Source organism: Acomys russatus, chromosome 30 (genome assembly GCF_903995435.1).
Source record: "Acomys russatus chromosome 30, mAcoRus1.1, whole genome shotgun sequence".
NCBI lineage: Eukaryota > Metazoa > Chordata > Mammalia > Rodentia > Muridae > Acomys > Acomys russatus.
The window spans coordinates 34200865-34272953 of record NC_067166.1 but is presented as its reverse complement, the minus strand read 5'-3'; the positions used below and the strand labels follow the sequence as shown (position 1 = coordinate 34272953).

The following is a 72089-nucleotide window of genomic DNA, read 5'->3' as shown; positions in this document are numbered from 1 at the left end:
TGGCTCACAACCATCTACAATGAGATCTGGTACTTTCTTCTGGTATGCAGGTATACATACAGGCAGAACACTTTATACAGAATAAATAAATAATTTTTTTTTTTAAGTCTACATACAGCAGACCCAAAGAACAAAGAGAAGGAAAGGTCAATTGTCTTACCCATAAGGATACATTTCCAGTGGCCTGAGGAATCCCTGCAGTCCCTCTTGAAGTTTCTCCTACCTCCTGAACATGCCACTCTGGGGACCAAGCCACAGCACCTCAGTCCACACTCTTGACACAGAGCCCGTTGCCCTACAGGCTTCTGTGCCTGTTTCCTCCTGCCCCATCACCTCTTTCCTCAGAGCCTTTGCTCAGGGCTCTCTCTCTCTGCTTGGCACGCTGTCCCTGGAGGTCTTTGTGCAGATGGCTCCCACTGTCTAAAATTGTTTCTAAGCATTTACCATTATTTTTACAACTTACAGAGTCTTTGTTCAAGTCATGCGTGGATAAGGAGGGAGGGAGGGAAGGAAGGAAAGAAGGAAGGAAAAGAAAGAGGACCAGGACTGATTTGGAGTGAGCCACTGAGGGAGAAAGAAGAAGGTTGGAAGAAAAGTTGAAGTTTCTGAAGACAAAACCCGAAGCCTTCATTCTGCTGAAGCAAGGCGCTGCGGGAAATCATGCCTTTTCCCCCTTGCTGATTTTTATCAAATTCATTTATTTATTTATCTAGGGTTTTTTTTTTTTTTCAAGACAGGGTTTCTCTGTGTAGCCTTATCTATCCTAGACTCGCTTTGTAGACGAGGCTGGCCTCGAACTCAAACTCACAGCAATTCACCTGCCTCTGCCTCCCGAGTGCTGGCATTAAAGGTGTGTGCCATCACGCCAGGCTGTACTAACACTGACCTTCTTTTTTTTTTTTTTTTATTTTAAGATTTATTTATTTATTATTATGTATACAATGCTCTGCCTGCATGTGCACCTGCAGGCCAGAAAAGGGCATCAGATCACATCATAGATGGTTGTGAGCCACCATGTGGTTGCTGGGAATTGAACTCAGGACCTCTGGAAAAGCAGTCAGTGCTCTTAACCACTGAGCCATCTCTCTATCCCCCTAACACTGATCTTTAAAGCAATTAATTTTCTCAAATCCATTAAAAAAAAATATTAGTGATACAACTTTCTTTCCTACGGCAACTTAGTTAATCTTTGCACAATAATTCTTCTTAGTCAATCTTTGTAGCACCCCCACCTCCAAAACAGGATAATGCTCATGGAGGGGGGATGGGGGGGGCAGTTCACAAGTATAAACCCTCTCGAAGAACTTTTGGCACAGCAAGAGAGACAAACTTAGGCAGGTTTTTTTTTTTTCTTTTTCTTTTTAAACCTTCTTTTATCCCACCCCCACCCCGACCCCACCCCACCCCTGCCAAAGCAGGATTCAGCTATTGGTTCAAGCATGTCCAACAGTGCTAAGAGCTTCTCAGGCACGAAAAGGACTATCACAAGCCACTGTGGCTGAGAGTCTTTTGTCCTTCCTAGGAGGCTTAGAACCTTCCTCCCATCTGCAACCTTAAAAGCCAGTCACGCCACTTACCATCTTGCCTGTGGTGCAGTGAAGGTCTCAGTAAGTTTTACTGTTGACTGTGTTGGAGCTCTGATATAAAAAGGCAACAGAGCTTAGATCAAATCTCCCCTACCAGCCAGGACACAGAAATATATATATACATATATATGTATATGTGTATATATATATATATATATCAAATAATTGTTATGTCTAAAGAAGAGAAACCTGTTCTTTAGGATCCCAAGTGTGGGATCGAACCATCTAGTAAGAGAACAGGTGATGTTAATTCAATAGACGAGCAATCACCTCGTGCAGGAGCTTAATTGCTACCAGATGAAAAAGATCCCGTGAACAGACTCTGGGAGGAGCTATATAAATGAGCCCAGACCTGGCGGCTGTGAGGATTGGAGACTTGGGATAGATTTCGCTATTCATTGCTGCTCTTCAAGACCCTCCTAGAGAAAACTGCTCGAGGGAAGGCTTCAGAGCTCCAGCTCCTGCTGAGGCTCTGGAGTCTGGTTAGCCCCGGTTCCAGTGGAAGAAATCCTGCGGCTCCTGACCAGAGAATCATTCCTCGGGACTGATATCCTTAAGGTTTTGTTGTTGTGTCAATCTTCATTTCCTATTGTTTTGGTTAATTGGGTTATAATTGACATAGGCTCAGTCAATAAGTTGTCAATAAAATATTTTGGTTAAGAAAATTGTGACTACATGTGTCAGGTATATGACTGAGGAAAAGTTGATCAAAAGGCCATAATTTCAGACAAAGAATCAGAATCTGTGAGACAAATGAAACCACAGACTACTACAGAGGGTCATAAAACCCAGGTGACATACATCTGAGAAGAGTTGAAGTCCAAGAATCTGCTGCAGGGACAAACAAAAAAACAAAAAACAAACAAACAAAAAATAAGATATATTCTTGAGCCTTCGGGCAATAAAATGCCTCAGAAAGTGTTGTTATACACATAGCCATGATATGGCACCCCAAGTCAGATACTGCTTCAAGAAGGTTTTCAGTTCGTCATCGCCATGCTGTGAGGGCTGACAAGTGGAGCGACTCTGAGGGGCAGGACCTGCCTGTCTCCTTCCTGTGCTGCAACAACCCGACAACAGTCCTGTTCACTGTGGTGCACTTTTTAGTGAATATTCCTTTATTCAGAAGCATTGCTGAATGCTAGCATGGGCAAATTACAGTCTCTGACTTCATATAGTCCACGCTGCATAGAAGAAGCACATACGCAAATGACAGGAAGGCCTGAGCTGTCAGAGGAATACAAGCTAAGATGGCTCCGAGTTACAGAGGAGATTTCATGGTAAGCTTGGCTCAAATGGCACTTTTGCACCTGCCCTGTTTTGATGCCCTGGACACTAGTATCCTTTAGCCCAGTGGTTCTCAGCCTTCCTAAGGCTGTAGCCCTTTAGTACAGTCCCTCATGTTGTGGTAACCCTGAAACATGAAAGTGTTTCATTGTTAGTTCGTAACTGGTTTGAGTCACACTGTGTCTGTGTTTTCCGATGGTCTTAGATGCCCCTTCTGAAAGGGTCATGGGACCACCCCAAAATGGGTCATGTCCCACACACTGAGAACCACTTGCTTTAGACACACCAACAGGCAGCCCTTTTTGTAACCACCCCCTTTTGTAATTGAACCATAGAAAACAAGTCAAAACAGCATTGGATAAGCTCTTCTGTAAGGCCCATGTGATGACTGTGACAACTATTCAGACCCATTGTAATAGGAACATGCCTAAAGATAGATAACAGCCGATGGCTATGACTGATGCCACCAGAGAAGGCTGAGTGATGGATGGTGTGGTGATCACCACGCTGTGCCGAGCAAAAGTGAACTTTGGTTATCAACATCCTTTTTGACACTGAGGCCCTAAAGTAATCAACAGACATTTAGATGTGCCAGTGAGGTCTGATGCTTTGGTGATGTAAACAGGCATAAAACTATGTCTCCAGCTCTGAAGACGCTTTCTTTTTTTCTTTTTCTTTTTCTTTTTTTTTTTTTTTGGTTTTTCGAGACAGGGTTTCTCTGTGTAGCCTTGGCCATCCTGGACTCACTTTGTAGACCAGGCTGGCCTCGAACTCACAGCGATCCGCCTGCCTCTGCCTCCCGAGTGCTGGGATTAAAGACGTGCGCCACCATGCCCCGGCTCTGAAGATGCTTTCTTATCCCACAAGGTCCTCGGGTGTCTTGTGTTTCTGAAATCTAGCCCTGATCTTAATGCCTAAAACCTACACTTTGCTTTTTTTTTTTTTTTTTTTTTTTTTTTTTAAGCTTGTGTTTTACTTTGGTTGGTTGGTTGGTTGGTTGAATTTGGTTTGCTTGTTTGTTTTTTCTTAATTTTTCACTTTACATCCCAATTGTGGCCCTCTTCCCACCCACCCCCACCCCCAGTCCTCAGAAAGGGAGGGCTCTCCTCCCTTATCATCTGACCTCAGCCTATCAAGTCTCATCTGGACTTCCTGCTTCCTCTTCCTCTGTGTTCTGGCAAAAGGTTGACCAGCCAGGGGGAAGTGATCCACAAGTGGGCACCTGAGTCCATGTCAGAAGTAGCCCTGACTCCTCATATTATGGGACCCACAAGGAGACTGTGCTGCCTATCGACTACATCTGAGCAGAGGGTCTAGGTCCTCACCATGCATGGTCCTTGGTTGGTATCTCTGCAGCACACTCCCACCCCTGCCAGGATTTGTTGGCTCCCTTGGTCTCCTTGTGGAGCTCCTGTCCCCTCCAGGTCCTTCAATCACCCAACTGTTCCATAAGACTCTCTGCACTTCACCCTGAAGTTTGCCTATGAGTCTCAGCATCTGCTTCCATTCCCTGCTGGGTGGAGTCTTTCAGAGGACCCCATCATAGGCTCCCGTCCTATGGACACATTGCTTTTGAAGAAGTCAAGATGTGAGTCACAAAGAGATAGCTAGATTGTACTCCTAGAAATAACCACAATAGGCTCTCAGGATCCAGACGTACTCACATTCGGAAAGGAACAAATAGAATGGTTATGCTAAAGTTGGGATTAACACACGCACACATGTACCACACACCTCAAATTGTCCTCCCCGTTACAGGAGGAATACATCCTAACAGCTATCTTTTTTTTTTTTTTAAGATTTATTTATTTATTATGTATACAGTATTTTGCCTGCATGTACACCAGAAGAGGACACCAGATCTCATTATAGATGGTTGTGAGCCACCATGTGGTTGCTGGGAATTGAACTAAGGACCTTTGGAAGAGCAGGTGGTGCTCTTAACCTCTGAGCCATCTCTCCAGCCCCTAACAGCACCTTGAGATAGCTAATCTTGCATGTCAACTTTACTACATTTGGAGTCAACTAAAACCCAAGCTCCTGGGCATACCAGAGGGATTTTCTTGATTGGATCATTTGTTGTGGGAAGACTCACCAAGTGACAGCCTATATGAAAAGACTTGAGCCGGGCGTGGTGGCGCACGCCTTTAATCCCAGCCCTCGGGAGGCAGAGACAGGTGGATCGCTGTGAGTTCAAGGCCAGCCTGGTCTACAAAGTGAGTCCAGGATGGCCAAGGCTACACAGAGAAACCCTGTCTCGAAAAACCAAAAAAAAAAAAAAAAAGACTTGGAGGAAGGAGACTTTTGCTTTTTGCCTGCTTGCCCTCACTCTTGCTGGCAGGTTCATCTATCCTGCTGCTGAGGTGCTCTTCTGCTTGTATTAGAACTAACTTCTTTGGTATTCCAAAGTGGAGGGAAAACCAGCAACACTCCAGGAAATGCTAGCTCCAGACTGGGACTTCTTCAACAGCCAGCTTTTGTAGACTAAACAGGCACCAGATTCTCAGTCTTTCTGTCACAGACAACCTGAACCACAGCCTGGAAGACACTAGAATAAACCTTATATACATATGTGTGTAAAAAAAACATATGTATATGCCAGTACATATATATGTATATACGTGTGTGTGTGTGTGTGTGTGTGTGTGTGTGTGTGTGTGTGTATTCCTTCTGTCAGGCCTGTCCTTTCAAGAACCCTGACTAACATATCTAGCCAGTATAAACGAATGGTTTAACATAGGGTGCATTGCATGCATGCATACAGGAAGAACTATAGGCAAGAATCCCAACGTATGCTCAAACCTCACTGAATTAAAACCATTCAAGTGTGGCTGGAGAGATGGCTCAGTGGTTAAGAGCACTGTCTGCTCTTCCAAAGGACCCAGGTTCAATTCCCAGCACCTGCATGGCAGCTCACAATTGTCTGTAACTCCAGTTCCAAGGCATCTGACACCTACATGCCAATGCACATAAAATAAAACTAAATAAAAAAATTTAAAAAAACATTCAAGAAAAGGATTTGTCTCAGCATTTCTAAAAATATTATTGTAGATTTCATTCCCCAGAGCACAAGGGGAACGGCCTGGCAATGCAGCCACACATGTGGCGAGTGTTCTCAGAACATTCCTAAGCACAGTAAGACAGTAAGAGATCCAAGTATTGTAGTAAACAGGCCAGTGTAAATTTGCTCCTTAATTCACTTGATCACAGAAACTTATTTCTTTCCCATTCCTATTACACAAAGCATCCTTTTAGAAATGCTGTTTCTAAAGGTATTAAATTCTGTTGTAGATGTATCAATTGGGGCTTGACAGCAAGTACTGTCTGTTACAAGGGATGGTTCTTTCATGGTGGGTGAGAACTACACTTCCTGTGGTTATAAGAATAAGCATTGAGAATATGGATAAATCAACCGCTAGCAACAGCCATGTGTACATGCGGCTCCATGGCAAATGCTCAGGAATTCCTACATCTATAGTAGTGATTAATTACAAATTTCTATTTTATTTTACTACTTGAGGTGCATAAAATTGTATTATCCTATTCACCAAAGAAGTAGTCAAATGTAGTTTTAGGTCCTATAGAAAATATTTTAAATCTTTACTTTCCCAAGCTAAGCACGTTTGTCTTCAAGAAGTCATCTGAGAAAACATTTTCAGAAAATGCTGGTGGCGACTTTTTAAAAACCTAGTATTTATTTCTTAGCTAGAAGCAGAATTTTGAATAGTTTTCCCCACATATAAAAAGGAATTTCCTTATGAATCAGGCAGAAATGTATGTGGGATCTTTAGCTCCTCAAGAGCAGCTAGTTAAATCATTCCTCCAGCCTGCCTCTGGTTTAGGCTTGCTGGGTGGCACTTCCCGCAGCTTGTTACTTTGCTGCAATGGCAGGGGTAGGAGACCATCAAGGCTCACCAGCCACACCGCATACCAGCATTACCATGGCAGCATTTGTCTCCTGGGCACAGGCCCTCTGCAGACTCAACCATTCATTCTCTTGAATCAATACTGAAGCTCTGGAGGTCTTGAGGTTTCGGGGAGAAGAGACTAACAGATTTTTTTTTTTTTTTTACTCCTAACATCAGGTTCTAGTTGGTGCATGGTTATGATTTCTATAAGGTTTCACTCTGTATAATTACCATGAAATGAGTTTGCATTTATGTTCTTGGTGGTATAGTGAAAAGCAATTACAGTTTCCAAAACCGTCTATGTGCTGCAGTAAACTAATCAAGTGTTGAGTTTAAGTAGTTAACTTCCTTGACAGGAGCTTGTATAGGAATGTGGGGGTGGGGTAGTTATAACTTTTGATAAATAATCAAATCTCTTATCTTTGGTGTAGGAATCTTTAAATTCACACACATATATAATAAATATACATATGTATATATCCCATCTGGAAACATAATAATTAGCAAGAACCATGGTAAATATTTCCATCAGGCATTGTCTGTAAATAATACCGTCTCCATTCAACAAATATAAAATTATAAAATGGATCTTCCAGTTTTATTTTTTTATTTTTTATTTTTTTATTAATTTATTCTTGTTACATCTCAATGGTTATCCCATCCCTTGTATCCTCCCATTCCTCCCCCCCCCCCATTTTCCCATTATTCCACTCCCCTATGACTGTTCCTGAGGGGGATTACATCCCCCTGTATATTCTCATAGGGTATCAAGTCTCTTCTTGGCTACTTGCTGTCCTTCCTCTGAGTGCCACCAGGTCCCCCCCTCCAGGGGACATGGTCAAATGTGAGGCACCAGAGTATGTGAGAAAGTCGTATCACACTCTCCACTCAACTGTGGAGAATTCTGACCACGAAAGCCTTCACTTACCAGGAAACTGGGACAGAGGGGAAGGCATCCTATTGGGACTCTAAATGAGAGACACATGGGAGAATAGCAAAATAAAAGGATACAGATGGTCCTAGAAATCTACAAGTAGAACAATATGATAGGCAGATTTGGGCCCAGGGGTCCCGCTCAAACTAAGGCACCAGCCAAGGACAATACAGGAGGTAAACTTTAAACCCCTTCCCAGATCTAGCCAAGGATCTTCCAGTTTTAAAATGCTCTTTTCTTTTTTTGTTTGTTTGTTTGTTTTGTTTTTCAAGACAGGGTTTCTTTGTGTAGCTTTGGCCATCCTGGACTCACTTTGTAGACCAGGCTGGCCTCGAACTCACAGCGATCCGCCTGCCTCTGCCTCACGAGTGCTGGGATTAAAGACGTGTGCCACCACGCCCGGCAAAATGCTGTTTTCTTCACGAGAATAATTATAATCACGTGTGTCTGATCCAACGGGTCACGAAAAGAGTCTAATTTTTAATCAAGCACTTAGTGAATACATTTCGCTATCAGTAGACTAAGTTCAGAGCGGAGCTCATCCCTACTGAGCGAGAGGAGCCCACGAGTTAAATGTAAATGTAATCCCGACTGATGAGACAGACCCTCAAGGACTTTTAGTTCTGTGTATATATAGGGAAAGCCAGGCTGGGGTAAAGGAGGACAGGCTTCTCCTCCGTCTGTGCATCTCCTTCCAGAAACGAGCCAGCTCACATGCCAAGACCAAGCAATGTCAGGCCTATTGGATCTGCACAGGGAGAGCAATTAAACTGTCCTCAGCAGGCTGCACCAGATAACTCAATAATGTCATCAGCGCTGCATAGGAAAAGCTCTCCCAGGACCCCTGCTCGCTACCAAGGATTTCTCCCATCTGAGGTAATGTTTATTTTACCAGTCACTGAAAGCAAACAAAGCCCCTGGAAACAAGGGTCCCACTGTCTATTTCCACACGGGTGGGAAAACCAAGACCCCAAGGAAGAAAGGTTTGACCGGCGGTATGCGGGTATTATGCAGAGCCTTGCAAAGTTTGTGTCTTGCATGGGGTGGGGGGGGTACCTCTTCACGTAAAGCCGAGTTGAGTTTGGGGTGTCTCACCTCTCAGTGCATACTGAAACCCACGCGAGAGCGCTCTACAGAGCTTTGTCCTGTTGTCTGCAGGTGTCAGGAGTCCAATGGGATCAGGAAACACACGCTAGATTTGCCTTATTTTTTTGAAGAGAGGAGTTCGTTGAAAGTTCCGAGAAAGTAAAAGGATGATTAAGGTTGCGCTGAAGGACTGCCTCACAGACAAGCACAGGCTAGGCTTGTTTACCGCAATCCCATTGGGACTACTAGTCCCAAGCAAACCGGAGCCCCTCTCTGCCCCCCCCACCCCCCCCTCCCCAGCGTTCGCTGTTTATTCTCCTTTTTCCTTCCTGCTTGGACTTTTCTTCCAAAACCGGGAGAGTGAATTGTTAATATTTCCTACCAGAAGTGCTGAGCTAGCTAACTTCTGATAATTATAAAATCACTGGTGGCCACTAGTTCAAAAGAAAATCTTTCCCAAATAAAACCAATTACGAGCAGACTTTAACTGTGTCCCTTCATCCACTGCCAAATGCAGTATCAATGGGATGAAATGTGAACGCTGTAGCTTTGAGAGATTTGAAAGGCCCTGAAAGTATTCATCTTTTTGTGGTGGTTCTGCGACCATATAGAAAAAAAAAGAAAAAAGAAAAGAAAAGGGGAATTATACAGCACCAAATTGAATTGTGCAAATGGAGAGCAGGAGAGGGCAATTATAACCAGTTACATGTGTGGATGTTTTATTTTTACGTATTTCAGTGAGCTCACAGGGTAGGCTACGCCCTCTACTGGCAGTGTCAAGTAGCTGAAAACGAGAAGAAAGGAAAACTTAAAATATATTACAATTGAAAAGTATTACAGGGCTGGAAAGATGGCTCAGCGGTTAAGAGCACTACCTGCTCTTCCAAAGGACCCGGGTTCAATTCCCAGCAACCACATGGCAGCTCACCCCTGTCTGTAACTCCAAGGTCTGACATTCTCACACCAACACAAATAAAATAAAATTAAAAATATTAAAAAGAAAAAGAAAAGTATTACAGATTGTAAGCCTACAAAAGGGACAGAGACCCGGCTATTCGTCCTCACCTTCCACTCCTTCCTCCATCTCTTACAGTCTTTCTACGCCCTCTTCTGCGACATCTCCTGGGCCTTGGAGGGAGATGTCTCATCTAAGGGCTGAGCGATCATCAGTCACTTATCCTCTCCACCCTGACCAGCTATGTGTCTTTGCAGCCTCCACTGCACATTTCAGAAACTTCACTTAGCAAATAGGAGATAAGGCTATACACTCTGAGAGGCCAGCAGCCGCACACTTCCTCCAGCAAGCCCATGTGTCAATGACCTTCTGGAACAGACTCCACTGCTCAAGCTGGAACCAAGAAATAAAAGACCTGAGCCTGTGGGAGAAATGGTTTTTAATTTATTTATTTCTTCACTTTACATCTTGATTGTAGCCCTTTCCCTCCTCTCTTCCCGGTCCCACCCTCCCTCCATCCCTCTTCCCCCATCCGTCTCCATCCCCAACCCACCCCAGTTCATCAAGTCACATCAGGACTGAACATGTCCTCTTCCCCTGTGGCCTGGCAAGGCAGCCCCTCCAAGGGGAACGTAATCTAAAAGCAGATAATAGAGTCCATGTCAGAGACATCCCCCTCTCCCCTTACTAGAAGACCCACATGAATGAAGCCTATGCTGCCCATGGGCTACATCTGTATAGGAGGCCTAGGTCTAGTTCATGAACGGTCCTTGTTTGGTGCTTCACTCTCCACAAGCCCCTCTGGGTCCCGGTGAGTTGGCTCTTTTGGTCCTCTTGTGTAGCTCCTTGTCACCTCCAGGTCCTTTTATTCTTCCTCTCACTTTTCCACAAAACAACCTATGCTTCACCTAATGTTTGGCTGTGAGTCTCAGCATCTGTTTTGATCCACTGCTGGGTGGAGCCTCTCAGAGGACAGCTATGCTAGGCTCCTGTCTGCAAGCATAGCAGAGTATCATTAATAGTGTCAGGGGTTGGCTCTCTCCCATGGGGTGGGTCTTGGGTTGGGCCAATGTTGGACTTTCTCTCAATGTCTGTTCTATCTTTATCCCTGCACACTTGGTAGGCAGGGTATATTTTGGGTCAAAGTTTTTATGGGTGTGTTGGTGTTCCCTTCCCTTCACTAGGAGTCTTGTCTAGTTAGAGGGTGTCCTTTCAGTCTCCATGGCCCCTGATGCTAGGAAGCCTACCCTGTCTTAGGTCTCCAGATAGTCACAGAGATGCCCAACCCACAGTTTCTCTTTTCTCTGCAGGCCCTCTGTCATCCGGCTCCACCCCAGGTCTGATCTCTACCCTCTCCTACCTGTTCCCTCTTTGCCTTCAACCACTGTCTATTCTATTCTGTGGGAGACATATCTTTTGACTTTTTTTTTTTTTTTTACTGAAACCACCATGCTCTTGTTTTCTTTTGTTCAACTTCAGTTGTTCAGTTCTTCCCTTCACACATGCCTTCCGTGGTAACCCATTGGCTTACTGAGTCATTAGTCACTAATACAACTGAGAGGACCTTTTCCTAATTATGCTTTATGTTACAGCATTTATGTTCACAACTGAGTAATATTCCTAGAAAGCCTTCTGAACCTCACAATCTCCATAGTTCCTTGATTGGACAGCACTGACTTGGTGCTTTACAACACAGCTCAGTAGCTGTCAAGGTTCCCCCTTCTGTGGGAAGGATTGTAAGCTTTGTCACAAGTAAAAACAGTCTTGGCAAGCTTTGCCCTTGGACACACCACGGATACTCCCTGAGATTAACCTTGAGATAGACTGGGTAGAGCCATCCTGGGCCTGAAATTCAGGGGGCGGACCTGGGGACTCCACCTGGACTATTTTGTTTCTAATCGACCCTCAATGGGAGATGGAGACCGCCCCTTACACATGAGAGACAAGCAGGTGGAAAGGACAGAGAGGAGCAGCAGGTTCAGACTGGGCTTGAGCCCAGGTGGATCGGGAAGAGGATCAGCGAACAGGCTGGACCAGAGAGCAGGCCAGAGACACCTAGGGACCCATCCCATGAAACAGATACCAGAAGGTTCACTCTTGTTTTCCTTTAACCTTTTTTCCCTTTTGTGTAAGCTGGTTGGGTTGTATAATAAAGTTTAATTGTTAAGAAACAGAGCCAACACCCTTCAGAAGCCATCACTCCTAAAACCCAAAACCATGAGTAACATCTATCTGTCAACACATATAATCATAAAAGTTACAGTTTAGAGCACTTACAGATACTTATTTATTAACTCCATTACCCAGTTCATGCACATAGTGATAATGTATTTTTTATGAAAATGCATTACTGAGACAAAAATAGTTATTGAAATCAGTGCATCATTTGTCATTTTACAAATCTGCTAAATATCTGTTGTAGAAAATTCCTATATTTATTTATTTTATTGTAATAAAGTACAGACTACCCAAAAGTCACCATTTTAAAGTGTGCGAACTTAGTGACATGGACTGCATTCACAATCTTGTCCTTGCTCTCTGGTTCAGAACATTGCCAGCATCCTAACGCGACAATCGCTTTCTAATCCTCCTTCTCTCTAGCCCTTGACAACAGCTCACCTGCTTTCTCTCTCAAAAATTACCAGTGCTCAGAGGACATCATGGGAAAAATAGTAAAATGAATTTAAGAGCCCAAAGAAGGAGAAGAATGTTATGAAAAATGTCTGCTGTGAGTACTGTGGCAGTTACATTTCTGAACTCTCAGTAGCTGTGAATACACGCATGGGTCCTGCACAGGACAAGGCTTGTCAATGTTCTCTTACATGGGTCCTGCACAGAACGAGCCTTGTCAATGCTCCCTTACACAGGTCCTGCACAGGATGAGGCTTGTTGATTCTCCCTTACAAGGCTGGGAGTCAGGCAGAAGAAGTGGCTCCTGAGGCCTCACACCTCCCTAAGGATCTACAGGGAGCCAACTGATGGTTGCTAAGAGACAGACATTTCTTTCAGTGAGATAGGCATTGGTAAGAAGCCTATGCTTCTCCTGTAAACAATGCCTCATCCATGTTCCAGTAAGAAACCCTAATTAGACTCAAACACACACACACACACACACACACACACACACACACACACACACACACCACCGTGAAAGTACAAGGGTGACTGGTTGTGAAAAGGAAGGAGTGATAGAAGGACAAGAAATGGTAATAGAGAATGAATATCATCAAAATATATTATATACACATATGGGAACAGGATACTGAAATTCATTTTTATGTATAATTAATAGATGCTAATTTAAAAAAATCATTGCTAAAGTGTTTGTTACTGATGGATTCAGGGTTGGAAAAATCACTGCTTTAGGTTGTATACTCCCCAATAACCCCAGGCCAAAGGTCTCACAGATGGCTCTGATAAAACTAAATGGGTCAAAAGACAAAACCAAAAGTCATAATTCTTGTAAAGTGACTAATAGAGATTATGGGCGAGGGCCAGTTCATAAGGGTGGAAAAGAGATACAAGAGGGTGTGGGGAGAGTAATCCAAATACATTTCATGTATGAAATTGTCAAATAACAAAATTGATCAATTAAAAATTAGCAAAAAAATGGCATTGGGGTTTTAACAAGGATCATATTACATCTATACCTTTCAGAAGTGTGCCTGTCCAATGATATTAAATATTTGTCAACCTAGCGTGTCTTTCCCTTTCTTTAGAAATCATCTAATTTCCTTCAGCATTATTTTGTAGTGTTTTACTCTGCAAGTCTTGAACTGACCATGTTCCTAAGCATGTAATTATTTTGATGCTGTTGAAAGCAGAGTTGTTTTCCTAGTGTCTCTTACAAATCCCTCGTTATTAGTGTAAACAAATACACTGGCTTCTCTGTTAATCAGGGCTGTATGTGCTTTGTTGATAAGTTAGGTTTGCTCTGCATTAGTCTGTCCTCTAATTTTGACTCAAACATGTAAATTGAATTTGACTTCACATGAATTTATAATTGGAATAGAGAAAGAGATGTAATAGGTTTTTCACATAATCTTGGATCTTCTTCTTTGATACCATGGCAAAACTCAATAAATGGTAATTTTATACAGGCCATTTGTGATATAGCACATGAAGCCATAGCAGTAAAGTTGTTTCACTCCCTCACATCTGCCCTAGTTTCCTTTCTATTGCTGTGACAAACCACTGTGACCAAGGTAACCTATAATTTGGCACCTAATTTGGCTTCTGGTTCCAGAGGGTTAGGACCCTTGATGGCTGAACAAATGAACGACAAAAGGGAGAGATGAGGCCTCACATCTGGATGTATAGGCAACAGGCAGAGAGTGCACTGTGGATGGCAACCTTGGAAACCTCAGAGCGTAGTGACACAGGTCCTCTAGCCAGGCCACACCTCCTAATCCTTCCCAAACAGTCCCACCGACAGTAGACCACAGATTCAAACATCGGATGCCTTTGGGTGCCACTTTCGTTCAAAGCACAATAGGGAAAGACCTTGATCTTTCAATTGGGTTGGATCTCTCGACTGTGGGTGATTTTTCAGTATCAATGTATTATTAATTTTGAAATTACTGGCTCACTGGGTTGTACAAATTCCCCATATGTTGAAAACTTTCATTTTTATTTTTTTCAAATATCCCATTGCTATTATCAATGTCAAACTCCTCACAACCTTTTCTTTCTTTTTTTTTTTTTTTTTTTAAATGATTTATTTATTATTATGTATACAGTGCTCTGCCTGCATGTACACCTGCAGGCCAGAAGAGGACATAAGATCTCATTACAGATGGTTGTGAGCCACCATGTGGTTGCTGGGAATTGAACTCAGGACCTCTGGAGGAGCAGTCAGTGCTCTTAACCTCTGAGCCATCTCTCCAGCCCCCTTTTCTTTTTTTAGTTTTGAGAGCCCACCAACTTTATAAACTTAAATTTTTCTTGAGAATTTGAATTTTATTTATGCTAGCCAGTATTGTCTTATTTCCCTTGAAGTAAATGGCTTATTAGGTAAATGTTCTTTTAAAAAAATCCACCCTACAAACATAAATATTACTCCATCGTTCCTTTGTAAATTTTATTTAATTTTGAGAATATAATTACATTTCTCCCTTCCTTTCCTTAGTTCCAAACACTCCTCCATGCTCTCCTTCAAATTCATTGCCACTTTTTTTCACTTTATTATATGCAATATTTGTAATATTTACCTATTCAGTCCACCTAATATTACTTGTGTTCATGTTTTCATGGCCTATGGGCACAGGAAAAACAATTGGTGTGTTCCTTCACTTTTTCTTTGTCATGCTTTCTTTTTTTTTAAAAAAAAATAATGATTTCTAATGAACACGGGTTGTTTGGCTCTGGCCTGAACTGCAACCAGAGCTTTTCTTCTTGGTGACCGCTGTATTTTGATGCAAAGCTGAAGGACTTTAAGGATGTTTCCAGAAAGAATAAAATGTCATGTGCTCAAAGGCTGAGATTTAATAGATATTTTGAAAAGATTTATTTATTTATTTTAATTTATGTGTATAGTGTGTGTGTGTGTGTGTGTGTGTGTGTGTGTGTGTGTGTGTGTGCAGGTGCCCTTGGAGGACAGAAAAGAGGATTGGATTCCCTGGAACTGGAGTTTCAAGAGGTTGTGAGGCTCACTTTGCAAGAGTGAGAGTGATCTTAACAGCAAAGCCACCTCTCCAGACCCTTAGTAGATATTTTTAGACTGTGTAATCAAGGAACATTCAAAGTGTACATCAATTTTTAAAAGTTTTTTTCATTTACATTTTTGTTTTTTGTTCTAAGGGCATTAGAGATTAAATCCAGGATGTTGAGCACGCTCAGCCAGCACTCTACCACTGAGATATGTCCAGAGAATCTTACTTATTTTTTATTGAGGAAAAAAGAGGAGTGGAAAAGGCAACGGCCTCCAATACACTTTGGTTAATCCACCTTGATTTATGCTAAGGGTTAACTGTGAAAGTGAGTAATAGCAAGGCGGTGCAGCCTGCCATGTCTTGTATATAATTGTGACGGTACTTGAGAGTGCCAATGTCTCATTAAGGAATGAAAGAAAAAGGAGGGGAGAGAGAGAGAGAGAGAGAGAGAGAGAGAGAGAGAGAGAGAGTTCCTGTTTTCCTCTTGTATTGGTTGAGATGAAGAGCATGCCCAAATTTAAATTCTCCAGTTCTCTCCTGGTGTAGTTTGTGGTCACTAGACTGTCTGGTGTCTCTCATAAGTGTCTGACCCGTCCGCATTGCCTGTCTATGCTGCCTGTGCCTTACAGAGGTATTTTCTCTCTCTTTCTATTGACCAGGACATAAAGTAAGAAAAGAATAAGAGATATATTTCCACAGAACTTTACAAGGGAGGAAGTGACTTTACTGACCCAGAATAGCACTTAAAACTGCACACTGACGTCATCAACATAAATCCCATATTGCTTCCAACATTTATGGGATATTCTTTGTTTAAGGTTGCTTTCAGTGTGTTGTCTACTTTCGGCATATAGTTAGCACAACGCACATATTTTCTGGGTGAAAGACAAGGAAGTTTAGGATTAAGCTCACACATTTATGCTAGGTTGTAAATGCTGATTGCATGGGAAATGCAAGGCGTGGGAAAGAGTGGTTGCCTTGTCCTCGTAAACACAGCTGAACTTCAACAGACTGAGCATACAGGACAGCAGCAGGCTACAGACACAGTTTTAAGTGGTCACAGGTCATAGTTTTGACAACAGTTGTTATGATCAGTTTTGCACAGACTACTTCAATACATGGACTGTTAGAAGGGTCCATGTTGCTGTTCTTTACTTAGTTGGTCAGTTTCATTTTATTTTATTTCAGTTAGTTGGTTGTTTTGTTTTGTTTTTGAGACAGGGTTTCTCTGTGTAGCTTTGGCTGTCCTGGAACTTGCTCTGTAGACCAGGCTGACCTCGAACTCACAGAGATACATCTGCCTCTGCTTCTGCATCCCATGCCTGGCCCATGTTGCTATTCTCATCATCTCTTTATAGATATTTTCCCTTAGCAATGCACCTGGGTGCTCTTGTTACTCACAGACAATGCAGAAAAGTCTTAAATGCTTTTTTGGCACCATACTTTTAATTAAGGCTAATATTAAGAGGAAGTTGAACATGGCTCATGGAAGACATAATGGAAAAGCTGGGGGAGGGGGGAAACGCCATAAATTCTTTTGTGAATTCTTCCCATATTCACCCCCAAACACTATCCTATTCTCTTGCAAAAAAAAAAAAAACAAAAAAAAAACAAAAAAACAAGAAACGAAAGGGCTAATTTCTCCATTTTACTTGGAACAGATTATGCATTGGTTTTTATGGCTCTGCCTGTCTAAAATTATTTTCACACAAAGAATCATTCTTTTTTTTTTTCAAAGAATCATTCTTTATCATGATAATACATATTTCATTTCACCAAAGCCAAGACTAATGCCAAAAGGCTTTTTTTCTATAGTAATGGTCCAGTAAAAACTTATCTTTCAAAGACATGATTTAAAAGATAGAATTTGCTAATCTCTGTAAACTAAATACTTGCTTGTATTATGCCGAATCAAATCTGCCATATGATCTTTTTTTTTTCTGCCGTATGATCTTAAGCACAGAGTAATAATGGGGACGCTAATCAAATTTCAACAAACACAAATAGAATCTCCCTTAAGTAACAGATTTACAAAAAAAAAAAAAAAAAAAAAAAAAAAATCGAAAAGAAAATAATTCCTTTGGAAAACAAGAAAGAAACGAGTCTCTTTTTGTGCTTAGCACGCTGTCCTTGGGTTTTGCTATCGCACTGCCAAACACGCTGTTCTGCGTGAAAGAGAGCCAGTTCCCCCATGCTTGTTACACCCAGCTGAGTACATCTAAGTGTGAAAAACTCTTTGAAGTCAGTAGGCATGCTTTGCTTCAAATAAGTCTGAGGGGATTTAGAAGCCAGATAGGATTAAAGCTTGGGAAGCCAGGAGACTTTCGGTTCGTGCTTCCCCGCGAACAATACACAACGCGGTGGGAAAGGAAAAGGAAAAGTTGATCCAAACCCAACACTTTGCCGCAGTGGCGTTCGGTCTTATTTTGAATTATCAGTGAAAAGAAAACCTAATTAGAGAGTCACTATCCATGTTTGCAAGAAAGAACTTCGGAAAGATATATTAAGAACCAAGGTTAAATACCCTCATGCAACAGGAGGCTTTGAAAAAAAAAAGTTTTAAATCAATTGGTTTTTCAACCCAAATCAATCTGGTGTTTGATGCTCCTCTGTGGTCTGAGTCAACATCTTCTTGTCCTGTCACTGCAGTGCTCCTCTTTTTTTTTTTCTTTTTTTTTTTCGAGACAGGGTCTCTCTGTGTAGCTTTGGCTGTCCTGGACTCGCTTTGTAGTCCAGGCTGGCCTCGAACTCACAGCGATCCGCCTGCCTCTGCCTCCCGAGTGCTGGGATTAAAGGCGTGCGCCACCATGCCCGACTCTGCAGTGGTCCTCTTAATGATCTCCTTGTTTCTGCTGTCCTCCTAAGGGATCCTTTAAAGGGGGAGGAGCACGACGGGGGGAGGAGGGGAAAGGGGAGGAGGAAAGGGAGAGGGAGAGGGAGAAGGAGATATGAACTGGGTTTGCCCTTTTTATAATCCTGGGAGGGAGCACACCTAGTGGCAGGCAGGCAATGACGTCAGAGGTTGCTAGGCAACTGGGGGCAGTATGCTAACACCTATTGTTTTTCACCTCCATCAGAGGAAAAGCCCATCATTATCTTGCAGTGGCTTAAAAGTCCCATTAACTTGGCTTGTCTCCTGCTTTCCTCAAGGGCAAACCACACCAGCAGAGCTGACATCTTTGCTGTTTCCCCAAACATCTTTGCTGTTCTTTTTGCTTTTTTTGGTACTGAGCATGGGACTTAGGGTCTCACACATACTAGCCACTCTAACCACTATTGAAATGTATATCCAGCCATACCCAGCTCATTTTTTTTTTTTTTTTTTTTTTTTGAGAGTCTTCTTAAATTTCTCAGCCTGTCCTTGATCCATCCCAACCCCTAGCCCATCCCTAGGCCAGGATAGCCTTGAAAGTTTAAACCCTCCTACTTCAACTCCATGTGTAGCTGGGATTATAGGTCTGTATACCAGCCAGCTCTATAAATCTTAATATGAGCGTGGGAACTTTAAGTTTTGCTTTGGAATTTCTGCCTTGGTTTTTCGGACACTGTCAGTAAGGTCTGCCAACAGAAGTAGTCTGTCAACCTGGAATGGCTTGGACCACAATAACCTGCTGTTCCAACTCCATCCCTTTTTCTCTGTCTTTTCTTTTTTTCTTTTTTTAAAACATGTTTACCAAGGACAGCAGGGTGCCAAGAAGAGACTTGATACCCTATGAGCATATACAGGGGGAGGTAATCCCCCTCAGGAACAGTCATAGGGGAGGGGAATAATGGGAAAATGGGAGGGAGGGAAGAATGGGAGGATACAAGGGATGGGATAAACATTGAGATGTAACAAGAATAAATGAATAAAAAAAAATTTAAAAAAGAACATGTTTACCTATTGGAACACGGGCAAAAAAATGGCCCATAGTGAACATTGTCCTGGGAAGCTGTGAGAGAAGTTCCAGAAATAAAGGCAGAGAATCATTTACTTCAGATGCATTTTGTTCCATGGTTCATTCTTGGGTGTGATTCTGTGTCTTCTGTGACAAACATGGTTTTTGTGGGGTTTTTTTTTGCTTTGTTGTTTTTATCTTTTTTAATATTTATTTATTATTATGTATACAATGAACTGTCTGCATGTAGACATATTATAGATGGTTGTGAGCTACCATGTGGTTGCTGGGAATTGAACTCAGGACCTCTGGAAAAGCAGTCAATGCTCTTAACCTCTGAGCCATCTCTCCAGCCCTTTGTTTTGGTTTTTCAAGACAGGGTTTCTCTGTGTATCCTTGACTGTCCTGAACTTGCCTTTGTAGGACCTAGGCCTGGTCCAGGAACTCACAGCGATCCGCCTCTGCCTCCGCCTCCCAATGCTGAGATTTACAAAGGTGTGTGCCACCACCGACCAGCCAAACGTTTATATTCTTGTTGGATGTCAGATCAAAGCTCTGGAACCCAATCTGCTCAGTGTACCCTTAATGTAGACACGGCCTTCTGGCTCGCTTCTGTGCTTTCCGAGATAAAATCTATAAAATGTGCCTGGCAACTGTGTTTAAATTGCTCAGTCCTGAGAAAGTTCTGGGAAGGGCTTAACTGTTAATATTTAGTATGCGCTTGCTGACGTTTACTTACACGTTTCTCTGAACTCAAACAATCCGACTTGGCTCGTTGCTCCTTTTGTTAGATTCATGTGTAAAAGTACATTGAAACGGAACTAAGACTGTCTACAGCATCAGCCTGTAGCCCACCCCATTCTTTCAGGTCCTCAGATCCCAGGTCCAGCAGATGGGATCTGCACAGGTGGACAAAAGTCAGCACTCACCTACCCTAAACTTTCTGGAACCTGCTACCACACCACTTCCGTCCTCGGAACTCTATCTAGATGTCCGCCTCTGCATTCTTTTTTGAATATGTCTGCACTTCTGAGTGGTCACCTTCTGTCCTCCCATAGTAAGGGTCTTATTGCATCTTTTTTTTTTTCTTTCAGTGAAGTATACTGGAGTTTTCTCTGGCCATCTCAGTTAAGTATTGGGAAGGGTAGGCACATACACGTAGGCTGTAAGGCCTGGGAACATTCATATATGATTATTTGCCTGTGTGACCATAGTTCTTGTAAAAACAATTAGAAACCAAAAATTTTAACAGGTGGCCTACTTAATAATAGGCATGTAACTATTCCTATTATCTGTACTGTCTACCTAGCTAAAGAATGTATGAATAGTATTTGGAAGACTAGTTTCTTTAAAAAAAAAAAAAAAAAAAATATATATATATATATATACTTTTATTTTATTACACATGTATAAGACAAACTACACACAGCAGGGAGGACCATGTGACAATCATGAGAATAATGAGTTCTATATATGTTACATTCATAGTGACTTGGCCATCTGCATTCATCTCGTTTGAAGTAAGTGTCTTTCCTGTCTTGTTGGGTCTAGATCTCCGAATGAGATTCAATATCTATCCTATCTCAACTCTAATAGCTTAACTTCTTTATCTTGATCTAAAATGATCTTGTCCCCTAACCAACTAAGCTTGGTTATAGAACTATATTATCTTGTCTTCAATGCCCCTCAGAGACTTGAGAAGGAATAAAACTTAAATTCCTGAGTGAACCAGCAGTGTTGGTTATCAGTTTCCAACATGTACAAATTGACTTAAGACAGTTTACTGCCTGACCAGTCACCCAGTACACTTTATAACGTTGGAGCCTCATCTTCAGCTTTCTGGCCTAATATCTCTGCCAGACTTGTTCGCAGGGCAGGAACTACTGAGGACTTGCTTACCCTGACTTGGCAGAGTGCGGCTGTCGACTGTGCCTGCATGAAAGACTGGTTTCTATCTAATAAAATCTAGATAGCTGGAGACATTGGAGATGGTTATTTTTGAGTTGTATTTAATTTCCATAAATGACTTACAAGCATTTATAAACATCTATATAGTCCCACGATATATTTGACTCTTTTATCTACATGTAGCAAAACTGTGATTATAATAATAACCACGTTTAAGACCATGGGGTGAGCTGGGCGTGGTGGCGCACGCCTTTAATCCCAGCATTTGGGAGGCAGAGGCAGGTGGATCCCTGTGAGTTTGAGGCCAGCCTGGTCTACAATGTGAGTCCAGGACAGGCAAGGTTACACAGAGAAACCCTGTCTTGAAACCTCCCCCTCAAACAAACAAACAAACAAACAAAAAAAACCCCAAAACCAAACCAAAACAAAACAAAAAACCAAACCAAGGGGTGAGAGTTCAAGAAGGATCTAAGGATGGCATCCACAACATCAGCATAACAAAGCTAAAGCAACCGGTGGTTTGTTTGCTGCCTTTAGGACGTCTAAAGAAAAGAAGCAGCAATGTAAATTGTCTGAAGATTAGAGATGAAGCTTTTTAAAAATTCTACAATCCAATGTGGAATTCATGTCATCATTTCTTTAATATATAAAAGTGATTTCCAGTTTTGCTTCTGAAAAGCAATACGAGGCTGAAAGAAAGCAGCCACAGGGGACCAGGAAGAAACATAAGAAAAATTAAAGCTTTGGCAATGGCTTTGATTTCTAAAGGAATTGATTTGTTTTTGTTTTTTCCAGGCGTGCATTACTTAGATACAAAGTTCCAAACAACCTGAGAATGGTTCAGACATGCACAATTAGCTCCGGGGAAACGTGTCCAGTTATTACAAAATAAAATGTATCTACTCTTAATATTTTATTGATAATAAAGTGAGAGATGTACATTTAAATTGTATCTGTTGAACAATTATTAATATTTGATATGGGTTTATTCTTTTAATAAGTCAGCGATTACTCCTTAACCAGCCTTGTACTCAAATAACCACACAGAGAGACTAGGACCTATTTAATTAGTCTAGAGCACAGTGCTGCGCAGAGTAAGTAATCACGCCATCCTACACCTTTAAGCTAGTATGGCTTCCTCCCATTCAGATTTCCCACTTTACTCTTGCTTTGTATTCCTATCCTAGGTCTGCTCAGCCCTCTTGGTGCTTCCCTGTCTTCTCCACATGCAACCCTCTTGTCTTTCCTGCTCTTTCTCCTCCCTTCACTGGACCAGGATGTCCCACCCTACTCTTTGTCTTGCTCAGCATTGGCTAGTTGGCTTTTATTGGCAATACAGAGAACAAATAGTGGCGTGTTTATACAAACGTGAGAAGGAAGATACTTAGAATAACATCACAATGCAATGTCCGGATTGAAACCAGATAGTGGGGTAGAGAAATCAGCATTTGAATGAACAAGGGTAAACTGCACACAGTCCACAAGAACATGATGTCAACAGTATCCCAAAGGAAGGCACACTGTATCTCCTACATGACAATCTACTTTTTAAATCTTTTTTTTCGAGACAGGGTTTCTCTGTGTAGCCTTGGCTGTCCTGGACTCGCTTTGTAGACCAGGCTGGCCTCGAACTCACAGTGATCCGCCTGCCTCTGCCTCCCGAGTGCTGGGATTAAAGGCGTGTGCCACCACGTCCAGCTACTTTTTAAATCTTAAAATATATTGTGGGGATCTTTCTATATGTTTATAGTCATATATGTTCCACAAGCTGAAGTCATTGGAGAGGAGGGAAACTCAATGAACAAAATGCCTCCATAAGATTATAAGCAAGGCTGTAAGGTTTTATTGTTTGTTTGTGTTTTGTTTTTTGTTTTCAAGACATGCTTTCTCTGTGTAGCCTGGGCTGTCTTAGACTCGCTTTGTCTTAGACTGGCCTCCAACTCACAGTGATCCACCTGCCTCTGCCTCTCAAGTGCTGGGATTAAAGGCGTGCACCACCATGCCTGGACTGGCAGATTTATCTATTTGTTATTATGTATACCTGCACACCAGAAGAGAGCATCAGATCACATTATAGATGGTTGTGAGCTGCCATGTGGTGGCTGGGAATTGAACTGAGGACTTCTGGAAAAGCAATCGGTGCTTTTAACCTCTGAGCCATCTCTCCAGCCCCACATTTCCTATACACACTCTTTAACCTAATGTTTTATAAACAAATTAGTAAATAAACCTGTTTTTAAAAAGTTGGACTTAAATCTTTTGATCGAATATTATATTATTTTAGTAAACTCAAAGGACCCAATTAGCACCTGGTGAACACTTTCAATGTTTTTCCTTTTGGCCATCACTGGGGGAAACATTCCTGAACTTACTTGTTAAACCTGAGTCAGTTGTAGCTCTAAGTGAACTAAGGTAAGTAGTTAGTAAAGTTGCAGCCAGACAAGTCTATTTTTGTATCATTTACTCTCTCTATGCAACACAACATTTACTTTGGCGTAACTTACATGTTAGTGACAAAAATGCAAATTCCTAGAAACATGTACTTTGAACTGCATTATTTTAATGGACAATATATCAGATGAGATCTGAAAAATGAAGAATCCTTTTGGGCTTTCAGATCGCGGAGAGCATCCTTTTTTTTTTTCAAAGATAAATACTTGTTCTTCCTGGCCAGCTTTTTGGAACTCAGCCAAAATTCATGGCTAAAGGCTTCTTTTGTATAGTCTAATAATAAAATATACTTATATCGTTGCCTTTTGTAAACACATAAATTGCTTGATTTCTGTTAGATACAAGTAATCATTTGAAAGCTTTGCAAATATGTAGAATGTTTCTTCCAAGTGAACAAGTCCCAAGCAGTCCTGAGGAAAGGCTTGGAATTCATTGCATTGCTCAGACTCTCCCAAGGACTCCAGGGCCTATTGACATTGAAATAAGAAAAGTAACCTACGTGCAGAAAGAATGTTGCATCCCATTAGCATTCATGGGAGCTGAACGGCTGAAGCCCTACACGTCAAGGACGGAATATGTCCTTTGTCTCCTGATGAGAAAAACGTCTCCATGATAAATGGTTGCAGACAGCGGTGTCATAGGGGCCACAGTGCACAGAACAGCTCAAGCAAACTAACTTTCTCTCTCTCTCTGTTTTCTTTCTTTGCCTGAATGTCTTTGTAGCATTGTTCAGTACAGTTCGTATCTCTTCAAATAAAAGTAAGTAAAGTCCCAAACCCTTGCAAAGGCAGTTCCCAGAAAACCAACCAACTAACCAACCAACCAATGAAACAAATAAACAAAATAACCCTCTGGAAAGGTTTTGGAACAGCGTTCCAAAGGCTTCATAAGGAATAAATATTCAGGCTGTAAAGAGAAGTGCGGTACGTCCTGTGTGTAAGCAATTTGGTCCTAAATAGGTAGGTAATCAGTCAAAGTTCAATGTCCTTAGTCAACAGAAAACACCACACACACCCATACATTAAAACGCCATACAGTCATTGGCCTAAATACAAACGCCTTCATCTACACCATCAGTAAAATTAAGTCGGAAGATATAAAGTATTTATTTCACTGACATCAGATAGTGCAACATTGACTTGTCAGTTTTCAAATCCAAGCCGGTTAGTTACAAGTTGTTGATAACTTCGTCCATTCGGTGTGCAGCTCCGGGGAAAACTCTTCCCGCGCTTGGCTCTAGGTGGCTCACTCCGCTCACCCCTACGGACCCAAGACACTCTGCCACTCTTGCTGCCCTAGGGTTCATAGTTCGATTTTCTTTCTTTCTTTCCCTTCGGTTTTTTGAGACAGGGTTTCTCTGTGTAGCCTTGGCTGTCCTGGACTCGCTTTGAAGACCAGGCTGGCCTCGAACTCACTGCAATACACCTGCCTCTGCCTCCTGAGTGCTGGGATTAAAGGCGTGCGCCACCACTGCCCGGCCCATATTTCTATTTTCTAAAACAGGGACTTACTAAACACCGTGCTTGTGCTTTCTTCTGCCCCACCGGGAAGAAAACTCCAGACACAGAGCAAGAACTGCACAGCGGCTCTCCATTGGCTCCTCATCATGCATGCCCTCTGCACAGCGTCTTTGCTGGGGAAGGCGGGATCCCGGGCTTGCAAGCTCCGCCGACCGTAGGGGTCCAACCCCGCCCGGAGACCCGGAGAGGGCGGGGCTGGAGGAGGCGGGGCTGAACCCAGGCCCCGCCCCGGCGGCGGCGGCGGCGCGCCTGCGTGCTGGCGTGGGCCTGCGGTTGGCCGCTGGGCTTCCCGCCCCCGCCCACGCCCTCGCACCTCCGCCTACTCTACGCGATGACGCACCGCAGGTTTGCGGACGTGGCGGCGGCTGTCTGTGGCAGGAGCGGACCCGGTCAGCCAAGAACCTGGAGTCGGTCATGAGGTTCCCCAGAGCCGCGGCTGCGGTGGCAGACGTTACCGTGTCGCCGCGCCCCTGCTAGAGGACAGGTGACGGTGGCTGGGGGTGGGGGATGGGGCGGGGCTCGACGTCGGCCGGGGTCACCGTGGGGGCGCTGCTACCCGGTTCCGGGAGGACTCTTCCTTCTCGGTTCCCGGCAGCCCTTTCTGCACCGCTCTGTCCCTATAGCATCCCTTCTGAAGCTTCTCAGTCTGATGCTGCGACTTAGGAATCAGAGATGTTAGTTATCCTTGTGGGGGACAGCCGGAGGAAACGGATAAAGATAAATAAGTAACCGAGTCGAATGGGCAGGGAGGAAGTTTTGCAGTTGTTACTTTGGTTAAAATTGGCACTAGTGGGTAGGACCCGGGGTGATTCTGTCCCGAGTGCTGAACTGGCTTGTGCCCCAGGAGTTGTCTGTGGTGCCTTGCCTAAGGTCAAGACCAAACACCCAGCAGCAATTACTGTGTAGTACCTAGGGGCTTGGGAGGTCGCTTTTCGGTTATAGATTGAGCGGATGAAAAATGTGCTCATTGTATCTGTTTGATGATCACGTTAAGGACGTTTGTCAGCGGTGCAGAATGCAGCTTGTTCTAGTTTTCCCAAGCCAGATTCCACAGAGAATTCAGAGAGAGTGAAGAGAATTGAGCCTGATGATTCAGATACGGTGTACTTTTTAATCTTTAGTAGTTTGATCATGTCGTTATCTGTCCCGGCCAAAGTGTAGTATAGTAGCTGGGCACTTGGATTACAGAGGAGCACAGTCAGTTCTTGGTTATTCAGACATGAGTGTCCAAGTAGTTTATTACGTTTTCCTTTCATTTTAGAGGAAGAGAGTCAGATAGATGCAAGTCTTTCGATTCTTGGAAGCTATCACGAGGAAAAGACTGATACAAGTAAATTTTGTCTCAAATGGCGCTTGGGTATCAGTGAATTTCAGATAGCTAGCTGTACTAAGAGTGCCAGGGAGAAAGCTTCAAAGGGACATCGTACCTACGGCAGCATAGCCACCTACACATTGCTTTATGTTGAATCATGGCTGGCTTCTGAGAAGAAGAAGCAATTCCTTCCCCAGATAGTACATGGATGCGTGCACCTTGTTTCTCTTTCCGCAAAACTGACGGATAGCCCCTAGATCAAACATGAGGATTTTTTTTCTTTTCTTTTAAAGAAAAGACCTGGATAAGTAAGTGGAAAGAAAACTTGTCCTTGGACAAACAGGTATGATCCTGACTTTAAACTGCTACTGAGATGTGAACTGTGGCCTCTTGTTAGTTTGGGATTGTCATATTAGGAGTGGGTTTTGGCAATAATGTAGCACCTGTGGGAGCAGCTGAAGCAAGCTACTAATGTATAGATAGCTCTTTGGTAATAAATGATCTAAATAGAGACCTTTGGGGTTTTTTTTTTTTTTTTTTTTTTTAAACCTTTGAATTTTTTGAAGCAATACAGTGTTACTGTGGGTCAGAAACTGGATTTTTTTTTTGAAACAGGATTTCTCTGTGTAGGTTTGGCTGTCCTGCACTCACTTTGTAGACCAGGCTGGCCTCGAACTCACAGAGATCCACCTGCCTCTGCCTCCCGAGTGCTGGGATTAAAGGCGTGCACCACCACCGGTGCCAGAAACTGGATTTTAAGAACTGGGTTCAATTAAATGAAATAGTTTTGAAACTTAGGTATGTTTTTACATAGAGACTATAATCTTTTCTCATTTGAGTTAGGAGTTAATTGTTTTTGTTGTTTCTTGTCCATCCCCCATTTTTTGTTTGTTTTGTTTTATTTTGTTTGTTTCTCATCGAGTATCCAAAACAGAAACACATCCTTCTAAACATCACTTTGCCTTCTAAGATTCCGTAACATAACATCCTAATTTTTTTTTTACCCCTTCCCCTGGGCACTTCTTTTTCTTGTTTGCTGGAAGTTTTTATCTTCACTGAGATAACACACTTGTGTATTTAACAATAGTTTTTGCTGTCTTAGAGGAATTCATTATAATTGACCTAGTTTGGTCTCTCTCTTTCTCCTTTTTAATTTCATGTACATTGGTATTTTAACTGTATGTGTGTCTGTGTGCGTTGGATCCCCTGGAACTGGAATTACAGACGTTATAAGCTGCTGTGTCGGTGCTGGGAATTGAACCCGCGTCCTCTGAAAGAGCAGTAGTTCTCTTAACTGCTGAGCCATCTCTCCTGCCTCCCTAGTTTGCTTTCTATTGCTGTGATAAAGACTATAACCAAAAGCAACATGGGTTTTTTTGGCTTACACATCCCCTTTGCTGTCCATCATCGTGGGAAGACAAGGCAGACACTCAGAGACTGGAAGAGCGCTGCTTACCGGCTTGCTTTTGGTACCTTGCTCAGCCTGCTTTCTTATACAACGCAGGACCACCTGTCTTGGGGTGACACCACTGCCCACAGTGGGCTGGACTCTCCAACATCTGTTATTAATCAAGAGAATGCTCCCCCCCCCCCCCCCCCCCATATTTGCCTACAGGCCAGTCTGATGGAGGCATTTTTTTCTCAACTGAATTTTCTTTTCTCAGAGGACTCTAGTGTCTGTCAAATTGACAAAACTGACCCTTGTGTAGCACTTCTGTTTTCCATATTCTAAGAGAATGGCACTGTATTTTACTGTGGATGCTTTTTAGCTTCTAGTTTCATGTCTGAGATACGTTGAAGTTTGAAGTTTTTTTCCCCCCTGCAAAAGCCACTCTTACTCCATTGGTCTGCTCTTCTGTGGATAATTAAAGCCACTCTTACTCCATTGGTCCTCTCTTACTCCATTGGTCCTCTCTTATGTGGATAATTAAAGCCACTCTTACTCCATTGGTCCTCTCTTCTGTGGATAATTAAAGCCACTCTTACTCCATTGGTCCACTCTTACTCCATTGGTCCGCTCTTCTGTGGATAATTAAAGCCACTCTTACTCCATTGGTCCTCTCTTACTCCATTGGTCCTCTCTTATGTGGATAATTAAAGTGATGCCAAGGAGAATGTGAAGTTTGTTTTTAGGTTCCTGTTTCTTTCTAATGAGCATTAGACCAAGCTGATAATAACTGATAATAACTTTGGAAGTAAATAAGTTGCATTCATTGATAAAGAATTTTTAGTACAATTCTCAGTTGGCATGTATATCTTTTGTAAGTAAATATAAATGCCTAAAATCCATTCAGTCTTTGTGGAGTATACACTGCATTTGGTAAGAACTTTAAAGTAAATCAGAAGCTCTCAAAGAAAAGTTCCTGGTCAAGAGCAAACTTGTGACTCATAACAGAGAGTATATACTGCACTGTACTAAACATTAATTCTGAATTTGACATGACCGAGTTTGTAAGAAGAGCCGGATACTTTCATCTCATGTGAGGTCAAATGCAGAACAAGAGAGGTTTAAGTTCATAGAAGTATGCATAGTGTGTGTGTGTGTGTGTGTGTGTGTGTGTGTGTAAAGAACACATATTTTGATTATTTCTGAGCTAGAAGTTGCAAATAGTGAAAAGTTCTTAAGACATTCATCTGGGCATGGTGTTGCATGCCTTTAATCTCAGCACTCTGGAAGCAGAGGCAGGCAGATTGCTGTGAGTTCGAGGCCAGCCTGGTCTACAAAGAGCATTCCAGGACAGCCAGGGCTACACAGAGAAACCCTGTCTTGAAAAACCAAAACTGAGTAAAAAACAAAACTTTCTTATTTTCTTCAGAGTCATAGAATAAGAACTTATTATCTAGGTGTGATGACATACACCTTTCATCCGTGCAAAGGGGAAGCAGGTATAGGCAGATATAATAGCTTTTTTTTTTTTTTTTTTTTTTTTTTTTTGAGACAGGGTCTCTCTGTGTAGCCTTGGCTGTCCTGGACTCGCTTTGTAGACCAGGTTGGCCTCGAACTTACAGAGATTCGCCTGCCTCTGCCTCCCGAGTGCTGGGATTACGGGCGTGCACCACCACGCTCGGCTAGACAATCATAGCTTTTTAAAACAGGGTCTTTACCACTTTTGGTGCTCACATACCTGGATATGGGGCTGTGAAAAATCTGACACACTCAAAGTATTCTGAGTGCAGACTAACCAGAATGGGTTCCGTGTCAGCGGGTCGGGTGTCTGGGTTCAGCTTCGCATGGGTCGGTCGGGTGTCTTGAGTGTTTGCTGCTGTACTTACTTGCTGCACGCATAACGTCACTGCGGCCCTGCTTCTGCGCATGCGCACTTCGAATGCCGCCGACTCCATGATGCTAAGTAACAGATCTCAGGAAAGTTTCCCACTGTATAGAAACATAATGCTTCTATCACAAAACAAAAATGTTTAACACTTTCTACTGTCACTTCTCAGCATGCAAGTATCAAATTAATATATTTTGGGATAGTATCCTATTATGATATTTGATTTAAAATATGGCTGTTAGAGCACTGGCAAAATGGCAAAATTGCTGCCAGTCCCGATGAACTGAGATCCATCCCCAGAACCCACGTTGTTGAGTGAGAGATCCACGTATCCAACGTTGTCCTCTGCTGTCTACTTGCGACAGCACACACACCACAAACAAGCAGGTATCGTTCAGATTTCTGTTAACGTTGCTGGCTTGGGTCTTCTGAGAACTTGTTAAAATGAATTTGGCCTGAGATTTTGAACAGTGTCTGAAATGGCCATACACATCTGACATTTTGAGTTGGCATTTTGGCGAAGCAGCATCTTAGCTCTGGCAACTTGGGGTCATTTCATTGATCCCCTCTAAAAATGCTGACAAGTATCTGTGTGTTGTGCAGTACCAAAAACTCAGCCAGGATTCAGGTTTTTGTGTTTTACATCGTGGATTTGGAAGTCAGAGAGATGAACTCAGGTAATCAGGCTGGGCAGCAGGCAGCGCTAACCACTGAGCCATCTCAATGCCCAATTGAGGTTAGTTTGGTGACACAGAAAGAACAAGCACAGTGTCTCAGCATTTGGACTTACTTTTGTCTTTAATAAGTGGTAAGATTATATGTGTACCAAGTGATGGCTTTAAAATGAAGTTTTCCTTGATTTATTGTCTGTAAATGTTTGCGTTGTACACCTATGGCATCCGCCTATAAGCCTGGCCTAGGCGAAGAAGAGTCCTGAGTAGAAAGTGTCAGCTGTGCATTGGGTGACCTCTTCCCGTGCTTCTGACCCTCATCAGGCTGTGGGCTGCAGCTCAGCAGTTCCACAGCCTGGACCTACGTTCCTACATAGCTAACATGAATTTTCAAAGAGTAGCATCTGGAATGCAAGATGCAAGTGAATCAGCGAGATGGGTCAGCGACATTTCAGGGTCGTTTTTCTCCCTCCAGATCACACCATCATGGCGGGAAGGAATCTGAACCGTGCGGGTCCCCTCCCGGGGCTTCAGGCCAGCGGCCAGGTGCATGCCTTTGGGAATTGCGCAGACAGCGACGTGCTGGAAGAAGATGCTGAGGTGTATGAACTTCGGTCCAGGGGAAGGGAGAAGGTTCGAAGAAGCACATCGAGAGATAGACTTGATGACATAATTATCTTAACAAAAGACATACAGGAAGGAGACACGCTCAATGCAGTTGCCCTTCGCTACTGTTGTACGGTAAGGGTTAATTTAGCTTGCTTTGCTTATTTGTTCATTAGACCAACCAGAATTGATATAAATTGTGTCATCCTACCTTTCCTTTTCGCTTGTTTTTCTTTGCACAGAGATCTCTTGTACCTTTTTTGTTTTTGTTTGCCTTGATTATTTAGGTATGTTTTCTTTTCTTTTTTTTTTTAGTATTTTATTAATTTATTCATATCACATCTCAATTGTTATCCCATCCCTTGTATCCTCCTGTTCCCCCCTCCCTGCCATTTTTCCTTACTCCCCTCCCCTATGACTGTTCCTGAGGGGGACTTCCTCTCCCTGTATATGCTTATAGGGTATCAAGTCTCTTCTTGGTAGCCTGCCATCCTTCCTCTGAGTGCCACCAGGCCTCCCCATCCAGGAGACATGGTCAAATATGGGGCACCCGAGTTTGTGTGAAAGTCAGACCCCACTCTCCACTCAACTGTGGAGAACATCCTGTCCATTAGGTAGATCTGGGTAGGGGTTGAAAGTTTACTTCCCGTATTGTCCTTAGCTGGTGCCATAGTTTGAGCAGGACCCCGGGACCCAGATCCACCCATCATAATGTTCTTCTTGTAGGTGTCTAGGACCCTCTGGATCCTTCTATTTCCCCATCCTCCCTTGCTTCTCTCACCTAAAGTCCCAATAGGATGTCCTTTCCTCTGTCCCACTTTCCTGGTAAGTGAAGACTTTCATGGGACACGTCCCTTGGGCTAGTGTCCAGATATGAGTGAGTATATACCATTTGACTCTTTCTGCCTCTTACACCTTTTTAATATGACCTTTCTAATGTTTTAAGTGAATGCTTGAATTTCTCTTTGTTCAGCCTGTCACTGTGCTGTGTTTTTGTACTTTTTTTGGTGCTTATAAATATGTCCATAGATACATATTTAGGGGTTGACAAAAGATTGATGTATTTTGTTCTTAAAATTGTTATATACTGTGCATTGTTCTGCAGCTTGCATTTTTCCTACCTTGGATGCCCCTTCTAACGTTACAGACATAATTCACTGGAGGCTGGGGTGGGAGTTGGGGAGGGGTTGAGACGGGGCACTGCTTCCTTGGGAGCTAGAGTTCATGCCGCTGAAAGCTGCCTGGTATAGGTGCTAGGAACTAAACCCAGGGACTGTGGAGGGTTAAGTGGAGGGCACGCGCTTAACCCCTCAGCCCTCCACAGCCCTATTTTATTTTTAACATATAATACAAGAGCTCTTTTTAATAATGTGAAATTGTGTGTCATTCTTTCCTCTCCTTGTTTAATATTTCCATTTATAGAATTTCTTAAAATATAAAATGTTTTTATACTTGAAATCCCTTTACTGGTGACCTGTCATACTACTATGCCGTAAGAACACACATTTTCTCTATAAATGTATGTGTGCCTGCTTAAATAGGATTAAAAAGCCAACTTCCTATGGTCATCATGTTCTATGTTATGTTTTTCAAGATGAAGTAAATATTACAGTTAGTCATAGTATGTCAAAATACATTATAGCTTTAGATCGTAAGATTAATAAAAATATTTTATTGGAATGTATTTTTAAGAAGGTAGAGAGATGGGCCCGTGGATTTCAGTCCTTAGCTTGCTTGTGTATAGCAACAGCCTTCCAGGGTCCCCAAGAACTGAAGCAGGAACAGTGACACATGATGAGCCACAGAGGGGAGAAGAGGAGGGAGAGCTGGGGAGGGGGAGGGAGAGCTGGGGAGGGGAAGGAGAGCTGGGGACGGGGAGGGAGAGCTGGGGACGGGGAGGGAGAGCTGGGGAGGGGAGGGAGAGCTGGCTGTTCCGTGTCCTCCTTGTGATGGGAGCTCAGCCTGCAGAGAAGCCTTATCTAACAATAGGACTTACCATCACTCTGAAGATTCAGTCAGGAGTTACTGCTCTACTGGAATGTGCTGGTTACAAACAGTGATGAGGGGAAGGAAAGGCCCAGCGCTGGAATCCTACATGTTTCCAGGGCATTGTAGAAAACACTGTTTGCTTATTTAGAGATGTAGCCTAGGTGTATGGTGAGTCTTAGATGCTGGATTCATGGAGCACTGAGCACTTCGTAGTAAACAAGAGATGCTAAGATAGAGTGGGGCCATGCTTTGGGGTTTGCCACGGAGTCTTCATTTGCTTTAAGACAAAACGGGCTGAAGTAGACAGGCAGCAGTACCCTTTCCCTTTACTGTCCCATCTGCTAGTTAGTCTACAGCTCTCTCCCTGTAGTTATCCCAAACACGCTGTAAGAGACGTGATCCGATCAGATGTTTTCCATTTTCCACGTACAGATCACTGCTTCTGTGTATGGCTTCTGCTTGATCTCCTGACACTGCGGGCTTCAGAGCCTCACGCTACTTCATATTCAATAAATGCTGACATCATACGAGAAGGGTGGAGACCACTACTCCAAGCATTGTGTGTGTGTGTGTGTGTGTGTGTGTGTGTGAACCCATTAATACTTACATCGGCCTTAGGAGGTAGGGAATATCATTATTGACATTTTTTACAGGTATGGAAATGGTATAACAGAAAGTTTACCTTAAAACACACAATTAGAAAGTAAACATTAATGGTCCAAACACAGATGTGGGCACTTGAACACCATGTGATACTGCCTTCCCAACCACTCTCTACCCATTTCTAGTACATATCCCCCAAATGTTGGTGTTGCGTTGGGCACTCCCCTCTTACTTTTCTCGTGACTCTCTCCAAGTTTCACACCCTCTCATCTGAGATTCATGTCCGTCTTCACTCCTCCTGAATATCATTCACATGTACATCTCAGGTACCTAAAAGCCACCGTAGCTAAAATCTGTGTGCATCCTCTTTGCACTCTGTATCACGGGGTGGCATCCTTGCCCCTGGAGACGACCAAACCACTGTTCCATCCCAGACTCATTCTGCCTCTGACATTAGTTGGGTCACACAGGATAAGAGCTTGAAGTAGTGACCTAAACGTAACCCAGGGACCTAAGAACGGCAGGAGAAAGCCTGAGAAGCTTACTCACCTGAGAAGCAGCCCATCCTTTCTTTCCCCCATCATGGTGGCATGGGACAGGCGGGGATTATAATGTATGTAATGATCTGTGAGCCGGATGTTGCGTGATTGCATAGTTCATTTGCACCAATGGATTCAGGGAAAGACAACTTTAGAAGCTAGGAGAGTGAGGTCACGTACATACTAAAGGTCACGTATATGTTTCTTTACATTCCAGCATCTTTGAAAGTAGCGTGGTGAGGCCCGCTGGAGCACAGTTCAGGAAGAGGGCCGTGTGAGGGGAATTCTGAGGGACAACTCTGCAAGAAAACAAGCGTCTCGGTTTCTTCCAAATGCAGAATTGCTCTTAGAATGTGGTTTGTGTTTTCCCGGGCGTAGCAGATAGGGGTGGGTTTACATCAGCTGGTGTCTAAGGAAAAACATGTTTTTTTTTTTTTCATGTGCACCTTGTCCTGGTGATTTTATACTTTATTCTTAGCCCTCAGAGTATACATTGCCTGATGCTCTGAATAAAGCTGGCTATTGCATGAGGCTTTAGTCTGCCTAACTCAACGAGAGAGGTAAACAGGTGCCTTCATGATAAATTTAGTGCAGTTCTTCCCAGTTAGAAATAACCGGAAGTGCGGTGTGTCGATGGCACTTTAGCTTTGATAAAGGACAGTACTTTTCACTGGATACGTTAACATGCCTATACTCCAGTTGCCACGCTGGGACAAGGAACATAAGTGCCAGTAATAGTTTATTCACAAAGTGCTTGCCGACTACTGTTACTACTATCTAGGTGATTATGCAAAGTTGTTGGTGATTTCCTAACACAAGATAAAGTTAGTGCTCACAATTCTCATAGACAAGTAAAATGTAAGCTGTGAGAGTCGTAACAGCACTAACAGTAAGAATGAAATTGAACTATTTTCCCTCCAAAGTAAGTAAATGAATGAAGGTCTAGTTTTAGAATTCGGCTCAATGTTACATTTTTCTTTTTTTGCAGGTAGCAGATATCAAGAGAGTTAACAACCTCATCAGTGATCAAGACTTTTTTGCTCTTAGATCTATCAAAATCCCAGTTAAAAGGTTTAGTTCTTTGACCGAAACTCTTCACCCTCTGAAGGGGAGACAAGGTTTGCATCCCTCGCCTGCTCCGTGTGGCCCCGAGCAGGAGCTGGTGCCAGCCGGCGAGCCTCTCACTTCCAGCGGCTCAGCTGGCAGTTTCCTGAGAGAAGTGGACCGGGACATAGAACAGATAGTCAGGTGTACGGACACCAAGAGGGAGAACCTGCATGAGGTCGTGTCCGCCTTGACCGCACAGCAGATCCGCTTCGAGCCCGAGAACAGAAGCGTTCACCGGAAGGATCCGTATGACGGAGCCGACTGGGGCATTGGCTGGTGGACGGCCGTGGTGATAATGCTGATCGTGGGGATAATAACACCGGTGTTTTATTTGCTCTATTATGAAATTTTAGCTAAAGTGGATGTGAGTCACCATTCTACAGTGGGCTCTTCGCATTTGCATCCAGGACTCACACCTCCATCCCAGCCCAGGGAAATGGAACCTGGAATCGGTCCCACAAAAGGGATACCTGTTGGTCAACAAGATGACCACAAACTGTATAGGCAAGACCCTCAGTCACCTGACGCTCAACACAACACCTAACAGTGAGCTCCGATCAGTGCTAATGATCATGTGTGCATATGGAACATGGCGACTCATAGACATCCGACACCGGCTTCCAAGTCAGAATCTAGGAACATCAAAGATGCTTTCTGCCTAAAACTCCCTGAGCTTTACAAATGGACTGTCTATAACACACGCATTTGCTGCTTTACGTTGAGACCAGGATTGTCTATAACACACACATTTGCTACTTTACTTTGAGACTGGTTAGTCCATACATCTGCTCTGTTAGTTTTTATTTTTTATTTTTTTTATTTTTTGGTTTTTTGAGACAGGGTTTCTCTGTGTAGCCTTGGCCATCCTGGACTCATTTTGTAGACCAGGCTGGCCTCGAACTCACAGCGATCCGCCTGCCTCTGCCTCCCGAGTGCTGGGATTAAAGGCGTGCGCCACCATGCCCGGCTCTCTATTAGTTTTTAAAGCAGAAATTAATTTAAATGCATGTCTTGGGATTCTAACTTAGAAGTTGCCGTCATTTTTCTTATTCAAGATTAGCTATGTTTAAATTTTATCTTTAGAAGATTATTTTAAATTTAATTTTAAAGTTGTTCATGGCAAGTGTTCCAAATGCTTACAACTGAAGAAAATTTGCTACCATACCTACCACCAAAATACTAATTGTAAAAGTTTTGATTCTAAAATTATTTATGCTACCAAGTGCTTAACACTCAAATTTGAAACTTTAAAAACATGTTTAAAGTGAAAGCAAATGCAGAAAGACATGAAAATGTAATTTATAATCTGTGTAAGAGAGGCTAAGAAATAGATTAACTATTTTAAGACCCCCAAAATAATGTCCTAGGGTTGAAAACTTAGCATTTGATCACAAGGATATTGAAATAGATCAAGACCTATTCCTTTAAAGGAAAAAAAAAAAAAAAAAAAAAAGGATGCTTTATGACCAGCCCTTTAACCTCACCTCCACTTCTCATTTTAAAAAATACTTGTGTTTGATATTTGAAAGCACTTTTGCAGTTCTTTGATGAAGTGTGATACAGAAAAGCATATTCAGCAAATTCCTCTTCAGATAACTGTGACTAATTGTTGCTTTTATAAATAGTAACATGCCTTAATTACACATAATGCCTTACAGTGATACTTCACCTAAGTTCATGTCTACTTGAAACATAGTGTCAGGTTTCTAGCCAGGCCATCATTGCACAGGCTGTGGAAATTCGTCTCTATCATCACTTTTAAGCATTAGTCAATGGAGTAGCCTCTGAAGCCTTGCAGAAGAAAACGATTCATTAAGCAAAGCGAATAATCAGGACTTTTACATTACCAGTAGACAGATTGATTTCTTTGGTGATCTCTTGACCTCTACTTTTCAAAGAGAAAATGCCCAATTCTGATTCTGTCCACATAATCTGTACCATCAAATTGAGAAACACAGGCCAAAATTGTGTGGATTGGTCAAAAGTGCTTAATAGTGGCATTTTCTAAATCTTTTGTGGGACAACCAATTTGGCCATTTGCAATTTGGCATTTTTGCACACTGGATTCAATGTCTAATTTTAAGAATGTGTTTTAAAAATACATGTACAGGTAGTAGCATCTGGATGGTGTGTTTTCTGTGTAATAAACTGCATACCTTAAAATAGGTTCATCAAAAAAAAAAATTAATTAAATAGGTTCATTCCTTTATTACCTTAAAATAGGTTCATCCCCTTATTTTCTGGACATTATTTCTTAAAGCAATGTTTCAGTTTTTAAAAACATTTTGTATATAAAATTCAAATCCTGATACAAGCAATTATTAATACGTATTTGTTATATTTCGGGTTTTTATACCATGGGGAAAAAAAGCATTAGAAAAAGACACATAAGTCAGCCATTTTAAAGCCCTTCCACATATCAGAGAAGTGCTAGAGGATTTCCTTTACAATATTTAATAGGACAGTTCTCAATTGATTCCTTTAGTAAATCTTAGTTAAAATGATTTTTAGTTGTTTTAACATGCCATGTACATTTTGAAATGAGTGTGACCTTTAACTATTTCAGTGTTAACACATCTAGTTTACATTATATTTATTAAGCCTGCTGAAAAATCAAGTTTTAGGGTAGAAAAATGCAGATTTCAGGGCAGAACAGGCAATATAACCTTTAAAGGACTTTGTTTACATCAAACATGAAATTTGTGATTCCTTTTTTGCTGGTTTTAGTTTGGAATTGTAATAGAAAGGTCTGATAACCTATTTTTAAAGGAGGAGGTATATTTGCTGGTTAAAATAATTTCTGTTTTGAGCTCCCTTCATGAAGGAAATACAACATATATTTGTAGGAAACAACCAAGTAATTTGCTTTTCTTGTATATTTAAGAATTATTAATTGAATTTAATTCTATATGTAGAATTATGATTTCATCTTTAAAAGAAAAAAATTAAGCATTTAGAATTCTTTTGCAACTGCAAACTACAATATAAACAAATATTATTGTTTGCTATTATGGATTATGTTCAAGCCCTTACTTGAATTTGCTTTGAGGCTTTAATTGTTATGTGTGTGTGTGTGTGGATACAGTTATAAACATAACAACTAAGTCATAGCCATTGAGTGTGTTAGTTCCCTTAAACATTTGGAATTGCAAGTAAAGAAAATCTGGTACTGTTACAGGGCAAATTCATGACTCTTATAAAGACTAGATACATGGTTGAGATTGTTTTGAACCAGTGGATAGGTATTTGAATATTTTCACTGTCCTCTCTACAAAACAAGGTTACGATCTGCTGGCCATGTTATGCATTAGGAGGACGTGTGTCTTGTCACATTTACTTTTTGGTGGAGTTTGGTTGTTGAAGTTTTTTTCCGGACTCTGCTTTTTGGTGGGGTAGGGAGGTCATTAAATGGACCATTCTTTAGTCATTGATTATTCCCCGTTTGTAAAAAGATCTTCTACCATTACCTCAGTGAAAACTCGAAGGCTATGGTTATAAATAGAAGCGAGACCTAGTCTCAAGAGTATTAGAGTTATTTAAACACTGCATTATCATGGGACTCTAATATTGAATTACAACATTGTTGCTCAGGAAATCAGTATTTTTTTCTAAGTATGTGCATATTGCACCATTAGTCCATTAAAATATATATAAATGCTTTATTTAATTCATTTTATGTATGCAAAAACTACAAATCTTTTGTATAATGTATTTTATATAATTGCAAATGTATTAAGCCATTGTTAGCACGCACATCTGTAAAACTGGTTTTTAAAACTTTTTGCCTTGTTTTTCACATTTTAAGGATATGCAAAATATAATAAAGTTTCTATTTTATTAATCAATTTGAAAATGGAAGTTGTTGAGTGTAATTGAATAAAGCAAACATTTTCTTTCAAGCTATTTGAAGTACATTTTTTCACATTAGTTCTTTAAAAATTTCACATTTTATATGTTTTGTTCATATTCACACATACCCTCAACTCTCCCCAGATTCTTGTCTTCCACATGCACCCAACTCTGTGTCCTTTAAAGCACACACACACTCAGTTAAGACCACTTTGATGTATTCTTGGGTGTGTCCCTTCCACTGGAGCGTGGTGGTATCCTGAGATACATTCCTACAGAAAACTGCCTCTTCTTTCAGCTGCTATCGTTTTCCATTTGCTCCATGGCTAGGAGTAGGATCATGTATCCAACTTCTCTGGCTGTCTGGGATTTGATCTGGATTGAGCTTGCACAGGTCTGGTGCACACTGTCACAGCAGTTCATAGGTGTAGCTTCCCTGCTGTATGCAGATGGTTCCAAGCAGTCACCTCCTGTCTCTGGCTGTCAGATTCCTTCATCTTCTCTTCCTCAGTGATCCTGAGCCTTGGGAGGAGGGGTGTGCGGTTCAGTCTCTGTCCCTCTGTCCCTTGGTCAGTTACTATCTACTGCAAATAGAAGCTTTCTCAGCTGGGCTTTCAGAGTCATTAGGAGTCAGTTTACTATTTTATTTATATTTACAAGCATAATTGTAGGTTATCCCACTAGGACCTAGGACCTGTCTGATGGTAGGCTCTCAGTTTAATAATGGTCCCAACCAAGTGTGGATTTCATCTTGTAGAGACAGGGTTAAATCTAATCAGAAAGTGGCTGGTTACTTCCATGATGCTTGTACCACTGTCTCACCAATGGACACGTCCTGCCAGGGCAGTCACTGTGATAGCTAGTAGACTTCATAGCTGGGTATAAACAAACTGCCACACATTTACAAATTCAGATATCCCACTTGTTAACACTCAGCATCTACTGGATTACTTAAAGGATACAAAGCCACCAACAGAGATAAGTGGTGTTGAGGAATTGTGTTCCCCGGTAAGACGTGGTAAGTCCAGGCCGTGTTTACACAGCTGAGTCAGTCTCAGGAGACGCTCTACATGTAAATTGTAATTTCTTATAAGTTAAAAATGCCTTTCAAGAATATTAATCCTTGAGGACTCAGGAGAGAGCTCAGCCAGTAGAGTGCTTGCTGAACAAGCATGAGGACCTGAGTTCAGCTCCCCAGCACTCAAGTAAAAAGCCACATAGCTGAGAGCCTAGTGCAGGGGGAGCACCTGAGATCCTAGTGTAAGGGGAGGACCTGAGAGCCTAGTGAAGGGGGAGCATCTAGGAGCATAGTGCAGGGAAAACATGAGATCCTAGTCCAGGGGGAGGACCTGAGAGACTAGTGCAGAAGTAGCACCTGAGACCTTAATGAGGGAGAGCACCTGATAGCCTAGTGCAGGGGGAGCACCTAAGAGCCTGTGCGTTGGAAGCACCTGAGAACCTAGTGCCGGGGGTGGGGGGGTATTATATGATCCTAGTGTAGGAGGAGCACCTGACATCCCAGTGCAGGGGGAGCACATAACATCCTAGTGCCGGTGAGCACCTGAGATACCACTGCAGGGGTAATACCTGAGATCCTAGTGCAGGGGGAGCACCTGAGAGTCCAGTGCAGAGGGAGCACCTGAGACCCTAGTGCAGGGGGAGCACCTGACATTCCAGTGCAGGGGGAGCACATGACATCCTAGTGCGGGTGAGCACCTGAGATACCACTGCACGGGGAGCATCTAAGAGCCTAGTGCAGGGGGAGCATCTGAGATCCTAGTTTGGTGGAGCACCTGAGAGCCGAGTGCAGGGGGAGCACCTGAAAGCCTAGCGCAGGGGAAGTGGAGCCAAGAACGATCCCTTGAGCTTGTTCGCCACATAATCTAGTGGGATGGGTAATGCCTCAAATGAAGGGTAATAGAAGAAGACTCTACCTAATTTTTGGCCCAAAAACAGACTTAGAGACACACACAAACACTTAGACATACACCACATACACAAAGAAAAAATATATATATATATATACACCACACACACAATGAACCAGAGAGATTTGAGAAAGTTCTTCAGGTAAAATGGTGATCTTTCCCATACACGTTTTCCATTTTAAATCTGAGGGTTGTGTTTATAATTCCTGGCACTCATCACTCGAAGGGGCTGATGGGAAGTGGGCAGTGATGCTCTGATGCTTGGCCTCTTGCAGCAACACTGTTCACGAAGACAGTGAGCACATACTCCCTGCCAAGTTAAAGGCAAGGGTTGTCTTCTGTTGTAATTGGTGGGGGTGTGTTCTACACCCATCCCTGTTCAGTAAATAAAGTTACTTTTCTTTTGCAGAGGAAAATCCGAATCAACTAGTTTTCCTTACCAAATAAAATGTTTCACTGTAAACCATGTTGGTATTAAGGCCAAAGTTTTATTTTTTTAAACTTTATATGTGTAAACAAATACATAAAAATCAGCATTGTGGCAATAGTTTTATTTGTTATGATAACGTTAAAGACACTTCACCAACCACTCCCAGTGCGTACTCTAACCACTAAGAAGGTGTCTCTCCAAAGTAATTTCATACTCTCAGAGCTAAAGACAACAAGATTTATATTAGTCAAGCAGCCTGAAAAAAACCTTTTTCTCAAAATTAGCACATTTAAAGTGATAAACTGATCTTTCAAAGGAGGATGGACATCCTTTTAAAAGAGATGCCAGGTGACCCAGAATAAATCCTGTCTGAAAGCATCTTCCCTCCTGTTGGCGGGAGCACAAGAGTGAAAACAGAGCAGAAACTAGGGAAGACATCCTTGCCAATGCACCTCGGCAATCTGAACAGTGACCTACAGATCTGTAATAAAGGACCAAAACCATTAAAAAAAAAAAAAAAAAAGTCTATGACTAAACGTTGGTTGGCTTTGGTGCCAACTGTAAGAGAATAAAGTACCTATGATTCCCACATAACAGCATTTGCCATCATTACTAAAAACTTCATGTATGTTTCCCAACACGCTGAAGCCTTAAAGACTTCATGCTTTCACTCAGAATCTTAAAACACTCCTGTCAGCTCTTGGGAACTGGCTGAAAGTCACACGTATTCAGTGCAGCACTATACTGACGAGATGGGCCCTTACTCCCATCTGCAAGTGTCTGGAGACGTACTGCCATTGAAAGACAGCCTTCTCCTGAGACAGGAGTGTTGAGATCTTTCCAGATTGTAGAATTGAACTACGATTTCCAACTCAGATACAAGATTTTTCCGATCAGATCACAACTTAACGGGAAACTATTTCTCACCATGATTTCACTCGCCACAATACAGCCGCTGACAGCAGAAACCAAATTTAAGACAGGATTGTTTCCGTAAGGTAAAAGATGGCATGTCTGGTAAAGCCCGGTTAGTGTTTACACAAATCTTATAGGAGACTGATTACAAGTGGAGGAACTAAGGCACAGAAACTTATGCTCAGTTTCAAGGTTATCTTGCCCCTGAGAGAAAATGCAGAGCTCCAGTTTCCAAGGCAGACAGGAACGAGCCACAGGTCTGCCCAGAGGGGACAACTGATTTTCCTTCTTCAGACTGATAATTTTAATATATTAGTTTTGAAATGTACATTATGAGTTTCCTTGAAAGTCTTTGGCATGTTAAAAATTCCTCAGAGGTGAAGGGTTCTGGCTATCTTCTCCTGCAAACTCTAAAACTGCAGGGGAGCCACCCTGCAAGTTAAAGCAAAAAGAATCAATCATACTTTCAGAATGACCTGAGTGCGTTTTGTCAGGATTATATAACCAACTTGCAGTTTCTGAATTTTGGTAAGTACAATGGAGGGCACTGCCCTTCACCCTATGACACACACACACGTCATTCTATACAGACCTTTATACAACCAGGACTTATTTCCACATAAAGTCCAGAATTAAACAGCATGCCTCAGGTTGTTGCTGTTGCTATCCCCCCCCCCCCAATAAACCCAACAAACTGAAGACGTCAAACTTATTACAGTGGAAGCATTAATTCACCCACACACTGTATGGCCTGGGGTTATTCCATGCGAAAGCCTTAGTTCTGGCTGAGATGTAAACTGAAATTTCTTTCATGCAGGTTCACTCTTTATTGCTGTGTGTTTATGTTTCCTATGAGCAAAACTCTAACCTCCTGAGTCTGCACTGGGTCAGAACTCGGGGAAGTTTATGCAGTCACAGTGTGAGGAAGCAGAACACGGCAGATGAGAGGAATCCTTTTCCAGCTTCTTCTTAAAGTGCTCCCTATGCGGTATCAGAGGTCTACTGGCACTAGCAACAGCTTTACCACTGGTCAGCAGGTCAAGCAAGAGTGGCCTCTTCAAGTATGAGCACACGGACTGTGTGATGCGAAAACTCTTCAGAAATGTTCAAATCCAGATAAAACAAAAACCAAAGAACCCCACAACTCCACTACAGGATCAGAGGCATGGCAGAGGTGCTGGGGCGAGGTCGCCTGTGTGAACGCAAAGTGGTTCCGAGAGAGTCTGATACGAATTTGTCACACGAAACAGCGAACAGAAAATATGGACTTAGGCCTTGTCAGAAATAAAGTCTAACCAAACGCTCAAAGCTGTACCCATAAAACAGTTGAGAAATTCCATGGCCTAGTAGGTTGCTTCATCCATGTTGTCGTCACTGTCTGCACCAAAATCGTCTCCATCTTCAAAGTAGGAGTTAATGTAGTCATTTTCCTAAGGGAAAGGATATATTCCTTAGTCAAGAAAGTGAATTAGCAACGCTTTAAGAGTACAGTACAACGCTGGGCATGGTGGTGCATGCCCGTAATCCTAGCACTCAGGGGGGCAGAGGCAGGGGGATTGCTGTGACTTCCATGCCAGCCTGGTCTAAGTCCAAGACAGCCAAGGCTACACAGAGAAACCCTGTCTCGACACCACCCCCATCCCACCTACCCGCCAAAAAAAGGGAATACAATACACAAAAAAACTTCCATTTAGTTTACAAATACCAAGTTGAGGTAAAAAGATAACACAGAAGACTTGAATAAAAAGTCTTTTGCCTGTGAGTGCTCGCCTTCTTCAAAAGCTATTTCCCACCTGTGCTGATATTTCTCAAGTACCACTTTCTACTGAGCTCAGGTAACCAGCTAAGAGAACACAAAGGGATGTGATACCAGGGCAGTGGGACCCTCCAGGGCAGCGGGACCCTCCAGGGCAGCACTCCTCAGTGGAACGTTACGGGATTTAAGAAGCTGAAACACTGAGCTTTTTGTTGGACCCATGCATTGACCACCAAGCAGTTAAGCGTTTTCACAATAGTTTGTCATCGCAGCAGAAGCCAGGCATGAAGTCACAAAGATACCAGCCATCAGCAGAGGGACTTTCGCTTCTTATCAAAATACAGTCTCCTTCCACCACAAGCCTACGAAACAACCACATTACATTCTTCTTCTAGTGACCTCTCAGCTTCTGGCAAGGTGTCAGGTCTAGCGGAGTCCCTAAGGCTACCACGGCTGGAAATGAAGTCAAAAGGCATGTGTATCTTCTCTCAAAAGTTCACAAATCCACTTGAATACGGATTAAGGTTTCTTGGCTACTTGCAGTATATGGGTTCTATATGGACTGTAATAAAGGGGTTTGGAAGCAATAAAGAAAATTTCACAGTGGTTAGACGTTTGATCGTATCGAGTGCGATGGCTGTGATGTTGAAGAGCCCTTAAGTTTGTGTCCACACTGAGACCATCGGGGGGACTTGATAATGGTACAGTACTAAGGACTTGTTTTACTATGATCCAGGGTAGACTGGCGATGGAAGGTCAAAGGCTGACAGGCAGGGATCTGAAGTATGTATGGAAGAAAAGAAAAAAAAAAGATTGGAAAATTAGCTACGCAGTGACCTGCAATGTCAGCACGGGAACAACCGAGAGCGAGAACTGCAGAGTTCAAGGCCAGGCTGGACCACGGACACAGCAAGACCCTGGTGCAGCCCCCTCCCCGTCTCTACTTTCTACAATGGAAACAGACGACATTCTCAAAAGAAAGCTTTCTGAGTATCAGCCGTCGGGATAATCTCTCGTGCACGGTATAAAGGTTGTCTCTGTATTATTCAATGCTGATTTCTGTACCAGCTGACATTTGAGTACAGGTAATGGCATTCTTTTTTTGTTTTGTTTTGTTTTTGTTTTTCGAGACAGGGTTTCTCTGTGTAGCCTTGGCTGTCCTGGACTCGCTTTGTAGACCAGGCTGGCCTCGAACTCACAGCGATCGCCTGCCTCTGCCTCCCGAGTGCTAGGATAAAAGGCGTGAGCCACCGCACCCGGCTGGTAATGGCATTCTTAAGAAGCATCACCTGTCTCAGTGTTTTGTAATACTCTTCTGTCACTTCCTGATTGGTTTAATAAAGAGCTGAACAGCCTATGGCAAAGCAGCAGAGGATAGGCGGGACTTTTGGACAGAGATAGGAACTCTGGGAAAGGATCAGGCTCCAGATTTGCCAGCAAGACTTGGAGTAAGAAAACAGGCATGGGGACTGAGTGTATAAGAGAGAGGTAATGGCTGGCCAGTGGTGGCGCACTCCTTTAATCCCAGCAGTCGGGAGGCAGAGGCAGGTGGATCACTGTGAGTTCGAGGCCAGCCTGGTCTACAATGTGAGTCCAGGATGGCCAAGGCTACACAGAGAAACTCTGCCTTGAAAAACCAAAATAATAATAATAATAATAATAATAATAATAATAATAACAACAACAACAACAATAATAACAATAATAATAATAAATTAAAAACAACAACAACAATAATAATAATAATAACAATAATAATAAATTAAAGAGACGGGAGGGTAATGGGCCGCCTGGCAGACTGCAATAAGTGTAAATGGGTTAATGTAAGTTATACAAGCTACTCAAGGAACAAGCCTAAGAAGCTAAGGCCAAGCTTTCTTATTAATAAAAAGTCTCCCAATGTCATTACTTGGCATATATCAGCTTTATCTTACAGGCTTTCTTTATGACCATCTAGAATGTATATACATATTTGTATTTTTAAATTTTTTTTTCATATTTGTATATTTTATATTACCGTTTCTTCCCTAAATCCTGCAAGTTTATGCATCGAACACAAACTCTTTGTAGCTCCGTAAATTGACTTAGCTTCGGTGGCACCACAAAATCCAAAGATGTCCAGAACCCCAGCTGAAGCCGCTGTGTACTAGGGAAAGGGTGACTGATGCAGCATTCAAATAAAGCTAGCTGGTAAACAAGGCCTCGGCTCTACGAGTGTAAATGAATTCATACACAAAAGCAAGGAAGAGAAACCCTGGCACGCACAAGCAGGCAACTTGTGTTTTAGACATGGGCGTCTATTCCCAGGATGTTTAGTGACTCCAATGCTAACACTGAGATGGGAGCAGTCGTGATAGAGCAAGCTTGGGAGCCTGCTGAGACGGAGGGCCTGAGTGGCTCGTGGCTCTCCACTGAGTTCCAGCTTTATTCTTAAGCTAAATATTCAAAGCATTAAAAGAGAAAGAAGTATTTAATTCATATACTATACAAGCGTTATTGGATGATACACCCACCCACTGTAGTCCTCAAAATGAAGTGTTTAGCCAATTTCAACTCAAGGAGGAAATGCACTACCATGAACTTTCAATTAATTGATTAAAAAGGACAAAGAGGACGTTAAAGTCACAAGACCACAAAGGGAGCTCTCTGCACCTCTCACTCTGCCTCATTTCTCCCTAGCTTTGCTTTCTCATGAAATACCAATATGTAAACTTACCAAGTGAAACCCACTCTGTGGTGCAGTCCTTTCCTGAGGTCCTGTTCAGAGCTCTAAAACTACCCAATTCTTTGTTTGTTAGTTCAGTATGGCTATGTTGCCCTAGCTGGCCTGGAAACTCTCTATGTAGACCAGGCTAGCTTTGAATTCAGAGTGCTGGGCTTAAAGGCATGCTCTACCACCCTGGGCCATGAAGGGTTTTGTTTTGTTTTGTTTTGTTTTCTAGTTTTCTGACACAGGGTTTCTCTGTGTAATTTTGGTTGTCCTGGACTCACTTTGAAGACCAGGTTGGCTTCGAACTCACAAAGATCTGCCTGCCTCTGCCTCCCACAGTGCTGGGATTACAGGCATGTGCCACCAGGCCCAAATGGGCCATGAATTTGTTATTGTCATGGCGCTATTCTTAATTTTAACACACACAATCCAGACTGAAAGGAAGTGGATTCTATCAAACTAGCATTTCCTAGCAGGGCACAGACAGTACCTGGAGGCTGGGATGCAGAAGGTACTGCTGCAGGCCTGAAGCCACCCTGTGCTTTGTAGTGAGTTCCAGACAAGCTGGCCTACAGAGTGGGGTCTCGTCTCAACACACACACACCCTCACACACATACACACACCACATACCACACACACACCTCACACATGTACACACACCACATACCACACACAAACACACCTCAAACACATACCACACACATCACACATACATACATACCTCACACACACACCACATATCACACACACACCACATATCACACACACACACACCTCACATACACATACCACACACACACACCTCACACACATACCACACACATACATCACACATACATACATACCTCACACACATACACACACCACATACTACACACACACACATACACCACATATCACACGCGTGCACACATACCACACACACACACCACATACCACACACACACCTCAAACACATACCACACACACACACCACATACTACACACATACATCACATATCACACACACACGCACACACCTCACACATATACATACCACACACACACACACACCACATACTACACACACACCACATATCACACACACACACACCTCACACACATACACATATCACACACACACACCTCACACACATACCACACACATCACACATACATACATACCTCACACACACACCACATATCACACACACACCACATATGACACACACACCACATATGACACACACACACACCTCACACACATACACATATCACACACACACACACACACACCTCACACACATACATCACACACACACACACACCTCACACACATACACACACCACATACTACACACACACACATACCACATATCACACGCGTGCACACATACCACCCACATACACACACATACACACACCACATACCACACACACACACAACACACAACAAACAAGTATTATAAAAGTCTGTCTTGTCTAGAATACTGACCTCTACCACGCTGACCTAATTAATATCTCCACAGTATCCCTGTTATGACAACGAGAGATGCCTCTATACATTACCATGTATTTTTAAATTAACATACATTTATTTATTATACTGTGGGGGTGCATGCATCCTATGGTGTGCATGTAGAGCCCAAGTCTATTCTGTTCTTCCTCCATCTGAGTTCTAGGGATGAAACGCATCAGGCTTGGTGGCAAGCCTTTGCTTTAAGGAGTGAACTCACCAGTGGCTTTGAGTTAATAGTTGGTGACAAACTTTCAAATACGATCCAGTTGAAGCAAGTGAGTTTCCATAACACAGTATTAATTGCACTATTCCACATGAAAATTCTCTAGTGGCTTCCCACGGCATGGGACGCTAAAGTCAGATTTCTCAGCCCGATGATCCAGTTCCTAGTGATCACTGTCAAGGTCATCACTAACCTCTACATAGCAGTCTTACGAGCCACTCTGACTTGCCCAGGCAGTGACAGGAACACAGCACTCTCATCACCTTGCCTGCGGGCCTCCTCTGCACGGCTCCTTAGCCTGCTTCTTCCCCGTGACCTCACTGACTCTCTAGATTTTCTTTTTTTTTGTTGTTCATTTGTTCGTTTTTTGGTTTTTCGAGACAAGGTTTCTCTGTGTAGCCTTGGCTGTCCTGGACTCGCTTTGTAGACCAGGCTGGCCTCGAACTCACGGAGACCCGCCTGGCTCTGCCTCCCGAGTGCTGGGATTAAAGGTGTGCGCCACCACGCCCGGCTCCGACTCTCTGGATCTTACAGCTTCTCTTATTTTGCTGTCTGACTCAGGGTCTCTGGCTGGCCTGACATTTGTTCTGTGGGTGAGGAGAACCTTGAACTTCTGACCCTACCTCTCAAAACCCTGAAATCAGGAGCAGGTGCCTGTTCTGCACCACACAATTACTCGCTGTGCTGTAACTGTTGTCTTTCCTGTTTGTCTCCTCCACAGAATAATTTCCATGAGGGGAGGATGATCTTTTATCCTCACGGTCTCATGGCCAAGCAGAAGTCAAACATAGTCTTCAATGTAAAAAAACCACTATCTGCTAAGTGACAAAGAAAAGGACTCACAGTTGATGCGAAGTAACTATGGATAAGGACCTCACCAACCAGAGGGATTAGATGCAGAAAGTGAAGATTAAATACATTAAATACAGAGCCCTGAAGAATGCTGGCACTCAACAGAATAGAAAGAAGAGAACCATCGATGCCAGCAAAAGGTGCAAGAAACAGAAGAAAACGAGAAGGGAAGAACCAAATTTATCAATTCCCTGGAAGCTGTGACACTCCCTGGCACACAGTACATGCCTAGAAGTAGCTTAAACTGCTTACGTAAAGGAAATAATATTTTAACAATAGAATTGCCTTACATTTTGCAAAAGTTGTTGGGGACAATAGGCCATATGGCCAATGTTCAGCCATCTTGTCAGAGCCTGCACCTTTAAGTCTCTGTTTTCCCCAGAGCTTGCCTTTCACTAGAAACTAGTTGACCCTGTTGTGGGTCAGCAGTTAGACTAAAGACGGATAGAGATGGAGTGACTCTGTTATGGTTTAGCAGTTAGACTAGACAAAGATGGAGCCAGATACCCTGCCTGGAATTCCCTGTGTTTTGAGAAAAGTCTGAAGCTGGGTTGCTATAGCAATATGCTTCCCTGCCTTCTGACTTATAAAAGCTGCTGCCTGACTAATAAAGTTTGAGAGCTTGATCAACCAGATTTGCTTTCCTTCTTTGGGTCTTTCATTTTCAACAGGTGAACTTCCTCCCGAGTTTTAGTCGAACCCCGCAGGCTGGGCCAGAAAGTGTTAAATGCCATAGCAAGGCCAAGGGAAATAATAGCTAAAAGGCATTAATGGTGAACTTAGCGATGAGGTGAGCAGCATGGAGGTGGTAACAAGCTTTTAAAGAGCTACGGGAGCAAACAGCAGCTACAAAAGCTTTCCAGCAGGCAGGACAGGTGGGTGAAAGGATAGAGGCGACATGCTTCCTGATGACAGACGAACATGTCATCACAAATGCACAAAGACATGTTGAAACCGCGCTAAGGGAAACGACCTGAGTACTGTTTCTGAAGGGGATAAAATGAAGGTCCTTCCTCCACTGGTTAGAAGGGGAGTGGGTGTCACCGGCTCTTAAGGTAAAGAAACAGAAATTAAGAGAATGTTCCTTTCAGTGGCTTCCTTTTCTTTAGGAAGTTGCTAGCGCTGGCTAAGGACGAAGGGGGGAGTAGCAGACGAAGAAACTGAAGAGTAAGCATCACCAGAAAAGCCTGCTGAAGAGAGGCAACTGAACAGGAGGGACAGAGGGGACCACAGGCGGTGAGGCGGGGCTAGTGGGTCTAAGTGGCAGCAGTATCTGTGATTCCTCACAAATGACCATTGAGCAGGTCTGACGGGACGAAGCGACGAAGATCGGAGAACATAAAAGGATGTAGTGTATGCTGGAAAGAGAGAAAGGATGATGGGTGATGGGTGAGGCAGGGGCTATGCAGCTTAGAGAAAGACACGAAGAAGAAAATGCAGAAGGCGAAGCTGAGGGTCAGAAACACCACAGCAACATCACATCAGTGTCCAAAGGGGATAAAAGAGTGACCTGAAAACAAAGGTGGGGACAAATGAGAGGAGTTTAAAAGACTTGACTGACAAGGCTGCAGAGAGAGAGCTCAGAGGTCAAAGGCATCTGCTGTTGCTACACAGGCCCCCAGTTCAGTTCCCAGCACCCACCCTGCAGCAGCTCATAACCTCCAGTAACCTCAGTACCAGGGCATCCAACACCCTCCTCCGGACTCAGTGGGGAGCAGGCGCGCACATGGCGCACATGGTACATGTGAACAGAACACTCAGACACACAAAATAAAAATAAGTCTTAAGAAAAAAAAAAACCTTCATTGACAAAGTTGTATGAAAGAGTGAATAAAATACTTGGACAAAGGAGAGTAACAGGGAAATCGCACTGAAAACAGGAAGTTCCTACTGCACCCACATCTCAGTGGAAACAGACTCCAGATTTATGTCTCAGTAACCGATAAACGAAGAGTCTACTTGACAAGGAAAGCAAATCATTCAACAGGTGAGTTTAGCCATTTGTAAACAGATAACATACAGTCACGCTAACAATATATATATATATATATATATATATATTTTAAAAGGATGCAAATTGTCACACAAAATATTTAAAGCATATAATATTTCAGAGCTGGAAAGTTTCAGGTGAAGAGCAAATCTAAGAAGCTGGAAAGGCGAAGGTCACCGGAATGAGGAGGAACTATCTTACCCCTATTTATCTTAAGAGGTAAGCCGCCCCCCCCCCCCCCCCCATCCCGCCTCGCTCCCCTGCGCCCCTCCTCAGGAGGCCATGAACAACTAAGCTGCCCTGCTAAACACCTTGACTCCAGCTTCCGGAAATAACACCATGTTTCCAAAATTAGGAACCTGGAGTCAAAAGCAAACCCCAAACCGATCCTGACAGCCAGACACCCGAGGACAGGTTAGCAACGCTCTGCTTCTGTCCACATGTGTGTGGGAGTTTTGAGACGGCATGGCCTTGCAGGGATCGCCTTGCAGACCTCTGTGCCCAAGCCTTTTAGCAGTTCAACTGCCACCGTAAACTTTTACGCTGGTTAAGTATGAACTGCGCCACTCTCATCCGTTTCCTTCATTCCGTGTTTGCAAAAGCTGCCAATTAATTTACTTTTATCTTCTGCTTTTAATTTGGTATTATTATCATTTCGTACCAAGCAATTGATGCCAGTGGTGAGAATGTATTTCTGGTTTTTTTGTTTGTTTGTTTGTTTGTTTGTTTTTGTTTTTCGAGACAAGGTTTCTCTCGTCGTCCTGGCTGTCCTGGACTTACTTTGTATACCAGGCTGGCCTCGAACTCACAGCGATTCCCCTGCTGCTGCCTCTGGGATTAAAGGTGTGCGCCAGACGGAGACTTTTATTTTTGCTCTCAAGCTCCTCCCATCATTCATGAGTGCTCCGGTAACGGGCGTGGTTTGTTTGTTGATTAACATTACACTCCATAGGTAACCTTGGTAGCAAGTAACCTTGGTAACAGGTAACCTTGGTAACAGGTAAAGGAGCAGCTCTATCTTCCTCAAACAGACTTTTACCTCCTCTTGCTCCTCTTCATCATACTCCTCCTGCTCTGCGTCTTCGTCGTCGTCGTCATCATCTTTATTTTTCTCTTTGCTCCCTTCCTTCTCTTCATTTTCTTCATCTGACTTCTCACCGTCGCCTCGCTTTTCCAATTCCTGATGAAGTGAGATTCATTAATTCACATGGAAACACTTATTCTTTGATCTACACATACAGCCCTCCAAAAGAAGAGGTATGGATAAATCTTAGGTAAATCCTAAATTAACGGTCTGAGCAGCCCCGACCTCAGAAGCGGAGCGTCCTCAGGAAGGGGCGTTCACCAGGCTACCGCTGGGCCGCCCGCCTGAGCTTCAGTTGCTAGTTGCTGGGCGTCAGCTACTCTGGGGTTAGAATTCTAACCCACAATGCTTGCCTGTCCTGATTCCCATCCTATCGCCTTCTAAAATGTTTGACCCGGTTCAGTTTATGCCCTTCCTGCTGCCTTCGTCTTTCCCTATTTCCTCTCCCAGGAATTTCTGCTTCCTGATATATCCGGAAGGCTAGGAAAAGCAGACTAAAACACACCACTGAACACACGAGCCACTATGAGGAATTCTAAAACTAAAGAGAAACGGAATTGGAAAAGCTTTGACCGCGGGATGGTTCTGGGTGTCTACAAATGCCTCATGACCACCAATTATTTTTTTTCAGTTGACGAAAGTGACCCAATTTTATTACTGTCTCAATGTGTTCACTCACTTTACATAAGGGACAGAATGTCACAGGTTCTCTGTGAGGTGGGCACAGCAACCACTTTGCATATTCATAATTAAGATGTCACACGAGCTAATTTCTGATTATTATTAACATAGTAATTAGAAGAGTAACTAAAGAATTAATGTGTACGCATGCTCCCTCACTCTTTAAGGCTTGTCGATTATTCATGAGAAGACAACAACTTATTATTATTATTATTATTATTATTATTATTATTATTATTATTTATTTTTCATTTGTTTTGTTGAATTTCTCTATGTATCCTTGGCTGTCCTGGACTCACTTTGTAGTCCAGGCCGGCCTCGAACTCACAGCGATCTGCCTGCCTCTGCCTCCCAAGTGCTGGGATTAAAGGTGTGCGCCACCACGCCGGCAAAGACAACATATCTTACATCTAGAGTAACTATAACTTGGCTCTTCTTTAACTCTCTAAATACTTACTTTAAAAATTCTTTTAATTCCAATTTGAAATGAAAAAAAAAAAAATCAAAGAGAAAGAAAAGACCACATTAAACAAACCCATTTTTGTTTGTTTTTTTGAGACAGTTTCTCAGTTAAGCCTCGGCTGTCCTGGACTCACTTTATAGACCAGGCTGGCCTCGAACACACAGAGACCCTCCTGCCTTTGCCTCCGGAGTGCTGGGATTCACGCCCAGCTAGCAATCCCAATTTAAATAATAAATTAATTTTGACTGTGGACGTGTGCATGTAGAATGCAATGCGTGTATGTCTATCGATGTGTTCATGTGTTTGAACATGCATGTGGAGGCTGGAAAGTGACATTGGATATCTTCCTTAACCACTCTCCATTTAATTTATCAAAGCTAGTTCTGGCTAGTTTTGTCAGGCTGCTGCTTGCCTTAGGGACCCCTTCTCTGTGTCTCCCAAGTGCTAGGATTACAGGATGCTGCAGGCCCACGTGGCTTCCCCTGCCCCCCACGTGGCTTTTATGTGCATGCTGGGGCTTGGAGCTTCACTCACTATGTGCGCACAGTAAATGTTTTCTCTGAGCCATCCATCGCTCAAGCTCATAACACTCAATTCTTAAGTCAAATTCCAACAGTCTTCCTTGCAAATCACCTCGCTCAGGCAAAACAAATTAAAACCAAGGCCATCACACACATGAGAGAGCTTACCCTGGTAGCAACCCTTGTCCTGCCTTGGCAGGTACAATTTCCCAACTGGCAATTTTCTTGGAAAAATCCCACTTAACCAAAAATTGCACAAGCTCTTTGAAACATTTGTGAAACACACACACACACACACACACACACACACACACACACACACACACACACACACACACACAGACCCCACAGCTACTTTAATATTAATCTATGATATTGTATATTTTCTATTTTAACTAGATCATAAGTAAAAAGGTAATTCAATTATAAGGGAAGTCAGGTGCTAAATTTATTTTAGTCTGTGAAAAGTATACTCTATTAATCTTTAAAAGGGCCACTAATTATTTCATAATTAGAAACAGAATTGTTTAAAAAAAAAAAAAAACAACAGCATCTGTTCAATATGCTGTAAGGACCAGAGAATCTGTATTTCTGTTGTTGCCAAGGCCAACAACATTAAGCAAATAGCCTCATCTTTATCTCTAGCACACACACGCAAGCCAAGCCCCCAAAGTGCGTTAGACGAGGTATATGACTTTTCTTATGAGCCCAAGGACACATTCTTGGTGCCATTACTCCACTCTTTTCAACAAGCTAACAGTTTTGGCTCTTCTACATAGTAGCCTCCACTTTCTTTTCCATGCGATTTAACTACTTGAGTTTTCGCTCCAGGTCTAAGGAGAGAAGGACGATACAACATAACCTCTTGAAAAGAGTTAAGATCAGACCCTGAACAACTCTTCTAGCTTAGACACTACACACCCAAGAAAGGAGCCTCCCTCGGGGGAATGCGGAAATAAACATGCGCATGTCCCTGCTGCTGCAGGGCTGCTCTGAGACTTGACCTAATGCGGCCACCTCCATGTAGAGATGCCATCATAGTAAACCATGACAAAAGACAACCGGAGTACCCTGCTCTGTGGAAACTGGAAACACATTACTATTTCTATGGTTAGAATGTTCTGGAAGAGGTGGGAAGTTCAGGCACCAAGGAAACAAAGTTTGTCCTAAGGAGAAACCACACCCAAAATAAAGGGTAAAATACAGAGCCCAGTACGTGCATCTTATGGGAAAGTCTCCAAGCTTTTAAGAGCAGGCAGGACTAGAAATCCCACCTGTCATTTCGCCTAGTTAAACTTGAAAGCTAGTGCTATTCCTTCATTGGTTTTTCCAGATCGTATGTCTTGGACATGCTATCATCTGGCCCACGTGTTGTTCAAAGTAAAGGTAGGAGCCTTCCATCACGAAGGTGTGCGGAAGTGGCCAGGAGGCACATATTTCAAACCTTTGTCATTCTTCTGTATGTAAGGAATAAAGCAACCTACCTGTGTTTGCTACACGTTCATAAGGACGCAGTGTATATACAGAGCTCGTCAAACTGCCTGGCATGTCTAGTCTCAGTGTTACTGCAATTATCATCACCAATGCAAGCTAACATAAGGGAGCGCATGGCATAACAGCATGGAGATCACTGCGGCCACCATCAGCCGTTTTATACAACACAGAAAATAACTGACCCAACAGGTCTATTTCTCAAAACTACTCTCCTCGTGTGAAATTACAGTTATTATAAATTTGCAGCATCACTTATTTTTTTTTTAGGTTTCTTTATTTATTACTATGCATACAGTGCTGTCTGCCTGTACCCCTGCAGGCCAGAAGCATCAGATCACATTATAGATGGTTGTGAGCCATCATGTGGTTGCTGGGAATTGAACTCAGGACCTCTGGAAGAGCAGTCAGTCCTCTTAACCACTGAGCCATCTCTCCAGCCCATGCAGCATCACTTATAACTGCAAAACACTAGAAGAAGTAACACTCTTTGGTAGCATATTGCTGATGTTACTTTAATAACTCTAACAGTGCTGCCAATAAAAGAATGAGGGAGCTCTCTCTAAACTTGGATATGAAACTATGCTTATGGCATTTTGTTAAGTAATAAAAATGAAAATGCAGACATGAGGGGGGCGGTGGTAAAAGAGCATATACACCAACAAAGGGAAAGCAAAGACTTATCTAAAAAACTCCATTGAATTATGCCAGTGGTTCATGTCTTTTCCCCTTCCCCGCACCTCAATCCAATCCTGGGGGGAGTTAAGGATACAGTGAAAAACAAAGAAACAAACCTGGGACTGTGAGTGTTGCTCAGGGAAAACAAACAAACAACAAAACAGTGGAGAAGAGGGGCCCACGCATCCTCAGACTCATCCTTCCCCACCCTCACTTCCTACCCCCTCCACCCCCCACCCCCCCCCCGCTGCCAAATTCACATTATTTAAAAAGAGAATGTTGAGAGGTAAAGGAAAAAGCAGTTTGGCCTTTTATATTTTTTCCAGCTCATGTTTATAACTCTTACCCTTACCTCAATCTTTTTCAGCACATCTGCAGAATTAGTGAGCGAAGAACCTCTGTCTGCAGCTTTGGCCGCTTTGGATCTTGGATCGGCTGAAATGATAGCACCAGCGTTAACAGGGTTTCCACAGGAACAGCAGCGGTACCTCCTATGCTCTTGGGTGGAGACAGCGTATGTCACACCTGACAGCCACACCATTTCCAGAGTAAATTGAGCTTCTCCTACAAAATCACCATGCCACCAAGCTCTAGGCAAATGACAGTCACTTCGCATGATATTATTAAGACTACAACCGGGTCGGTTTTTGCTAGGTGCTTAGACTTCAGTCTCACAGTTATATCTTTGGAGATGAACATCCACTATAATGTTATTTCAGACTGAAACACTAGAACAGCAAGAAAAGACCCTTGCAAGGGTTTCTCAGTCACTCAGCAGTGACGTGACGTCCACGTTAACCCAACCAGTGCTTAGCAAGTGTGGGGTAAAATCTGCACTGGGGAACGGTAAAGGGAGAGGAAAAAGAAGACTTCACTGCGTGTTAGCAAGAACTGTCTTCACGGTGAAGGCTAAAATGGTTAACACGTCTCTTCACGTAAAAGGAATAAAATGTTTCAATAAGCGTTAGGACCCATGACTTGTTTTCCTGTAAGCAGATCGTTTCATCTTCAGGTTTCTTCTAAAACACCAGGGAATAGAGGGTTATTTCCTATGACGATTGTACCAATCACCAAGGAATTCTAATAAGCCATAAACGTTTCCCAGGAGGAGGAAGGAGTATAGTTCTTTGCCTGCCAGAATCAAACTAATAACCCCCCCCCCAAATTCCTAGGTATCAGAAACAGGGCTTCATTGTGTTAAAGGTGAATAGTCAACACAGAGAAACAGTCTTTCGACCACAGTGGATGACCCATAACCGGTGGACCTAAAATGTATTAGGTTAAACCAAGTGAGGAGTCACTGGCCTCACTGCTCTTGGATTGATGCAGTTGTGGGGCAGGGGGAGAAGCTAACAGAAACTGATGCATATGAACAGGAGCTAGGTAAGCACTGTAACGCTCATGCCAACAACTGTTAGCTAAGGACGCAATTCATTCACACCATAGTCTTTCTCTAAGGACTTTCTATGAAGTTGTTTTTTAAAAGATTTTATTTATTTGTTTGTTTATTTATTTATTTATTTATTATATGGTGCTCTGTCTGCATGTACACCTAAGGACTTTTTATGAAGTTATTTTTTTTTGAAAGGTTTATTTATTTATTTATTCCTTTATTACATATATGGTGCTCTGTCTGCATATATATAACTTCAGGCCAGAAGAGGGCATCAGACCACATTATAGATGGCTTTGAGCCACCATGTGGTTGCTGGGAATTGAACTCAGGACCTCTAGAGGAGCAGTCAGTGACCATCTCTCCAGACCCTTTATGAAGTTATTTAGTTTCATAGTACATGCAACAATTAGGTGAATACTACAAAAATTGATCAGCTAAAATACACACAAAAATAACTGATTTCATTTAAAAATTTTTATTTTTTATTTGGGTGTATATAGGTGTGGGTGTGGCAGAATGGGGTGTCAGACACTTACGAGTCATGCGATGTGGGTGCTGGGCTCCGAGCTCTGTTCCTCCGAGGCCCAGGCAGCACTAGTAACCACGGGGCCTTCTGTTCAGGCCGTTACTAATGTCCTTACTGAAAAGGTGAGTGCCAGACTCAATACCACTCATGTTTCCTTTTGTTGGTTTTAGTTCTTAATTCATGTACACACACATTCAGGGGAGAAGCATCAAGCCACCGATACCACAGAAATACTATTTGTATCCTAAAATGTTGACATGAAAGCTTTCCATAGTTAACAATGTTGTTCTCACACATGCACAGGCTTGAACAAGCTTCAGTGTCTGTCAGAAGCTGGTTCTTCAACAAACCCCTATTGCTCCAAGTCCTCTGTTACTATCTTCACAAAAAGGGAAAAAACACGAAACTACGCTGAGTACAATGAAAAATATTAGCACAAAATGGCAAAGACTATGCATTGTTGATTTTTGTTTGCTTTTGTTTTTTGAGACAGGGTTTCTCTGTGCAATAGCCCTGGCTGCCTTGGAACTCGCTATGTAGACCAGGCTGGCCTTGAATTCACAAAGGTCTGTCTGCCTCTGCCTCCCCGAGTGCTGGGATTACAGGTGCGTGCTACCACCGCCCAGCTGATTGGTTTTTCAATAAACGGAAATCCTTGCCAACAGCACCCGTGCCAGGTTAAATGTATGACGCTCCAATGATAAGCAAAGGAGCTCTGATCTCAGATCTCTAGCCTGCTACAAATGGTGGTTCATGAGGACATGGTCAGCACCATTTACACGTGTGCATTTTATCATGAAGATAAGGAACTTAGCCGTGGCACTTCCTCAGACCTTTTCCCAGACTTCCCAAAGGGGAAGTTTTACATTCTCTTGTTTTGTGTCTGTGCGCCCATGGGTGCCCACTTGAAGGCCAGTAGACACTGAATGTCCTCTCCAACAGTGCTCCATCCTGTTTTGGAGACAGAATGTCTCACCGAGCCTGGAGATCATCGATTGGGTTGACTGGCTGGCCAGTAAGCCTCCAGGAGTCTCCTGGAGCGGGGGTGTTCCCAGATGCGTGCAGCAGTGCCAAACTTCTTCTTCTTCTTCTTCTTTTTTTTTTTTTTTTTTTTTTTTTGGTTTTTCGAGACAGGGTTTCTCTATGTAGCCTCGGCTGTCCTGGACTCACTTTGTAGACCAGGCTGGCCTAGAACTCACAGCGATCCGCCTGCCTCTGCCTCCCGAGTGCTGGGATTAAAGGCGTGCGCCACCATGCCTGGCTAGTGCCAAACTTCTTACGCTGGTGATGATCTGTACTGAGGTGACCCATGCTTGAGCGACAAGCACATTACTGACCAAGCTATCGCCCCAGCCCCGTTCATGGTGTTCCTCCACCTGACTGTAAGCTCCAGGAGGTGAGAACAGTCCCACCCACATTAGCTCTGGTCCTCCTGGAACCGTGTCTGTAGGCTCAGTTTTCTTAACCAATATATTTTATTACGAATTTATTAACTGAGCGTGCGTCACTTATAACCCGACTAAGCTAAACGATAGGAAAAGAGCATTAAAGAATAACAAAACCAGCCGGGCGTGGTGGCGCACGCCTTTAATCCCAGCACTTGGGAGGCAGAGGCAGGCGGATCGCTGTGAGTTCGAGGCCAGCCTGGTCTACAAAGTGAGTCCAGGATGGCCAAGGCTACACAGAGAAACCCTGTCTCGAAAAAAACAAAAAACAAAAAACAAAAAACAAAACAAAACAAAAAAAAGAATAACAAAACCGTAAGGATATCAGTTCCAAGGAACGATTCTCCTGGCGCAATCAGCAGGATTTCTTTTGCTGAAACCTGGAGTAACCAGAACCCAGAACTTCAGCAGGAGCCCAGAACTCTGAAGCCTTCCCTCGAGTGGTTCTTTCTAGGAGCATCTCGAAGTGAAGCGATCAACAGCCGAAACTATCCCAAGTCTCCAAAGGCCCCGCCGCCAGTTCTGGTCTCATTTCTATATCTCCTCCCAGAGTCTGTTTACGGGATCTTTTCAGTTGGCAACAATCAAGTTCCCACATGAGGTGGTTTGTCTTTTAGTAGATTAACCTCACCTGTTCTCACAAGACCGTTCTGATCCCACACTTGGGATCATAACAAAAACAGGTTTATCTCTCCTTCAAGTTTCTGGCAATAGCAAACACTTACTGAGTCATGAAAGAACAAACATAAAACTATACACTTTGGAATCTTTTTATCTAAATTAAAACTCTTTTATCAGCTCTTCATTTTTCCTAGCACATATGTCTTTCTTTTTAATATTAAATAGTTTATTAATTCTTTGTGAATTTCATAAATGTATACAATGTATACATTATGAATGTATACATTCAATTCTCCCTCCTCCCATTAACTCCCAAATCCTTCCCAACTTTATGTCCTCCTTCTTTTAATAATCCATCAGGTCAAATTTGTCAACCTAACAGGCCACATCCTTAAAAAGGAACTCCCTGCCCCAAAGCCAACAACTGTCAACAGTGCCTCGATTTTAAAATGTTTCATGTAATAATGTGGGATATAGCTGGTAAGATCCTAAAAATCTGCATATATACAAATGACAGCTGTATCACAGAGTTATTTGCTAGCCCAGCAAATTTTCACACATAAGAATGAGATTAATAAAAAAAAAAAAAAAAGAATAAGATTAATCAAGAAAATAAGAGTGCCAGAAGTCAACAGCAATCAAGCACCAGCTAAATAATCAAAATACTAGACACACTTTAAGAGAGAGAATTCACAGTACTGAGAATAACTTCAGGCTGGTTACTCACTAACAAAGTTTAAGCAATAACCCTCTCCAACCCAGATTACAGTATGACAGTCAGTGTACCTTTTTTGCATTTTTTCCTTGGCATCATCTCTCTCGGAAGTCTTCTCCAATCTATATGTACAAAAGAAAGAAGGGAAAAAATGCTTAGTTTCCTTGATGGCTCTGGACCTAATTACGAGACACAGCGACAGGTGCTCGCTCACACAAAGGCAGCAGCATTTCTTAGTACCTGATTGTATAGACTTAGAACATAAAACACAAGGCAAATATAAACAGAATGCACAGTGACACAGTTTCTCCTGCAAAGACAAACAAACAACCCATTAAACAGCTTTATAATGTTGCAATAAAGTATCTTTGAAAGAAATTTTATGAAAATGTTTTGTGGATGTTAAGGTCAAGATCATAACATATTATTATTTGGCTACTTTGTATTTTGTAAGTTGTCTGTTGATATATATATAGAACATATTATATATGTAATTATATATATTGTTTATATATATAACAGTTTTTTCAAAAGTTGAGGCATATAATCAAACCCTGTATGTATTACATAAGATAATTTTAATAACTATTTGAATTTTTCAATTAAAAATACTAGTTGTGAAAATGTAATTTCTCTCAATGAATGGCTTTCAGTTGCATTAACTAAATAATTCCTTTATTTGTTTACTTTCTTTTAATTTTGTGGAGGGTGCTAGGAATTGAACTCAGGGCTTCATATATGCTAGCCATGTGTTCTACAATCCTTAGCCTCATTTTTAATTTTTAATAATTGAGATACACATATAATTGAAGCTGTGTATATAGAGATGTAGAGGTGCCAGAGAGATGGCTCGGGTTTCTTCCAGAGGACCTGCATTCAGTTTCCAGCATCCATGCTGTGTGGCCCACAGCCATGTATAACTGCAGCGCCAGGAGACCTGGTAACATTTTTTGGCCTCTTCAGGCATCTACACATATTTGGTAACCACATAAACGTGCACATGACCCAAATATATAAATTAAAAAATTTTGAATATTCAAAAAAGATTTAAAGACATTGGCTGTTAATAAAGAAATGTCAATGTTTTCGTTTTTGTCTTACAAAGTTAACTCTCACCATTTTGCCTGAAGTGATAAATTCTGGTTTGAATATGTTTTAGTTTTAAACTACTTAGATCGTGATTTGGAAAGAGGGTTTCCCCTCTCACCCCACATCTTAAGATCAACAAGGGAAGAGGACACTCTACTCTGGGAAAGTGACAAATAATGCTTGCTGGTGACATTTCTACAGTCAGTCACCTACGGGCAGTGTCTCTAAAGCATTAAGCCAGAGACAAATGATAAAAAGCTGGAGTGCCAGCGTATCGGTGTGAGACCCTGACAGGATATTTCATTTCTACAGGCGACAGTTTTCTGTTTATAACTTAGCCTGGTTGGATGATGTTTCCTTTAAGCCCCCTTCACCCTGTCGCCATGTTAACGTAATACTTCTGAGTGTTAACAGTGAGTCTCTCGGGATGTTTCTATTGGGACAGAATGCCAGCAGCTAAAACTTGTCTGTGTCTCCTTGAGTAACAGAGAGACTGACCATCTTAGCTTAAAGAATCCTTAAAATGATTTTCATTACTAATTAATTACAGGATGAGGGAAGAAAAGACTCCTCTTTCCAACAGCTAAAAACAAAGAAAACACATAAGAATCTAAGATTTTTTTGTGGTATGTGATAGGGAAGGCGACGTCTAAAAAGGATTTTAAGGGGGCGAGGAGATGGCTCAGTGGTGAAGAGTGCTTGCTTCCCAGCCAAATTTTGTTTCAAGTACCACAAGAGAGAGCTCACAAGTACCCCTAACCCCTGAGGTGACAGGCCCAGGGCAGCTGACTTCTTCTTCTGGCCGTGCCTCCATGGGTACCCTCACAAACATGGCACACACATACACACACACACACACACACACACACACACACACACACACACACACACACAAACAAGACTAAGGTGAGTCATTTTAAAAAGTATTTAAACGCAGTCTGTTTCATAGTACCTGGTACCCACGCTTCTTTGTATATCTTCATGTATCTTCTACTATACCTTTCAATATCATCTAGGGTGAAAAAAGAGAGAGAGAGAGAAAAAAAAAAGCACTCATCAGAAACACAAAAACTTAAGCCATTCTTTTTTTTTTTTAATGCTTTTTTAATTGAAAAAATAAAATAATTCATATTACATCCCATTTGCTATCCCATCCCGTGCATCCTCCCATTCCTCCCCCCTTCCTGCTTTCACCTCATTCCCCTTCCCTATGACTGTGACTGATGGGGACCTCCTCCCCTTGAATATGATGCTAGGGTATCAAGTTTCTTCTTGGTAGTCTGCTATCCTTCCTCCGAGTGCCATCAGGCCTCCCCATCAAGGGGACATGGCCAAATACGGGGCACCAGAGTTCATGTGAAAGTCCGTCCCCAGTCTCCACTTAACTGTGGAGAATATGCTGTCCCTTGGCTAGGTCTGGGTAGGGGTTAAGCCATTCTTTAAAATAACTTACATCGTCAGATATGGTGTCTTAGTTTCATTTATTTCCTACATTTGTATATAGCATTTGTAACTGAGCCAAAACTGACGAGTCCCATTAGAGTAACCTTGTTACAAATACGCAAGGGCAATGGTGGCTGGGCAGAGCCATCACCCTTAAAACCTGGCGCTCAGGACCAGACAACCTGACTAGCCTGTGAGAATGTTCACAAAAGCTCAGCGTTGGATCAGGAAGCACACAGGGTGGAGAGATCTCTTCCGCGCTGTTTTATTCCTGCTATACTAACCCCCAGCCACCAGTATTTAACATCAGTCTAACTATGGCATACCCACACCTCAGCGGGATGAAGGCTTAACTGCTCCTCATTGGCATTTCACGGACAGGTGACCAGTGTGTGAGGTTCCCAAATATGCAACTTCTCACAAACCCACTGGGAAGAAGGACACAGGTAGGAAGGCTCAGTGGGAACAAAGTCAGGCAGCCGTAAGCCATATACAAACTGCTCCACACACACCGTCTGGACGTGCCAGGATCAGTAGAGTCACGGCCATGTCTTGCCTCTAACTTGTCAGCCTCGCCGGACAACCCTAGTAACAGCCCTAACTTTTATGAGCCACACAAGTTGATAAAGAGAACTGTAGCACAGCCATTTGAAAAGCACAGCTCACTGTAAATAAAAAAAAAAAAAAAGTGGCTCAGATAGCAATAAGCTGACTTGTAATGACATGCTGCTAGACCCACACAGATCAGTGCCTCATTTGACCCACATCACAGAAGGTGCTTTTGAAGTAAATGCAAATTAGCACAGAGACCCACAAGTGGACAGTGTGCAGAGCGACAGTGAAAGCAAGAGACAGACAGACAGACAGACACATACACATACACTCTTCTTTCCCCCCCTCCCCAAGACAGAGTTTCTCTGTGTAGCCTTGGCTGTCTTGGACTCACTTTGTAGACCAGGCTGGCCTCGAACTCACAGCGATCTGCCTGCATCTGCCTCCCGGGTGCTGGGATTAAAGGCGTGCGCCACCACGCCTGTCCCACCCCCGCCACCCCCCCAACACTCTTTGGAGCACTTAGTCCTGAGTAGGATGCCTTCATCAAACTTCCCCTTTCACTGTCTTCAGGCACAATAGGACTGATGTACATATTAACTCAAAGAGACTATGGTGCCACACACAAGGCCTACACAGGTTCAAGACAGATGTGGTTCCAGTGCTAAGCGGGGGGCGGGGGGGAAGAAGTGGACATGGAATCCCAGCCCTAACCAAGAAAATATCTGCAACTGTTACCCACTGGCCAGGGGAAAAATCCGTTTTCTCTAGTGGAGCCTCAATAGGTGTATCACCCACACTCAAGGCAGGCCCCCACGCTCAGGAGTAGTTGGCCAAATCAAAATGTACTCAGTGGTGTTTTTGTGACCTTACCGTTTTGTTTTAATATTTTACCCTACTGTCTTTCACGCATTTGTTGTGATTTTCCTTTTTGGGTCTTTGTGGGAATTTGTTTCTTGTGTTTGTTTGGCTTGGTTTGGTTTTTTGTTTTAAAGGAGAGCAAACATAAATATAAATTTGGGGATGTAGAGAGGTGGGGAGGATCTGGGAGGAGAAAAACCATCATCAAAATTTATTTCAGGAAAGAAATTTAATAACAAAGGAATTTTTTTTCTTTAAAGTGGCTTGGGAGTTCAGCTTTAAGAAAAGGGAAGAGGAGGGAGAAGCAGGTGGAACCTCTGTGAGCTGCAGGCCAAACTGGGCTTCACAGTAAGATCATATATTTAAAAAAAAAAAAAAAAAAGGAAAGTGATACCAAAAACAAAACAAAAGAAACCCAACAACCCAAAGATCCAGGATTGCCCTAACAAATGCTGTGACATGTATGTAACAAATGTGGCTGGCTGTGAGACAGAGAAGGTAAGAAAATCAAACTGCAGCACAAAGAGAAGAAGAACCACACAAGTTTCACGACGACGGTAAGAAAAGCAATCTGATGTACGCTTCACGTTTTACTTGTTGTGAAGATAAAGTTAGTCACAATAGACACCTTTTTCTGAATGTAGGAGGCTGTGCAACAGCTGCCATGCACAACCTACAACACACATGTCAAATCTCACGACTTCAGATTTCAAATATGCATTTTAATGTGTTGTTTCCCGCCACCACCACTACTACCATCCCCACCCCCACCTCCAGGGTTCTCTGTATAACAGTCCTGGCTGTCCTGGGACCAACTTTGTAGACCAGGCTGGCCTTGAACTCACAGAGACAAGCCTGCCTCTGCCTCCTAAGTGCTGGGATTAAACCAGTACAGGACCAATCATAGCCATTTTAATAAATTTTAATGCATTGCTTATGATTATTTTCTTATGTTTATGTCATCTAAATCAGTGGTTCTCAACCTGTGGGTTTCGACCCCTTTGGCAAACTTCTGTTTCCAAAAGTATTTACATTCTAATTCATAACAGTAGCAAAATTACAAATATGAAAGAACAACAAAAATAATTTTATGGTCGGAGGTCACCACAACACGAGGAACTGTCTTAAAGGGTCACGGCATTAAGAAGATTGAGAACATGGATTATTCCAGATGGCTCTATCATGTTTTTTTTCCCCCTTTACTGAGAATGACAAATGAGAAACACAATAATTTTTTCAAAATTTTATGTAGCCTACTTGTTTGATCACTGTCTGTCTTTGGTTTTAGCTTCAGCCTTTCTCCACTTACAAACGATAGAGGACGCATCAAAAAGAAAAAAACATGGTCTCTTGCATTTTAGCAAACAAGATACCAAATTATTACAAATTCTGATGATATCCTTCTCAAAGATTCACTGCATAAAAGACGCCATATTTTCTTTTTAATTCCTAAAGAATTAAATTTGTCTATTCACTGATTCTTATATCTGAGACAATCTACCTCAGGCTTGTCATCTGCAAGTCAGACTATGACTCTGTTTGCATGCTTTGCCTACCATCAGTGTGCAGGGAGCTTCCACCCACCTGTGCACGCACTTTCTGACTCACTTACTTATTTAAGACATCTTCCTATGTAACTTTTCTTCTCTTTGGCATCATTAGGAAAAAAAATTGCTTTAAATTTTGAATTGTCAATTGAATGGAACTTAAAAATAAGATAAAATAACTGTAAAGATGAAGGTTTCTGAAAACCTCTCTCATATTTTCTTAAAAATTGACTTAAGTTGGGCACGGTGGTACATGTCTTTTTTTTTTTTAAAAAAAGATTTATTTTTTATGTATACAGTGTTCTGCCTTTAATAGGATTAAAGTATAATATGACTTGCTAACTATTAAAATAAAAATGAGTATTTATTAGTTCATTTAAAAATATATAAAGGAAGTAACTAAGACCTCATTATTGTTGAGGTAAAATTTATCAAACCACTATATAAACCAGCTCAAGTAAGTCATCAAGATTACACTTGTCCAACATGATGCTTCTTTTTTGCTTTTCGAGACAGGTTTTCTCTATGTAGCCTTGATTATCCTGGCCTGGCTTTGTAGACCAGGCTGGCCTTGAACTCACAGCATTCCGCCTGCCTCTGCCTCCCAAGTGCTGGGACTAAAGGCGTGCGCCACCATGTCCAGCTTTGTCTTTGTCATTTTTGAGAAGAGTAGAGGAATTTTAATTCAGAACATGGCTGCTCTGGAAAGAGATCACATCCAAAGATCTTCTAGGTCTATGTGGTTCAGCTGGAGTACAGACACACCTTTAATCCCAGGAGACAGAGGCAAACAGATCTCTGAGTTCAAGACCAGAGCAAGTTTCAGGCAAAGAAAAGCGTAGGTCCAGGTGTGGTGGCACACACCTTTAATCCCAGCACTCAGGAGACAAAGGCATGCAGATCTCTGAGTTCTAGCCGGTGCTGTTCAGGCAGTTCTGTTGAGCCAGTGAGTTGGGAGGCAGTTTTTACCAGAAGAGTTTTACAGAGACAGGCTGAAGGGCGAGCAAGCCAGACACAGGTAAAGACAGATGAGGCAGGGAATGAGAAGGAGCCAGAAGATAGAACAGATTACTGATTAGTTTGGGGCCAAGCAGAGCAATTAAGTGAGAAACTCAGAGAAGCCAGATGGAATCAAGTCACCTTGGAGACAAGTTTGAGCCAGAACAGCTAAGTTGAAGAAACCAGTCAAAGTTCAGAAAGAACTAGAAAGGGTGAGCTTATTCAGCAGTAAATCTTGGAGCCTGAAAACACCGGAGACCTAGGTTAGCAGACTGGGCAGCAAGTCTCTGAGATGACAATTATAGCAGGCAAATAAAAGCTACTGTTACAGATAAGTAGCTTCCCCCCCCCCATGTTGGTTGATAATCTGACTGAATTAAATGAATCAACACTCAGTGATCACCAGTTCCTTCATCCATGATTTCATCTCTAGAACACCCAATTGCTTCATGAAGAGTCAACATACCTTGTTTTTCTTCAGGGGGTTCAATAAAATAAGGCATTCTTTTCACTGTTTCTCTCAACTCCTGCTTCAAGGCCAGCATGTACTCCTCATCTTCTCCCATCTTCAGGGGCACTGGCTTGTAATCTATATCCTATTTAAATAAATGAAGAATTTTAGTATTTCTTTTTATCCAGATTGTAGAAAATGTTGCTTTTATTGGAAGACTGTGCTCCGTGAGGACTAAAGTTTATAATCAACTCAAAAGCTATTGGGCTTCTAGGCAAGTGAGGTCGGCCACTCCTGTAATCCCAGTACTCGGGGAGGCAACAGCAACAATACTGCTCCCAACTCAAGGGCAGCCTGGGCTATACAGGACATCACGGGCTACAGTATAAAACTGACCCCAAAATTTAAAGACAATAATATAGTAAGGATGCTGAGCTTCCTTTCAGCCTGTCTCCTACTTTGCTCTTATTTTAGGGGTAGGAAAAAGATCCCACAGTACCCATATTTATATGGGTGTGCAGATATGTCTGTATGATCCTATGTATATACCCATAAAAAGGTGGGCTCCCAGCATGCATGGTAAAGATGCATCTGGTTTGAAAGAGGAAAGATACAGCATATTCCCAAAGATGAATCTATCTAGGCATTCAAAACTACTTCCTGAATAGCTACTGTGTACTAAACAACAGACAGGGCTCACATCCTGGAACAGGAACACACAATTAAATAAACTAAAGGGAGAATAATAAAGGTCAGATCCTGAATACAAATTAAAAAAAAAAAAAAAAAAAAAGAGTAGACGATGGGACACGGGGGTCAGCGGTGGCCAGTCTGCACAGGGTAAGCAAACATGGCTTCTCGGGGAAGTCGTATTTGAACAAAGATATGGACAAAAGTCAAGCAGCTAACCATGCAAAGAGAACAGGTTGCCGTACAAAGGGATCCAGCTGGAACAGAGAGCAGAGAGGGCACTGACAGGATCTAGCTGAGCTGACTTGAGAACTGGTCCAAATGCAACTTAGGAGACCACAGGGTGCCCACCTGCTACCTCTAAAACACAACCCCTACCTACGCGTACGCCTCAGGGGACATCACAAAAGAGAGAGTGAAAGGACGCAGAAGCCAGAGGATTAGGACGTCGGATGTGAGTCAAGGTCTTCTAGGCATGACAGAGGTCACATCCGTGAAGTCTCAACAGTCTGGTTGTCAAAATGGATCTACCATAAGGACAACAGCAGTTGACGTGCCAACATGGATGGAGGAACGCAAGAGACCTCCCACCCTCTCCCTCCCCTCCTCCTGCCCCCACCCACCTCCATACCCCCACCCCTGGCTCTCGATAAGCAGCTATGGTCAATCAGTTCTTGCAGAGAGAGGGAAAATCTGTTTTCTCCAAGGCCCCTGATAGGTTGTCCAATTTCTAATAGTCACCCGTGAACACATATACATATGAGCAACACTAAACAGACCCAGTAGGCTGTGTGCATGTGTGTATGTACATATGTGTGTATTATGTACACATCATTGTACATATATAAAGTGTATGTATGTAACAACAATAATTACAGATGAAGAGGTCACGACCTTGAGAGGGACTGGGGAGGACATAGGAGGGGTTGGAGGCATGAAAATGATATAAGACAGTATTTATATATAAAATTCTCAAAAAATACAAAATACTTAAAATATTTTTTAAAAAGCGTAATCTCTTTAGGGAAGGACAGAGAACAGGGATCCATCTGTCCAGGGCTCTCTGCTACTGTGAGTAGGGAAAGGCTTCTCCATCTGAAACAGGGTCTCGTTCGCTACTCGTGACTCTGGGCATTGAGCACAGCACAGGCCCGTCTGTCTGGAAAGGTAACTCTATCTGAATGCAGAGGAAACGCTGGCCGTAGGGACGTTAAGTTTAGACACGATCCCAAAAGGAGCAGAAATGCTTCTGTTCTGAGAAATTAGCAAAAGCTGACATGACTCAGACAGAACAGGGATGCGAGTGGACAAACTTGCTGAGACAAAAGTGGCATAATAAGCCAGGCATTGTGGCGGACGCCTTTAATCCCAGTACTTGGGAGGCATACGCAGGTGGATTGCTGTGAGCTCGAGGCCAGCCTGGTCTACAAAGTGAATCCAGGACAGCCAAGGCCAAGGCTACACAGAGAAAACCCTGTCTTGAAAAACAAAAACAAACAAAGAAAAAACCCAAAAACAAAAGTGGCATAATAATGAGCAAAATTATTATTTATTTATTACATGTACAATGTTCTGACTGTTTGCGTGTAACACCTGCAGCCCAGAAGAGGGCACCAGATCTCATTACATTGGTAGATGGTTGTAAGCCATGTGGTTGCTGGGAATTGAACTCAGGACCTTTGGAAGAGCAGACAGTACTCTTACCCTCTGAGCCATCTCTCCAGTCCTGCAAAATTATTTTCTACAGATACAAAATATGAATAAAATCACATCAGGGGCATCAGAAACCTAACCTGGCTACTTAAAAATATTATTCTGGTGAAATGAACATATTAATAACATCAGTGGAAGACACGAGAAGTTCCAAAAATTCTTCTTAGCCCACACAGGTACTCATTCTGTTTGTAGAAAGGCATATGTAGTTCTGTTCTCTGTATTTTAAGTAAGCAGTCTAAAAACGTGGGCAGGTTCTAAGAATAAGCAGGTGTTTGGGTACAAAGTAAGTGCAACACCCTCTTTGACTCTGAGACACGAGGCTATCATGACAGCAGTATGTCTTCAAGTCCCAAGCAGAATGGTACTTTGCCATGAAACATGTAAAAAAAAAAAATCCAATGTGAACCCCCAGCCGCCGTTACACTTACGGGAAACAGCGGTGGCGGCTGCAGTACAACATCAGGTAACTTCTCCCCTCTGCCGAACCCAACGGCTTCAATATTGAAGGTGTAGGCAGCGCGGCCCCTCCCTTTGTTGCCAGCCATCAGAAGCAGTTACCTCAGAAGTGTGGCCCGAGGCTGAAAGACATGGTTAGTGGGTCAGAGTCACTGGATGTTACACAAAAGGAAACAGGCATTTTAACGCAGAATGGAAGCATCCAGCCCTTACGTAGCATGGCTGACTTTAAACACTTCTGGCAAAGGGTTCAGGGATCCATGCAGAAGAGGTGCCAGAAAGACTACAGCAGCCAGGGCCGTTGGTAGGGAAAAGCATCTTCTAGACACAACAGGGCCGATGCACAGAGTGTACATAGGAACTCTCAGGGCAGCACACACAGGACCTGGACAAGTGCAAGCTAGGCAGGGTCCCAGCCCTGAGCAGGGAAACAGACACAAGGCCCCACCCGTAGCAAGGAAGGCAAGTAGACACAGGCCCTCACCCTTAAGGGAGAAGCCACTTACAGTTGATACAAGTTTGCAAAGGGAAAATTAGTTTCGGTCAGTGGAGTCTCACTGCGCTTATTAACCACATTTCTGGGCAGGCACCAAATAAACTCAACCGGTAACTTTCACCAAATAAACTCAACCGGTAACTTTCGTTTTCTGGTTTTGGTCTGTTTCGTTTTCAGAAATTTTGTTTCACATTGCTTTGCAGGGTACTGTCTGATTCATCTTTTTCTTGTATATTTTGGCTTCTGTTTTTTTGTTTTGTTTTTTTTTTTTTTTTTTTTTGGTTTTTCGAGACAGGGTTTCTCTGTGTAGCCTTGGCCATCCTGGACTCACTCTGTAGACCAGGCTGGCCTCGAACTCACAGCGATCCGCCTGCCTCTGCCTCCCGAGTGCTGGGATTAAAGGCGTGCGCCACCACGCCCGGCTTTTGGCTTCTGTTTTTGGTGAAGGATTTTGAGTGGGTATTTGCTGCATCTTTTTTTGTTGTTGCTGTTTTTCGAGACAGGGTTTCTCTGTGTAGCCTTGGCCATCCTGGACTCACTTTGTAGACCAGGCTGGCCTCAAACTCACAGCGATCCACCTGCCTCTGCCTCCCGAGTGCTGGGATTAAAGGCGTGCGCCACCACGCCCAACTATTTGTTTGTTTGTTTTTTTTTTTTAAAGAGTGAGAAAGAACGTTCATGGAGTTGGGTGGGTGGAGGCGATCTAGTAGCACCCGCAGGAGGGGGGAAAATGCCATTAGAATATAT

General features: G+C 42.7%; 2 protein-coding genes across 2 annotated transcripts; one reads left to right on the top strand and one right to left on the bottom strand.

Moving 5' to 3' along the window:
• The first annotated feature begins 30782 nt into the window (after positions 1-30782).
• Lysmd3 (LysM domain containing 3) lies at positions 30783-35985 on the top strand. The gene is made up of 2 exons (XM_051172346.1): positions 30783-31163; positions 35148-35985. Exons 1-2 carry the CDS (start codon positions 30858-30860, stop codon positions 35808-35810), a joined length of 969 nt encoding a protein of 322 aa, XP_051028303.1. The 5' UTR covers positions 30783-30857; the 3' UTR covers positions 35811-35985.
• A 7573-nt stretch (positions 35986-43558) lies between these two features.
• Polr3g (RNA polymerase III subunit G) lies at positions 43559-71065 on the bottom strand. The gene is made up of 7 exons (XM_051172542.1): positions 70819-71065; positions 68000-68129; positions 63084-63143; positions 61114-61164; positions 56692-56774; positions 52461-52601; positions 43559-43818 (listed from the first exon to the last, which is right to left on the bottom strand). The coding sequence occupies exons 1-7, from the start codon at positions 70933-70935 to the stop codon at positions 43732-43734; spliced, it is 669 nt and encodes a 222-aa protein (XP_051028499.1). The 5' UTR covers positions 70936-71065; the 3' UTR covers positions 43559-43731.
• Positions 71066-72089: the final 1024 nt, after the last annotated feature.

Bases quoted from the DNA above. Each gene is read 5' to 3' on its own strand.
- Lysmd3 (XM_051172346.1), top strand. From the start codon at position 30,858: ATGGGTCAGCGACATTTCAGGGTCGTTTTTCTCCCTCCAGATCACACC. The intron at 31,164-35,147 runs GTAAGGGTTAAT...CTTTTTTTGCAG, and splicing joins CCCTTCGCTACTGTTGTACG to GTAGCAGATATCAAGAGAGT.
- Polr3g (XM_051172542.1), bottom strand. From the start codon at position 70,935: ATGGCTGGCAACAAAGGGAGGGGCCGCGCTGCCTACACCTTCAATATT. The intron at 56,775-61,113 runs GTACACTGACTG...CTATCATTTCAG, and splicing joins AAGGAAAAAATGCAAAAAAG to CCGATCCAAGATCCAAAGCG. The intron at 43,819-52,460 runs GTAAAAGTCTGT...CCTTTCCCTTAG, and splicing joins ATGAAGAGGAGCAAGAGGAG to GAAAATGACTACATTAACTC.